A 58,931-nucleotide genomic window follows, 5' to 3' on the forward strand; every position below is an offset into this window, starting at 1 on the left:
GCATTGCAAATATACAATGCATCTTTTATAGTCACACCATAATATCATGGCACAAACCATAATATACCCTGGAACTATATTATTATCGTGGGGCGGAGCGGGAGCTACACAGGGGCTAGTGAGGTCTAAATTTCTTGCTAAAATAAAAAATAGTACATGTGACTACTTACGATTTTGAAAAAGTAACATATAAGTATTTAACATAAACTATTTTCTGTAATAAAAATATTAGTTATAAATTTTTCTTCCATTTTAATCCCACATTAATAATTTTCTGGCATCGCCACCGATTATTCTAGATGTGACTGCTACCTGATCAGGCTACTTATGTGATTATAGAAAACAAATGAATTGGAGGTGTATGTATCGAGGGATACAGTTTGATAAAGTAAGCAATACACTGAACTAAGTTATGTTATTTTAACTAAATTTTAGATTCATTAGATTCATGATTCATTAGCCTAAGCCACAAGTTATACTGTACTATTGTTTCAAGATTTTGTAGTAAAAAGTAATATTTAATTTGGAAGGATAAATGTTTTATACCACACAAAATTTATTCCTTTTCGCATAAAAGCTAGCTCACTAGCCTAAAGTAAAACAATTTTTTTATAAATAGTACAAGTGATCAAAAGAAGAAGGAACCTACCTTGCAATTTTTTGGCACATTTGATTTTAGAATGCAAAACATGTCTTTTGGAGATTTCTCTTTTCCCGAAATGGCGATTTCTCCGGATGATCATGATTTGGAGTTTAGATTTTATTGGGTAATCGAACTAGGGAAATCACCGGATTCTCCAGCTGATCATTTGTTCTCGAATGGCCAGCTTTTTCCATATGATTTCCCTTGGTCATCATCTTCAAAGAATTTGAACCTAGCATTACGATCACTCCATAATTTTTTTTTGATTATCTCTCAACCTACCCCCTTCCTCTTTCTCTTAGTTTATGATGTCTCTCTCTGGCTCGCTCATTTTCCTTTATGAATAAATTAGAGTCGATTTCATTCAATTAAGACTATGGTTATGTTTGAATTGAAGGTTTTTGTTTTTTTGGTGCTTGAACTTATTATCGCTTAAATTAAAATTGTAGGGACTAACCCTAATCTATATATATGTATACAAGTTGTTTAAGCATATGAAATTTCGAGGAGGAAACTAAACTTATGATATATTTAAAAATGATTACATGCAGCCATTTAAATACAAATGCACACCAAAAGTTGTGCCAATATTATAGAAACTATGTGATAAACTTCTAGACTACTTCAACTACTCAATTTTCTCCACTATGCTCCTCAAAAATCTCCACTACTGTTACTACTCTGCTGAACTATTCTAACTTACACCAACACGACTATAACAAAATTAAAAATACTAAAACAATTTAAATAATGTTTAAGATTAATTATAACAATCACCCCCTTAATCTTAAACTTATCATTAGCCCATTTGGCTATCAACATAGCCCGTCTGGCTAGCCTTTATGGCCTTTTGTTTGCCCGTCTAACATGTCTAATTTTTCCATCTGGCATTTTCATTGTCTATAACAAAGACGGTTCATCATCCTTAACCTTTGCAAGGTTCAATTTTGTTTTAGTTCTTTGTCTTGTCGATGTTTATAATATTTTGCAGCATATGGTCCAAAGATGTTGCAGTTATAGCATTTTATTTTTCCTTTGTGACATCAACCATTTCTGCCAGATGTTCCACAAGATATTGCCTTCCATTCTTCCTGAGTTAACAACAGCTGATTCTAATTGTCTTCAACATCTCCACGAATCCTCTCTTCATGAGCTCTTAGTCTCCCCATTAGCTCCTCAACAGACATGTTTTCCATGTAACCAAATTATTCAACAGTTGAAGCAATCTGAAGAAATTTTGGTTAGACTGCTCGTAGTAATTTCTTCACAACACAGGACACTTCTATTTTATCTCCTAGAGCTGGAATGTTACTCACAATATTATTCAATTCCATAGAGAAATCATTGATATGTTCCGTCTCCTTCATGTTAAGAGCTCCAAACTCAGACCTAAGAGTCTACACTTTTGCTTTCTTAACACGATCAGCTCCGACACACATCATTTTGATAACATCCCAAGTCTCTTTGACTGTCTCTTTCTCTGACACGGGCAACAATAAGTTTTCTGGAATTCCCTGATATATGGTTGATAATGTCACATTATCCTGCCTTGTATCAATTATACCGTTTGAGTCGCTATTTTCAATAGCTTCCCAGATGCTTTGTGCCCGCATATATACCTTTATTTTTAATAACCACATAGTGTAATTGTTTCTGGCCAACATAGGATAACTGAGTCCGACAACGCCTTCCTTCATTTTTGGCACGTCCACGCTTATTTTCCTCGGCATGTACTAGGATAAAAACTACCTAGATCTGATACCAAGTGTAGGAACTAACCATGATCTATATATATGTATACAAGTTGTTTAAGCGTATTAAATTTCCAGAGGAAACTAAACTTTTGATATATTAAAAAATGATTACATGCAGCCATTTAAATACAGATGCACACCAATAATGGTGGCAATATTATTGCAACTACCTGATAAACTTCTGGACTACAAGTACTCAACTTTCTCCGCTAAGTTCCTGAAAAATCTCCACTACTGTCACCAACATGAACAAAACAAAATTAACAATAATAAAACAAATTAAATAATGTTTAAGATTAAGGTTTTTTTTTTGAATTGAAGATTTTTGTTCTTTATTCTTTTCTTAATTTCTCTTTGTATTTTGTTTTATCTCTTTGGTATTTGGCTAGTTTGGTTTATTTTGGTGACTATTTGTATTTGGTTTTATCTCTTTGATTCGTTATATATTGATGATTAATGATAAGTGGCCTTTATATCCACTTAGAACACTTCGTAAAAACTCGAATTGGTATTTTGTACTCAAAATGTTTGTGTTTTTGATGTGTTTTCGTAGTATTTTGCATTGCAGGGCATATTCGAAAGAAGGAATAGATACTGCATGTTTTATGATTAAAAGAGTGTTAGGATGGAACCTTGGTCGATTATGCACAAGAAACCAGCACGAGAAGGTCAATAAAGCAGAAAAATTCAGATTTTCCAAAAGGTCAGGGCGGCCGCGCTAGTCTTGGGAGCGGCCGCGCCCATATATGAGAAACTCAGGGTAGCCGCACTGGATTTGAGGGTGGCAGCACTATGTCGAATTTCAGGAATTATGATTCTATTACAAGATTGATTTGCTGGACTCCTAATCTGTTGGGCTGGTATTTAAAGACTTTTAAAAAACATTTTTCATATAAAAGAGAAAGGGGATAGCAGCAAGAAAACATAATAGCACAATACAACGAAGGAGAAGAAGATCTTGTTTTTACTTGTGATTCTTTACTTAAGTTGTAATCTTGGATGCTTGTTTTCTTTGTTGTTTGAACCTAATACACTTGTTAACTTACTTTGTTATTATTATTCAATTATTTCAGACCTAGTTTATCTTAGTTTATTTACCATGCTTTCATTGGAACCCATGGTGACGATTAGTTCAGTTTTGAGCTAATTGTTGTCATGGGGTTCTAACGGATTTGTTATAGGGAGAATTTCGTATAACAATGTTGTGGAGGTTAATGGGCGGAACAAAGATCAAGGACAGTGTTTGAGGGCGGAGGAAGGTTGTTTGGTGGTGGCTGAGCTTGTATGTGGACTCCTTAAGAAAGAATAGGGTTTGTTATTCTCTATCAAGTGTCGACTCCTGTCCCATACAAGTGCCTACGTACCCTATTTATAGGGATCAAGCCTTACGTAGTTCTTGGGGAACAAGTCACGTAGGCTAGGGTTAGGACTCTTCAGCCCGTGCAGCCCAAGCCCACGATAAAGTCAGGCCTTCAGCCAATTAGTCACGTAAATCTCGATCGGCTCCACACGCTTCCTACAATCTCGCGGCATCTCCGCAATCCTTCCCGTGATCGTAGGAACAACCCGTGTCGACCCCGAAATCTACGAGCAACTCAGTCATCTATGAGTCACTTTCCATGTTGCACACAAAGTCTTTCGATGCGGCCCGGCCTGGTCACCTCGGCCCGCACCGCCTTCAAATAATAAATATAATGTTACCTCTATTTCTATAAGATGTGGGCTCATGAGCTCAGCCCGCGTGTGGGCAGCTAAGCCCACCTCGCATGAAGGCACCTGAGCCCACCTCGCGTGGGCACAACCGAGCTCAGCTCGCATATGAGAGCCCAAATGACAAATGTGAGCTCACCTTACATGTGTGAGCCCAGCTCGCATGTCCTCACTTGAGCCCAGCTCGCATGTTTGAGCCCAGCTCTCATGTCATGAGCCCAGCTCGCATGCAAACTCAGCTCGCATGTTACGAGCCCAGCCCGCATGTGAACCCAGCTCGCATGTTACGAGCCCAGCCCGCATGTACTGGCCCAAGTCATATAAATCCATGGTTCTAGCCCACACACAAGAGTCCAGCTATTTAGTGCACCCACAGGGACCTGTTTAGGGCCCCTGGCCGAAAGCGGGCATAACAACTACCCCCCAAAATTCCTGGTCGCATCTTGAGGCTAGGTATTTTCTAATCTTTTTATGGCCTCGCAAGTGTGAGCCCACCAGGCCGCACCAAGCCGCCTCGCGTGTCTCGCCTCGCATGCCTTTCATCTTTGCATTCATTTTGACAGCCGTTGGACAGCTGGCGTGGGGATTCGTGTCATTTTATGAGATGACGACACGTGTCGCCTCCTCCTTTCTCTCTCCTATCTCCTATAAATATGTGAGATTTCAATTCATTTCTCACATTTCCAAGAACACTTCCTGAATTGCTGCTCAATTTGCTCAAGGATCTACCATGGCGAAGATTATCATTTCAACAAGAACCGTCTACCGACGGCGATATTCTCCGGGACCAGATTCATCAGGATCTTCATACACCTCTCCCACAGGTACTCTTCGATTCGAGCACACACCACATGTTCGATGCGAGTTCACACACAACCACAATGCGCGATGCGAGTCCTTTTGCTCGTTTAGATACTTAGGTGCGATCCCGTGTGAGATGTGAGGACACTTAGGTGCGATCCCATACTTGTTTTTTTTTTGTTTTCTTTTTTAGGGCCACACACTAATTTTCACCATCTTTTACAGATGTCGAGTGCGTCTTCAGCCCGCTCCTATGGATCATCTCGCTCTTCCTCGAGCCCGGCTCGCACCTCTGCTAGCCCGGCTTGCTCTTCAGCTACTCCATCTCCATTAAACCAATACCCTCCTGAGCAGCGAGGCTCCAAGGACTTCCAACGCGAGCTGACCTCTCTTTCTGGTCGTCTTAGCCAACCTATCTCTCCCGGCTCAGCTATCACCCCTCAAGGGGCTTTGAACATTGCCAGAGTTGAGAACTCGATGCGAGCAGCTGGATCCGGCTCGCTTGATATTCACCTCGACCCGAACCCTGAGGATTTTACCAGGGAGAAGAATATATATAATTGGAGAAATAGGCCCGTGGACCTCTCTCATATTCTAGCCTCCCTTGGGGTAGAAGAGCTGCTAAACCGCGAGCCTGCTCCCTTGGATAAAGACCGAGCCGAGGAGATTTTAAGAGAAATGGCTGAAGAGAGGGCAGCCCGTCTGAGGCAAGCAGCAGCTAACCACCTCGACCCCATTCACCTTGACTCAGAATCAACTGACAGCGACCTGGGGAGTGCATACTATGACACCAGGAAGAAAGGAAAAGAGCCTGTAGCTGCTGAATATCCCATCCTGGGACTCGAGGGTGAAGAGGACGGCTCGCATTGGTCCTATGACTCTCCTCAGAGCGAGGAGGTGGTAGATGTTACAAGTCAGTACAAGATTTGTAACTATAATTATGCCCCCGCTGCCTCTCCTGAGCCTTATGTGCCTCCTGCCCAGCCCGAGCTCGAGGGTGAGATTGTTTTCAAAAGGCAGATCATTCCTGATGGGGAGGAGAGCTCAACTGCAAACGAGGAGGTTAAGGTGCTCGCTTGCCGCGACCTGCCTACCTCGCTGACTCAGAAACATCTGGCCGAGCACATTGAGCAGTTTCAGCTCGAGGGCCATATTGTCTTGCCCCTACCTCATATGAGATGCTATAGATTCAATCACTCGGAGAATGGAGGCAGGGTGCCTCGCATGGTCTTGTCCACCTTCCTATTAAGGCTGGGAATCTCCTCTCCTCTTCATCCCTTCATCAAAGATGTTTGCGAGTACTTCCAGCTCGCACCCCTTCAGATCAATCCAAACGGATACCGGGCCGCCCTCGCATTGTACATCATGTACCACAAATGCGGGTACCCTTCTATAACCGTGAGGCAGCTGGGTTACTTCCTCCATTTGAAGCATTCTCCTAACGACTTTGGATATTTCTACTTCTCTGTCTGGCCGTGCTTCAACAAGAAGAACCTCATCCACAACGGGCCGAGCAACTCAGGGAAGTGGAAAAGCCCTTACTTCTATATCCACGAGGTGCCTCGAGTCCAGACTCATTTTTATTATAATCCATGTAAGTTTTCTCCTGCCCGCTCTCGTCTCTTCTACCATAGATCTTTCCTTTTAACAAGAATTTCTTTCATCTCCAGCCACCCCGACTTGCACTGTCCTTGTGGGACAGGAAAAGATAAACGCGGACAGTCTTCTAAACCTTCCTAAGGCGGACCGGGACATCCGAAAACTCATAACGACCTCCAATCTGGTCGCATGTGGGTTTTTGAAGGAAAGAGTGAGGCTGACTCCTCAGAAGAAATCTAGGAAGAGATCCAGGAAGGGTAAGAATATCGGGCCCGCACGTCCGGGCCTGGCTGCTCGCATGCGCGAGCTCGTGTGCTCACTTTTCCTGTATGCATCTTGTTTCACATCGCACTTTAATTCTCCGTATTTTTCACCTGCTCGCATTACTTCTTTCCTTTGCATCTTGCTGTGACTAATCTATTGCTTTGTTGTTTTCTTTTTCAGAAATGGCCATCTCCCCTATCCCCTTCATGGAAGAGGCTGAGCAGGCTGCGGCCTCGGGCCCAGTTCAGCCCGCAGCTGCGAGCACAAGGGCTCGATCTCAGGCCAATCCTCCGGCCCGCATGACTACTCTCTCCGAGCATCTCAAGGATTCAGGGCCCTCTCCTCGACTAAAGAGGCATAGAGGTAAAGAAGGAAAAACCGGCGAGCCTGAGCCAAAGACAGCTGCTCCCTCTGATGCTCCTCTTCCCTCTTCTTCTTCTGCCAATGCGGTTGCGACCACATTCGGCCGGCTCGCCCAAGGTCACATCAGCGAGCAGGATTTAAAGGATTGGTCTTCTTCTGCTCTCGAGGTTAACCAGGATGCACTCTCCCGAGCCGCGGCCAAAGTATACTATCGTCAGTTATCTAAGGCTCGAGAGATGCGAGCCCTCATCCAGACCAACACAAAGCTCGAGGCTAAAGTCAAGTCCCTTCAGAGTAAGGTCGCTGAGCACGGGCAAGAGAAAGTTACGCTGGTGAACAACTATAATAAGAAGATAGTTAACCTGAACGCTGCTCACGACAAGGCCCTAAGGGAGCAGAAGGAGGCTCATGACCTGGCTGCTGAGGCATGTAAGAAGGAGAAGGATGCCCTCGAGGAGAGGGTGCTCGAGCTGGAGGGATCAGTCTCTGCCCTGACCGAGGGCCGTGAGGCCGCCCTCGCTGATGCTAGGAACCTGGGGGTCAGTAATTTCATGAAAGTCTTTATGAAGAAGGTTCCTGACTTCGATTGGGCGGCTCTGGGTGCGAGCACAGCGAGGCATGCTGACAAGTTGAAGCTGGAGATGGAGAGAGATGCCCAAATTGCTGAGGAGGCTCGGCTCGCGGCCGAGAAGGCCCAGGTCGCTGGTGAAAATCGTGAGGGAGCAGAGGCTGATAACCCTTAATGTAATTTTGATTAGAACTAGACTTTTGACTGGGTAAGCGGGCACCCCTCTCGCCTCGCGCTTGTATTTGAAATATTCTTCCTCGGGGCATAACTTATTTAACTTTTGTTTGTATAAAATGTCTAATGTTTTTGTGCCCGCGTATGACTTTACGGTGCTAGCTATTTATTTTTATTTATTTTATTTTTTTTACCATGCTTCTACTGACCAAAAAGTAATCATAACTCTGGCCGCTTATGGTGAGCGTTACCCCTTCACTGCGAGCCCAATTTATTCAGCTCGTGTCATTTGTTCAATCAAACAACCATTGAAAGAGAATGCCAAGTGGAACAAGCCCGCATCGACTCGCAGGTGTTGTAGGTGTGCTCGCACTAGGAGCTCGCATGTGTCTTCTCCTCGCATCATGCGACTTTGAGTATGTTTGATGGAGGGCTGGGCCCCCTGGGTCGCATTTATGGTTTTGAGGGCCAGGGTATGAGCTCGCATCACGGGTCTATATCTCTATCCACATCTTTTATCTACTATGTGTTCGTATTTGTCTAAGCGGGTCGTGGCCCGGCTCGTTTCATGTTCTTGGCATCGAGCGGGTCGGGGCCCAGCTTGATTTAACATGTTAATAAAACAACTGTTCTGTCCTCGCATGGGTTCCCAAGGATGGGGTCCCCTGCTGGGTATTTAATCTATTAACAGAAGTTAAAATATCAAGTGCACAAATAGAGATCAATCGTTTATTCATAGATAATGGGAAGTGAAAGGAATACATGCTTGTGGTCTCAGGGAGGCACCTATATGGCACTACCCCCCGAGACTTAGAAATATTTGAAGATAATACTAAGTCTGAAAAGAATAATATTACTGATAATACTTGCGAAGGTGTTCCGCGTTCCAGGCTCTTGGGATCAACTTGTCTTGCATATCATTGAGGTGGTAGGTTCCCTCCCAGAGCACCGATTTTATCTTATAAGGGCCTTCCCAATTTGCTCCCAAGACTCCGTGACTCACCACCTTGGTATTTGGCATGAGCCGGCGCAGAACTAAATCTCCCACCTTAAAAGTTCGGGCTCGAACCTTATTGTTGTAATGCCTAGCTGTCCTCTGCTGATATGCCGCAATCCTGATCTGAGCCTCTTCTCGAGTTTCTTCGATCATATCCAAATAGAGCCGATGATTGACCTCGTTTGCCTCTGAGTCATAGTTGTCCCTTCGAAAAGATCCTGCTCCCACTTCAACGGGCACCATAGCTTCACACCCATACACCAGAGAGAAAGGGGTCTCTCCAGTTGTGGTTCGGGGTGTAGTGTTGTAAGACCATAGGACCTGGGCGAGTTCTTCTGGCCATGCTCCTTTCTTCTCTTCAAGATTTGCCTTTAAGGTATGCTTAATGATTTTATTAACAGCCTCTGTCTGCCCGTTACTTTGGGGGTGGCAGACTGCGCTAAAGCTCTTCTGAATCCCCAGCTGCTCACAAAACTCTCGCATCTCCTTGCTATCAAATTGTTTCCCATTGTCAGATATCAGCTTGTAAGGGATGCCATAGCGACATACAATAGCCCTGTATACAAACTCCCTGAGCTTTCTCGCTGTGATAGTGGCTAGGGGCTCGGCCTCTGCCCACTTAGTGAAATAGTCTACCGCAACTACCGCATACTTGACGCCTCCCCTGGCCTTCGGGAGTTCCCCAATCAGATCAATTCCCCACATGGAGAAGGGCCAGGGGCTCATGAGGGATGTGAGAGAGGCCACGGGGTTGTTGTAATAATTGGCATATCGCTGACACTTATCACAGGCTCGGGAGAATTCAAAGGCGTCTTTTTTCAGCGTTGGCCAGTAGTAGCCTTGACGGAGGATTTTCTGAGCTAGAGAGCTACCCCCCGAGTGATTGCCACAAATACCCTCGTGTACTTCCCTTAGGATGTAGTTGCATTCCTCCCCATGTATGTATTTGAGAAGAGGAACACTGAACCCTCTTCTGTATAGAATCTCGTCGTATATCACATAGCGGGCTGCTTTGTATTTTATTCTCCTTGCCTCGTTCTTTTCGTCCGGAAGTGAACCTTCTCTTATGTATGCTAGAATAGATGTCATCCACGTGGGGCCGAGCTCATTATTGAGGCTGCCCACCTCGTGCTCGGGCACACTAGGTTGCCTCTGTATATCAAGGGGCACGGTCCCTAGCAAAGTGCTCTCGCGGCGTGAACCGAGCTTAGCTAGCTCGTCCGCGCCTTCATTCTGCCCACACGGGATTAGTTCCAGCCTCACCTCGTTGAATCTTGCGATTATCCTCTGTGCGCACTTCAGGTAAAGCTCTGTTCTCGGCCCCTTAGCTTGATACCCCCCATTTATCTGATAGACCACAATCATAGAGTCACTAAACACATTTAAATTCTCGACCTTCATTTCCAAAGCTAGCTTGAGACCGTTGATCAGGGCCTCATACTCAGCATCATTGTTGGTTGCATGAAAGGCCAGATGGGTCGCATGTCTGATTTTGTGAGCCTCTGGGCTGATTAGCTCGATTCCAGCTCCTGCTCCATCACCGTTAGAGGCACCATCCACATATAGGCTCCACCATGGGGCACTATTTTGTCATTCCAGTCCAACTTCTTCTGTGCTAGGTATAACAATAAGGGCTCCCGGCTCCTCTTCTTGATGTGGGGGAAATTCTAGCAGAAAATCGGCCAGGGCTTGGCCTTTGATCGCAGTCCTTGGCTTATAATCCACCTCGAATTGGCCGAGCTCAACCGTCCACTTCAACATTCGACCAGAAGATTCTGGTCTATGCATCACTTGTCTGAGGGGGTAGGAGGTTCGCACTTCTATCTTATGTGCCTGAAAATAGGGCCTGAGTTTTCGGGAGGCCAGAATCAGAGCATACGCTAGCTTTTCGAGGCTTGTGTATCGAGTCTCGGCATCGGCTAGCCTTTTACTCACATAATATACCGGGAGCTGGACACCATCCTCCTCTCGGACTAATACTGCACTTATTGCAAAGTCGGAGACGGCCAAGTATAGGATCAAAGTTTCTCCTGCTTTTGGGTTGGACAACATGGGAGGGCTACGGAGATGCTTCTTTATGTTCTGAAAGGCTTCCTCACATTCTTCGGTCCACTTAAAGTTCCTCCCCACTCCTTTGATTGCTTTGAAGAACTCTTGGCATTTATCGGAGGATTTTGAGACGAAGCGGTTTAAGGCGGCCACTCGTCCCGTTAAGCTTTGAACATCCTTCACCCGTCGAGGGGATCTCATCTCGAGTAGGGCTTGTATCTTGGCTGAGTTGGCCTCAATGCCTCTATGGTTGACAATAAATCCCAAAAACTTCCCCGATTCAACCCCAAACACGCATTTCTGGGGGTTGAGTTTCATTCTGTACTCCCTTAGGATCTGGAACATTTCTGCCAGGTGGCGGACATGATCCCTCGCTTCTTTCGATTTCACCAGCATGTCGACTACATAGGCCTCCATAGTCTTCCCCAATTGATGTTTGAACATCTTATTCACCAGCCTCTGATAGGTTGCTCCCGCATTAAGGAGCCCGAAGGGCATCCCGATGTAACAGTAAAGGCCCCGATCAGTAATAAAGGAGGTGTGCTCCTGATCTGGCCCATACATGGGGATTTGGTTATATCCCGAATAAGCATCCATAAAACTAAGCAGCGCGTGCCCAGCCGTGGAATCAACCAGCTGGTCGATTCGGGGTAGAGGAAAGCTGTCCTTCGGGCAAGCTTTGTTCAGGTTGGTGAAGTCTACACATGTCCTCCACTTGCCATTGGGCTTCTTGACAAGCACAGGGTTGGCCAGCCACACGGGGTAGAAGGCTTCTCTCACAAGTCCTGCCTCCATTAATCTATCCACTTCTTCTCTGAGAGCCTCTGCCCTCTCTCCACTAATCGGCCGTCTCTTTTGCCTAACCCCCTTCTTTTTCGGGTCCAAGTTGAGCCGGTGGCACATGACATTTGGGTCAATCCCTATCATATCGGAGTGTGACCATGCAAAGACATCCAAATTCTCCCTTAGGAAGCGGGCTAGATCCTCTCTCAAGTCAGGACTTAGGTTAGAGCCTATTCTGAGTACCTTGGAGGGATCATTTGAGTCTACCAAGATCGGGATTGTGTCCTCTGCGGGCCCGGCCCTCTCGACCATTGAGGGCATTCTCGGGTCTAGATCTGCTCGAGCCTCGCTAGTTTTTTCCATTTCCGTGATTGCCAAACCTTCCGCATCCTTGAGCTCGGTTTGGTGAGCTTGGGTCGGGTTTATCAAGCGTTCAGAGGTCGCAGTTACAGTTCGAGTGATTCGGTCGGGTGGGTCCATAGTGATTGTTGTTTCTTTGTGTGCCCACTTCCCTCTCCTAAGTGTTGCAGTGATTTGTTCTGGGCTCTCTTCTTCATCACTTGCTTCCTCTACAATCCCCTCTTGTATCAACATGATGGGCTGAGATGCTTCCATTAGTAAGGCCCCTGGGCGTGGTTCCACATGAATTCCCATGTGCTCGAAGTAGTTCTCGGGCAACTCTTCAATTGAAATCAAATTACAAGTCTCGTGGCCCTCAGAACGTATTCTTTTCCTGCCCTCTGCCTCTTCCATGGGGATGTCGCACTCACCTGCTTCAGCTATCTCCCTTGAGGCATTTCTTGACTCGGCCGCTTTGAGTGCCTGGTTGTAGCAGACCCTGGATTCGTATTGACAGCTCTTCAAGATGCCTACCCCCGTGGGGGTTGGGAATTTTATCGTCATATGATGGATCGAGGTCACCATCCTCATTGCCCTCATAAGGGGTCTGCCCACTATAACATTGTAGGCACAAGGTTGGTCTACGACTGTAAACATAGCGATCTGGGTGGCCACATGAGGCTCCTCTCCTATGGTCACCGGGAGCCAAATTGTCCCTTTCACTCTGATCGAGTCTCCCGTGAACCCGTACAGGTGCCCACCTGTTGAGGTTAATTCTCTATCCAATAATCCCAGTTTTTTGTAGGCATCATAAGTCAAAACATCAGCCGAGCTCCCGGTGTCCACCATTGCTCGGTGAATATTCACCGTCCCAATCTTCATTTTTATGACTAGGGCATCGGTATGAGGGTAATGCACCCATTTTGCATCATTCTCTTTAAACACGATATCATCGACCTCCCTTTCAAAGAGCTCCGGGGGCCTTTGGCTTAGATGATTGACGTTGGTGAGCGGCTTGTCCTTTGCTTCCCGGGCATATCTGTCCATCGCCTTCCGGCTGTCTCCACCAATGTGAGACCCGCCTAGAATAATATGAATACTACCATCCCGAGGGACCCTTTCTTTGTCTTCTGGGGGTGGAGGAGGGACGGTATGATAATCCGTCCTGTGTCTTCGAACCTCCTTGACAACCCACTCCGTAAGCTTCCCTTGTCTAATCAAAGTCTCGATCTCATCCTTTAGTTGTCTACAATCAGCTGTATCGTGTCCGGTGGCCTCATGGTATGCACAATACTTCAAAGTGTCTCTTTTATTGTAGTCTGTGAGAGGAGTTGCCTTCCTGAATACCCCCTTCCCCACATATGTAGCATATATGTGGTCGATAGAGGCTACCAGAGGGGTGTGTGTCTGCCATTTGCTTGTATAAGGCCTTCCCGAATCTTTAGTGGTCTCTTTGCCACGGGCAGACTTTTTCGGGCTCGAACTACGCCGATATGTCTTCCTCCTTTCGTCAGGGCTTGAGGATCGGTCCCTCTTGTCTCGATAGCTTTCGCTGATTTTCAGCTCTCTCATTGATTTCTCTACCCTCTTGAAGGGTTCGGCTTGCTCATAGAACTCGGCCAAGGTCCTCGGCTCACTCGCTTGGAGGCTTTTCTAAAATTTCGATCCTTCTTTTAGCCCTGCTATCAAGAAATTTTTGATGGTCTCCTCACTGGATCCTCTCACCTTGGGGACCTCGGCGTTGAACCGACGAAAGTATTCTGCCAAGGGCTCCCCTCCCTTTGCTTGATGTTGGCTAACGTGGCCACAGGAGGCGAATAGTGGAGGGTCGACTGAAATTGTCTGACGAACAAGTCCTCCAATTGCCTCCACATTCTTATGCTAGCCGGTCCCAACTTGGAGAACCATTGTTGGGCACTACCTCTGAGTGATGCCGCGAAGAGTCTGCAACGGGTCATCTCCGGCACCTGATAGACTTCCATCTCAGTGTTAAATTGAATAAGGTACTCCACCGGGGCGGCTTCGCCGTTAAATAGAAGGTCGGGGTTGTGCCTAAACACCCGAGGTAGGGGGGATGATCGGATAGCAGCCGTAAACGGAGAGGGGGCAGCCGAAGCAGGGGGCCCTCTCTTCTCTTTCTCCATCTCATCTAAGATCCTTCTCAGGTCCCTTACTCTAACAACTTCTCCTTCTCTGTCACCCCCCGCATTACTCGAATGATGTGAGCCCTGAGGTCGTTCGCGGCGTCCCCCTCCTCCAGCTCGGTCCTGCGACTCCTCTTCACGATTGTATCTGCGTCTATGTCGCTCCTCCCTCCTGGGTGAGGTGTGTTGACGTCTTTCCGGAGGGGTCGTTGCCTGTTCCCTTTTCGAGCCTCTTTTATCCACGGGCTCTTTCTCTTCTCTCTCCTTCTTACAATTCTCCAATTTGAGCCTGAGGTCATGTTCGCTTAGTTTTCTACCCACTCGGTCTAGCACGCTAGTTGACCTTGCCTCAGATGAAGCTGGCTTCGGCCCCGATCTCGTAGAGATCTGGCTGCCCCGCTCATCATGGCCTCGGGGTATATCTTCCTTTTCGCGTGATGTTTCTTTCTTCTGTTTGGTCTCGGTTGCCACGTCATCAAAATTGTGGATCAGCTTCTTCTGAGGGCCTTTGCCCTTCCAGCTACGCTGTGAGACCTTGAGGCGGCGCGCCTTACGCTTGACGTTCCGGACCGAGCTTCTTTCTACCTTTGACATTCGGGCGTTGATATAATTCATCTGATCGGCCAGCCCTTCGAGATACGTCATCACAGCCTGCCCGTCCACGGTTGCAATTGGTGGAGGTGGCGCCTGATTCTCTGGGGGCGTGTGTTCGAAAGTAGGGTCTTTCTTGCCTCCGCTCCCTGGTGTCGTCGCTTGCTTGCTTTCTTTGGTCATCTTTCTCCCTAAGATGAACGAGGCCCCTCCTTCTGGCGCCAAATGTTATAGCGCCAAATGTTATATATTTATGGATTTCTATAGTTAATTGTTATGATACCTAAGTTTGTGGTGATTGTATGACATCCTATTATTGGTTATACGTATTTGTCTTATGTGCATCGCGAATATATAAGATAGTTTATTAATCTCTAATGAAGCGATAGTGAATATAGAGGTTTAGAACATGCCATGCTAGCATAGGTTCATGTATTTATTATGCATGATTCATAGGTAATTTTAACCATCTTACTTGCCCTAGGTAATCACGATGGATAACTTGTTCATTAAACCTTTATGTTGTCAAATTCTATAGACATATAGGGTCTCAACATAATTGGTGTCTATTCAACTTCTATCTCTTTTGTGGATGTTTGGTAGTAGGGTATTTATACAACAAAAGTTGGCGTTTACTAGTTTCATGTTATCTGATTAGTTGTCATCACTATTGCATGCTAAGGTTATGAACAATGACTTTGAATGAAGTATTTAATGAAGTTAGAATTCCCATGTTTGGCTCATATAGTTAATTCAATCACTATTATTCATAGTTAATTGCATGTTAGTTTAATCTTAGTTATAAACATGTCAACTTGTTATTGTCTTATCATTGAGCGATACCCATACCATTGTTGCATAGGTGCATAATCTTAAGTTAACTAAAAAGAGTCTATGTGGGTACGAATCTAATTTATATCTTATACAACTGGCGAACGCGTATGCTTGCGTGTATTTTTTATCGCGTGTTTTCTCCCTAAAAATTATATACATATCTTGACTATATAATATATGTTTTATGATGTGTTTTTATATAGTTCAATCATTCTCTCTCTTTCTCTCTCTCTGTGTCAATTGTTATCTCCTTGTGGCTCGCCACATGTGAATTTGTGATTTGTCTCAAATTACCTATGCTTTGTGTTATGTATGTGTATACATGAGGAGCTGGAGCTATTCCCTAATATTTTTTTTGTCCCTAGATCTTGTATAAATTAAAAGGTCAGACATGTTATATAAGTGTAAAAAATAATTTTGGATCATCCTGACTTTTTTTTCTCACCATATACATTACCTATTTTTCTCACCATCAGGAACTCTTCCAGTCAAATCTTCTATTTGGAAAATGTAGGATGCAAACTCTTATTGTGACAACATTGGCCTGGATTAAGTTTTTGCAATTGCACCTTTAATATACCACCGGCTAAATTCGACAGGCCTCGGTTGAATTTAAATGGTCGTATTTAAACGGTCGTATTTACAATCAATTTTAACTGGAAACGGTTGAAATTAAAACGGTTGAAATTATACCAAAAAATATTTCAGTCGAATTTAGCCCAAAAAAATGGAGGGAATTTTTCAGCAAACTAATTTAGTTGGCACTCCTAAATTCAACCGATTTTGGTCAAATTTTATATTTAAAAATGGCGGGAAATTTACCCATACTATTAAAATTTTCAAAAAAAGTGAGGGAAATTTCCCGCCCCTTTCGAAGGTATATTTTAACGGATTTCGGTTGTATTTATAATTTTTCAAAATTCAATTTTTAATAAAAAAAATATTTAAATGTTAGTGAATATTTTGAAATTATGAATATGGGAGAGAATAAAAGTTATTCAAATAAAACATTTAGTTCATGAAAAATTAAATTATGTGCTATAAGAATTTTTCAAATTTCTTTATTTTTCTAAAAAATAAAGTTGATGCTAGTTCTAGTCTAACCGATGCTTGACTTTTAAAATGGCCAACCAAATAAAATTATTTTCAGTTGAAACTTTGGTTATTCCCTAGTATATATATATGTAAAGTTCTATGGAGTCCACCTTTAATTGGAGTCCTCGGAGTCCATATATGTTCTGCAAGTAAAATATAGCTTAAAATATTGCAAAACATATTATTTTTCGACAAACATCGCTATTCTATCAAAAATCTTGTAGATTGCATACATTTTACAAGCAGAACATTGCAAAAATATATATTCTACAAAACATGTTTAGTTTGCAGAACATAAATGTTCATGTTGCAGAACATATTGCAGAACATACATATTGTACCGTAAATATATGAGATTTGCATGATTTTGTTGAAGTTATGCTATTTGTGTAACATGTTTTGCAAAATAACACGTTTTACAATATATTTTATTTGCAGAACGTAGATGGACTCCGAGGACTCCGATAAAAAGGTGGACTCCATAGAACTCACCCCTTCAGGACTAAAAACTAATTATCTATACTGGTCAAACTGATGCCTGACGTTTAAAATAGAAAATTAACTAAAATTATTTTGATCTGAAATTTTGGTTTTATCACTAATATATATCTATTAACATCCATATGGTTGAATCGATGAAAAATATTTTTGAAAAAAATCGAAACACCAATGCAGGAATAAACACTGGCTAATTGTACTTTTAAAATGGAAAATTAAATAAAAATATTTCGATATGAAACTTTAGTTATATCACTAATATATAGATATATTGACATCCATACGGTTCGATCGATGAAAAATATTTTTGAAAAAATCGAAACACCAATTCAGGATTAAATACTAGTCAATTATACTAGTAAAACTGATTTTTGACTATTAAAATGGCAATCCAAATAAAATTATTTTGATTAGAAACTCTGATTGCATCACTAATTTATATATATATATATTGACATCCATAAGGTTTGATCGATGAAAAATATTTTTGAAAAAATCGAAATACCAATTCATGACTAAACACTACTTAGTTGTACTAGTCAAACTGATGTTTGACTGTTAAAATGGAAACCAAATAAAATTATTTTGATCTGAAGTTTTGATTATATCACTAATATCTATATCTATTGACATCCATACGATTAGAAATATTTATAAAAAATTCAAAATAATTATTTAGGACTAAACACTAATTGGTTGTACCGGTCAAACTAACGCCTTACTAATAAAATGGAAAATTAAAATATATATGTGAGTGGAGAAATTTGATTTTTCTTGTATTTGATAATTTTCTAAAATTTAAATAATATTTTAGGATTATGATATAAATTAGGATTAGGTTAGACTTTGTAAATTATTAAATTTTATATATATTTTTGGATAATACAACTATACAGATATATATATATATATAGATGATTCAATCATTATTTTAATTGATATTTATATTTTATAATAAATTATGAACCCCTTTTTATAAATAATCAAGCTTTCAAACATACTTTAGCCCTTTAACAAAGGCCCGACCCTACGAGAAACCCTAGCAATTTAGCATCTTGATATAAATCATCGTAAACACAATCCTTTACTCCTCATGCTAATTTACAACTTACTAAAGAAATGACTTATGTTGCTCCTCTCCCTTTCTCTCTCGCCGATCGCCCCCTGCTTTTCATTTCTACCCGTTCACTTCAATTTTTGTGTTTTTAGTATTAAGATCTAAATTTTTGTGTTTTTGTGTGGGTTGATTTAGTCGTGAGGTTCTGTTGGTTTTTGTGTTGTTATGGTATGCAAAATTTTTGCGGGCTTGAAGGTGAGGGGGTTAAAGCAGGAGAATGGGTTTCTATTAACTTTGGTATCTTCTTGTTTCCTTTCACCATTTTTTATATTAATTTTGCTTATAAGCAGCTTCTTCATTTTTTTTTATTGTATAAATTATGGAATCACATTATTACGACTGCTACATTGATTATAACTTTACTCAATTTTAATACTGATTTCAAATATGTCAAAATAATTTGTTAATTTTGTTTCGTATTTAGCAGAATCTAATATGTGCCATGACCCTGAATCCTATGGTTGACATTTAGGATGCTACCAATGTGTAAATTGAGTTGCTAATTTTTGTATGTTAGTTGTAATTTTGACTTTATAATGACTGTTTTTTTCTTAAATGGGTTTAGATTGCAAATGAACAAGGAAAAAGGGGTTGCATTAGGCAGTAGTTGTTGGATTCTCCCTTACCAAAGCTTCCTCCAAATACAATTTTGTCAAGGTCCCTGTTTTTCCTTTACGTTCTACCGTGTTTTATATTTTTTCACTTTGGTGTCCGTTTTTTAATTTCTTCTCTATGCCAAATTGTATATTGGGTTTATTCTTAGTTTTGTAAGGGTTATTTTTGAATGGTTCTGTGTCTGGAATTTGTGCTTGCAACATGGGGATGTGAAGATTGAGATTTGGTTAATTTGGCAGGTGGTTTCTACATGGCGGGTGCTTTTCTGGTGCGTGGAGCTTTATTTGCTGGAGTTTGTAGATTATAAATCTTGGATTTCTTGGTGTTTATTTCGAGTCCTTTCTTGTTTGCTTTTAGAATCAGGCTTGGTTTATTTGTGGAGTTTGTGTGATTTTATTTTCTATCTCGTTTCTTTTATATTTTCTCTTGGAGATTTGTTCAGGTAGATTGATTTAAGAGGAGAACTCTTTGTATATTCTTCTTTCTTGGAAAAAAATGAGCCTATTTAGCTCTTCTTCCTAGAGCTTGAGAGAGATGCCTGAGGCTGCTGATGTTATTTTTGTCGCGGCGTGGTGTTAAACATATTGGAGAATCCAAATGCTGAAGTTTGTTGTTGTTGCGGAAACAACTAACTGGACTGAGTTTGTTGTTGTTGTTTTTGAGATCTTAAATCTGTTTGTTGACATTGTCTTTTATACATTGGTGTTGTATTAGTTACGGATAATATTGTGTAGAATTGCGGTTGTTGAAATGATACATTCCAAGATGTTCTACTTTGGTTAGGTTGAAATTATAAAATAAAATTGAGTAGCATTTTGCTGTTTTTTTAAATATGGTGTTATTTTAAATTAACTGAATTCGGTTGAATTTACGTTGCAACCAAAAATACTTGAAATTATTTTTTGATTTTATACGGTCGAATTTTATATTTTGGCAGTATTTTAATTTTTTTTTCGAAAAATGTAATTATTTAGCCGGGATTTTTAAAATTTTTCAAAATACTTAAATATTTCGGCAGGATTTATAAGTTTTAGGTGAAAATTTAAATTTTATTGCCATCGGTCGAATTTTTTCGGTTGAATTTAGGCGGTCATAAATATCTGGTCATAATTAGTCGGTCGAATTTAGTTAAATACGACCGAACTCGTAAATTCGACTCCATTTATTACAACCAATTCAAAATCGGTCGGAATTGGTTAAATTCGAACGCGCGCGGTTGAATGAAGCTAAATTTGACCGATTTTTTGGTCGAAATTAGCCTTTTTTTCTTGTAGTGCAGGTACTCTTCTGGTCGTTATGGAAGTATTACAATTGCAACTCTAATAAGTTTTTGCAGGAACATATAGACCCCTCGCAAATAGAAACTGACTAGGTATATAGTATGTATTTGTCCACATTTCTGTCATAGTGATGGTAGAATTTGGTAATATTTTTAAGTTACGTGATATGAGTTACAACCTGAAAACTGACTTAAAGCCATGAAATTCAGCATTTTTCAGAATCAAAGTAATGAATTGATGGCATAATTGGAAAGGTTAATGGCTTAATTAAGTTATAGATTTATGTTTTGAGATTACGTGCGTAAAATATTTGGTCAACCAGATCTACAGATTTACTTGTTTTCCCTTTCTTAGAATATATTTTTACTTGTTTAATTTCATTGAGTTTATTTTATAGTATTCTGACCCTTATATTCTTCATGTACTTTTATAACCATTTGAATATTTGTATCAAATTATTTATTTTTAAAATTGTTATTTCCAACTTATATGTTATCATTTCCTTTCGCCATTATATATTGCAATATTATTTTGTTCTGTTAAATGAGTTTGACAGTATTTGTAACATGTTTGTTTGGACTCTATGATCCATTTTTATTGGTTAACTAGAGACAATCTCCACATAGATTTCGGACTAAAGGTGAACTCGACACTTACTCGTATTAGTGCCATAAGAATACGAGTATATCTTTGGGGTGTGAGGTTGAATCATAATTTCTCTTGTTTTGTAGAATCTTTTTGTGCATTACATGTATTTCTTCTCGTGGATTCCTAGTGAAGAAACACAAGAACTCGTTTGCTCTCTTATCCCGACTTCACTAGAATAGGTTACATAAGAGTCATTTATTGTATCCACCTTATTTTTTTATTTAACCTTGTATTTGTTCATCTTTGGTCTGTTTACATCTTATGAACCACTCTATTAATTATGAATTTTATATCCTGTTATATTATGTTCGGTACTTTACATTTGCCTCATTCGTACTATTTTTCTTCCGGTTATAAGAAGGGGTATACATGATTGTGATAAGAGCCACCTACTCTAGTTGAAGTTTATCATATAATTGGTATAATAATATTCTAAAACATAATAATTTTAGTGAGATTTCGTGCTCAAGATTAATAACTAATAACACTATTTCAACGACATATTTCTTAAAAATCAACCATGTCTTTGCTATATTTAGCATCACAGGATTACAACTCAAAATTGAGCCCACCCAAATTCTTAGCCACGTAATTAAAATATTAAGCCGTAAAGGCCACTCCAAAATTTTATAAGCATCTTTGACAGTTTTTCATGTAAAACTTGTGTGTCATATGACTTAAAATAGGTAGTTTCTACCGTTAGTAAAAAAAATCTTGAATAAAATAATAAAAATGAACAAAATTATGGTTTTTTAACTTTTTACAGCGTTGCCATCTTCAACTCAAAAACTCTCTTAAAAACTCTTTATTCTAAGTTAAGAGCCATCTTTGAAAACTGCTGTAAAAAGTCATTATTCTTTTGTACAAGTTGTATCATCATGAGTGAATACTACAAGAAAACAAGATAAAATTGATCGACTAAATTGGACGATTTTAAGCCAAAATGGTCGGTTTAAAGAATAAAACCGAAAAAATTCAGTGGTTGGTTTAAGACTGGTCGGTTATGAGATTTGGTCGGGTTAAACCATCAAAACTAACCAGAGACACACGGTCGGTTATGTTCCTTTGAACAAAATAAATATATGGGGTCACTTTATACACGTGTCACCACGTGCACAATGTCATCGGACTAAAATCGACCACAGACGGTCGGTTATGTCTGTGATCCTGGATTTTGACTGAAACTCAAAACCGACCATAGTTAAAAGGTGCACAATGGTCGGTTTAAAATCACAAGCCAATTTAAATATACATAATCGATCGTTCTATAACTGACCACCCTACTAAGCAGATGGTCACTTTTATGAAAGAAGGTGGTCGGTTATGTGTCCCGATTGTCGGTTTTTTGGGAATTATTATGGTAAAAAACGGTCGATTATGTCTTTTTTCGGTCGATTTTGAGGCTAAATTTACAAAAAAGATTGTAGATTCTCTGCAGTGCCATTCCAAACCAATCCAAATCAATTCATTTCAATTGAGTACAATCAATGCAAAATAACTTTAATTTAATAAAACAACAACACCAATCAATGAAATTCATAAACTACCTCAAACCATTAACAAACACTACTATAATTGTCATAAATTATAATATATCCATTCAAACAAAATGTTAACTCCGATAATCAGATCATCAAACTGTAATATATCACAAACCAAAATATTAAACGACAAAGTATGACTACATCCCATATACGACAAAGTTATAAATTACAAACATCCCATAATTAAATGACAAATATTAACTAATCTGACAAGGAAACTTCAGATTATTCACCCTTTTATCCTCCTGCCCACCATCCCCACCAACATCATCAACGTCCTCATCATCCGTGACATCATCCTCATATGTATAATCCTTATCATCTCCCAAAGCACGCTGATTGTTTTCCGATATGCACAAGTATAAAATAATTAAAAAGAAGAAATAAATTAATTGCAAATGAAAGAAAATAATTCAACAACATGAATTAGTAAATATCTCAGCAACAGGCACTACACCATAGAATGCATATAGCAACATCAAAAATTTATTGCCTAAAGGGCTTTTTATGTTACAGTAGAAAATATGGCAACAAATATGGAAAATTTTGACGTTGCATCCAGTGGTGATGCAATAGAGGTCATATAGCAACGTTTTAAGCCATGTATAACAACAACACAACCTCATTGCAATAGACAATATTTAGCAATAAAATTTATTTTACAACAACACAGTTAAATCATTGCAATAGCTGCTTTTGTCAGCAAATTAACCATCTTAAGGTAACATTATTTGGTCCAATTACAATGAAGTTTAAGGTAAAATTTGACAAATATTGCAACATTTTTTAACCAATTGCAACATTTTAAAGCTGATGTAATTGTTAATGGCAACATATTTGGATATAATTATAACAGTATTTTTTAAAAAATGGTAGGATCTTATTGTAAATAAGCAAGCCGGGCATTTTTTATGCCATAAAACCAAGCAATTTCATTCAAAAGTGCCATGATCAATTCAAAAGCAGCTCTCAGGCTGTCCCAACATCATCAAACAAACATCATAATTTAAGTCTAATAGAAAATGACAATAGCTAACTAAACCAAATTCGCGAGTGAATTTAGTCGCATACATGAAGAAGTAAACCAAATTCGCATTCGAATTTAAACAAAGGTAATCTAGCTAGCTAGAAAACTGCATATAACTTAAACATAAAACATCAGTTGGCCCCTGCAATTTCATCTCCATCTGCATCGCTTGCATCTTCTTTCACTTTTTCTTCATCCTCCGAATCATCTTCATTTCAAAAGCGATGTAAATCCAGAGTTAGCCCAAAGGAGACACCAATATAATGGAGATTTTCAGGTCTTCATTCACAAAGATGCACAAGCAGAGGAGGAAGGTCTATCCTAGGTTTAATATTTTCTTCTAGTAACGAAACCTGCATGGACACAACAGTTGGCATCATATTCAAGATGCGAATTCACAACATTCAAAAATATACCAAATAATTCATTTAAAAGGAATCATTACAAGCAATCTAAAGAAATTAAAAAAATACCCAAAAGAGAACGTAGGTAATAGAGTGAACCTGTTGTGCAACATTAGTAACTCTTAAGGTAATGTTATCTTTAAATACATCATCCAACAAGTACTGAAAGGATGTGCCAGCCCTTAAGGCATGAAAGCATCTAGACTACACAATTTCAATAACATTTGGACATGATTTAAGAGAATAGAATAACAGTTGAAACTAACAAATATAAGATATAAAGAACTTGCAACACAATTTAGATGTACCAGTTTTGAGGCATACGAAAGCATCTAGAACTTTTTGTTCCATGTTAATAAAACTAAAAAAGCCCTCACATATTGAGCATATGTATCACAGAGTGATCTAACATATGTATCACAGAAAGACTTGAAAGCCAAGTGAGAAACAGAGAACCTAATGCTAGATCATAGGGAAAGCATTGCAAGCACTATAAATTCCACATTTAGCTGCTAGCCTAAATGTATTCTAAATTCGCAAAATGCAATTGCAGAGTTCCTGCTAATATGCCCTTTTATGATATTCTGAATGAGTTTGAAAAGGGGAGCAGTCATATGAGTAATATAACGAGCATTTAAATTAATATCTAATGAACTACTGTATTTGTATGCAGTAGGAATCAACACAATGAAAGAGGATTATATTAGAATACTATGACATGGTAACACACTGAATAAATTACTTTTGCAGGGTGATCATCTGGGAAAATCACCTAGCTTTCCTCTCATCTTGATGGCCTCACCTCCCCTGCCACATCAAACTCAACAACAACAGCACGATACCTAATACTACTAGGTTTCAGAGCAAAGAAAAATTCACTAGTATTGACATAAGTACTATTGATTTCTTCACACAAATACTTAAGCATGTTCATTCTCCGACACATGTACTTTTGCTTATGTTATCAAATCTGATAAATCTAACAATAATTGAAAAAAATACTAAAAAAATACTCAAATGAATAATACAAAATAAGAAATGAAAGAAAGAGAGTAAGAAAGTGGACCTCAACAACAGGAGTGAACCATCAGAGGCCAAACTGAGGGTTGATAGAAACTGAGTCAGAGGCAATCTGTGTCATGAAACGTGTCTGTGAAATATTGAACTCACAATCCACAACTTGTAACCATATCTCATATTTTGCCTCTTCCAACAAATACACGGAAACACAGACCCAAAACATCTAGACATATATCTCATCTAGACAATTTTACATAGACATGAGATAATTTTACTCTGAACACGAGCATAAAAAAAGTCGATTAAAAAATCCTCAAATTAGCATAATCTTTTATTAGTAGAAAACCAATTGATACAATAACAAATATGTTCAATTTGGGAAATAATATACCTTCTTCGAGTTTGATTTTTGTCTGAGTTTGAATCTTGAGCGTGATTGTTCTTCGCCCTTTTGGCTCGGTTTCAAACAAATTCCAAACTGAAATACATAAATAATGAAAATTAAAAATAAATTAATGACCTAAATTAACAAGAAATCAATTGCTATCAATAAAAAAAAGAATAAAGAAGAAGATATTTGGCGTATATATGAAACCTAACTGAAACATACATTAATATACATATTCAAATTCAAAACGGGGGAAGAATACCTTTTTTCGAGCTTGAATATTAAAGTTTCAATTTTCGATCTTGAGTCTGTGTCTTCTTCTGAAACGAGTCTTCAATTTTCCATTTACTTACCTTATTTTCTTCATGCCGCTTCTCAGCTTGATTTCTTCATTTTCTATTTTTGTTTAACGTTTTATGTTTTGCCTTTTAAGTTTACTATTTCACTACCCCTGGACAAAATAATTTAAAGAGCCCGCTTCATTTTTTCGAGCCCGCTAACAAATTGGCCCAAAAGGGGTAAGTCACCAGCAACATTTTCTAAACTTCGTTGCAGTTGAGTTCGAATTTTGAACGAAATACTATTTTTTATATTCTATTGTAACGATTTCGAACGCCATTGCAAAACATATGATATTGTCAAAAACTGTCAAGAAACGGCAACGATTTTTAAGTGATGTTATAATATTTGGTTGCTATAGGCAATCTATGGTGTAGTGAAGAGCTTTGGTTTTCAGAATGATATCTTCAACCAAAGTCCTCACAATGTGTACAGTCTCACCACCAATTAGGCTATTCCATTGTAATCTTTGCCTTGGATGGGAGGATGGATCTGAGGCCTCAAGAGTCGTATGTGAAAATATGGATATCTCTTCATTGGATATTTGGCGAGCAAACCGATTCGGATTAGCACAAATCTCCACAAGCATATTTCTCACGATTGCAAGATAGACATTGTCGGGGATGGCCTAACATTGTCTAGGAGGAGCGGATGAGGATGAGTCGGCTTCATTCCTGGTGGAATCTCGATTGCAGGTAGCTAATTTAGGCAGGAGATCGACGGCTCGAGCATTGGGGAATCCAACAACATAAATTTTCTTCGGCTTTGTACCTTCGGGGACACCCAATGCTTCCATCCACCAATGCCAACGGTCGGTTATATATAAACACAATAGTTAAACGACACTGTTCTATCTCCAATGGGTACATATTCTGTATTTTAAATTAATTTTATATTATATATAAAATCGACCGAGTGTATGTGGTCAGTTTTAACAGCGCCAAGTAAACTTTTTAACTGACCGATATCATGTGGTCGGTTTTATGTTTACCACATCTTCAAAACTACATCATTATTGCCATATTTAACCGACCGATCATTCTGGTTAGTTATAATTTTCCAGATCAACGTCGGTCGGTTATGTGTGTTCGACTTTGTCCAGTTTTCTTGTAGTGGAAGTAGTGAGTCACTTTCAAAAAAAATCTCATTTTAAAGATGGACGTTTTAAACCTAAACAAAGCAAAATTAGTCTATTCTTAAACAATATGTATAATTTAGAAACTTATGAGAAAAAAAACAAATTCACAATATAAATGCTTGAACGATGAACAACCAGTAGCTGCAGGATGCAACGAGGACTACATTATTTTCCTTTTAGAAAAGGATTTCCAGTGAGCCCTTATTACCTATATTGCTCTCAATGAAAACCATTAATTTCTACCATAAATACTCGTGGATCTTGCGATCTCAAGATATTTGCTGTCACAATAAACATAATAAACCAATCTAGCAAATCGTGTTTTTCTAAATTGTGGATTTTGATCAATTTCTTACTTTTTTAAAAATATTTTAAAATCAAGCTAAAATCCACCGGCTTTTCAATGATTTGTCAAATACTCTACACAAAATAATGTTCGATGCTTTTTATCAAGTGAGTAGTGCTAGGTACCCGAAAATATGTACCAAATGACGTGGTTAACACATGACATGTTTTGATATGTGGGCGTACATATATATGTCGGGTCACATATTATTATTAGGAAAGCTGCTAGCTATGTATATGACACACATCAGAGACTCTAACATTTTTTTTGTCAACTCTACTAAATTTCGGATAGAATTAAAATCAACAGCAGTTCCTTTTTTAAATCCACGTATGACATGTTTTTATTTATTTGGGAATTCATATATTTGCACGAGGGGTCATATCTTATTTTATTGGAGAATGACCAAGAATATAACGATAATTAAGCTTTATTGATGTGTTTAAGGACTCCACCATATCATTTTACTAAAATAGAATTTCCTAGTTACATGTACCACCTATCCTAGGCACGCTTTTGCTTTTTTTTTTTTTTTTTTTTTTTTTTTTTTTTTTTTTTTATCGTAGGTAACCCGCAGCCGCTACCCTTCGGGTGCGCACTGGGTAAACCCTACGGGCTCACGCAATAGCCTGCAAACCACGTGAACCAAGGTAAACCGCATTTAAGCTTTTTCTAGAAATTCTACGCAACTAAATGCAATTTCGGCTGATTTCTGCAACTCCATGTAACTAGATATAATCTCGAATGCGACCAAAACACTCATGCAATTAGTGGCATATCTAGTCGATTTTGTTTGTACAGTATTTTTTCAAATATTTTCATCAAATAGTAGAATCGCAAAAAAACTTAGAAAAATAGTACTTTTCGTAATTTCTTATAAGCTATTTAAATAAAGATCCAATTCAGAGCAAAATAACTACAAGCGTTTTTTTATTAAAAATAATTACTAGTTACTTTTTATGATAAGAACTAATTATGTAACTTCCACTGACCAATATAATAAGAAGATAAAATAATCGCATAAGAAGATAAAATCGGCGCAAATTCTAATCTATTATAATCAAAAAGCATCACACATGCTTAAACAAGCATTTATGATAACAAGGTGTAAAATAAATTCCCTATTAGATTCATACAAGAGATATGATGATTTCATAATGCGGGTGGATCTTTTTCAATTAAATCTAAAAATTATCTATCAAATTGATATGGCTCCGGTTGAAGCCGTCGTTCATCAACTGGGATTTCCATAATCGAAACATCCTCAGTGTATTACAAGCGACGAGGTGTTATTCCCCTAAAGTGTTTATTATAGGATACATGACCTTTCTTGTTTTGCTCTTTATAATTTTCTTGCTGCTTCCCACTTACAACAATGCATCTAAGAATATCATTTATCTTTTTGCTTCCCACTTTTTTCCGTAGAGTTCAGTTTTTCTTCAAAGCGATTTAACATATTGCCCACGCAATAGAGTTGTTCTATTACATCGGGATTGCTAATGAGTACTGGTTGCATTCCACTAAATAATGGATTTTTATGCATGACATAGCACCCATCTTCATATTCATGTTGCTGGTATCGTCCATCTTAATGTTGATCTTGTTTGTAGAGTCCATCCTTATGTTGATCTTACGTGTAGCGTTCATCTTGATCTTGATCTTGATCATTGAGTCCATCTTTATAATGCTTGAATCGTCCATCTTCATGTCGCTTGAAGCGTCCATCTTCATGTTATTTGATGTGTCCATCTTCATGTTGCTTGAAGTGTTCATTTTCATGTAGCTTAAAGCGTCCATCTTCATCAAAGTTGCATCCGTTATTGTGAGAGCTTCCATCATTGTTAGACATCTTTTCCTCCTAAGATTTAGTTTGATTCAAACCCCTCCTTCTAGTGCCAATTTATTAATGAAGGAATTGGGTTAACAAAGAATTGAGGTTCGCGGCCGGAATCAAGATCTGCAACGGTGGTCGTGATCAGGAAAATCACCGGAGTGCATTGATTTGTGAATAAGAAACTGCTAAGATTGCTAGGGTTTATGTTTTCCTTCTAAGAGCTCTCAAACACTTCCCTTACAATGTTCCTACGTACCTCCTTTTATAGAGGATCAAACCGGATGTAGTTCTTGGGGAACAAGATATGTAGATGGACTTCTTGTTATAACATGGACATTATTTTTCTTTAGGAGTGCCCGACGATACATCATAGTCACAAAGGCCCATGGTTCGGTTACGACTTTGGAACTTCAGGGATAAAAAAACTCCCCATCCGGTGGATATCCTGTTAGCCACCGCTATCTTCGTCGATCATAACTGCATGTATAATCATGAATTACCACAAATATTCAAGTGCATATTTTCCGCCGATGAGGGTAATCCACCAGACTACAGGAAAAATGATCCCCAGTATAAGTGCAAAGTGCGAGATAACCCAAATTTGTCCTACTAAGGAAAACCCAACGAATACAGATATAGGGCTACCAAAGCACACACTAAGTGTTTGTGACCGTTCCCCTATGAGAACAACTCTCAAGATGGCCTTTTCCTTCGTCGGGAAGGATTGGAGTTGTACGAAGGACTCCTTTGTGCCTAGGGCGCGCCCTAGGCATGAAGAGCTCCTCCGGGGCTCCATCTCCTCTCTTGTATGATTCTTATGCTTTATTTACATCCCAGTTTAGTTGTGGGAGTTATATCTTTGCTAATTATTTCAAGTCATTTCACATGTGTTGCGGAGTGGTCACCCCGTACGGCCACACAGCACGGGGCGCGCCGTAGGATAGTCTAGGTCATTTCCCCTGAGTCCGGATCATTTTTTGTTCCTTGACTACTTTAATCTTTCTCCCTTATCTTAGAGTCATATTTTGTAGACTCCTTATCAAACCTTGTTCTTCATCATAATCTTTTAATATAGCGACTGTCGTGGCATCGTTGTCGTAGCGGCCATCGCGTACTTTCTTTATCTTGGTTATTTTGATCTCCCATTGTGATGGTCACCGTAATCCTTCGTATAAAACTTTACCAATCGCCGTTATAACTCTTCATCGTCAACAGTTGTCGTAAGTAACTCCGATATAGGGTGAACGCTATAGGGCGAGCCCGAGGCTCCTCAGACGCGTTCTCCGAAACTCGTCCGTCGTGTTCCTCGATGTTGATCCAACCCTTATTTTTAAAGATCGAAAAAAATATTTATTATGATTATATGGTATAACATCCTACAATTGTAGAAATGAAAAGAAATCTATTGTCTATCCATCCAAATCAATTTTGATAGTTGTAACTTGTCAAACAATTAGACTATGCAAGGATATCCAACATTGTACCAACATCACTTTTATCATATATTGGCATAACCGTTTTAACATCTAAAGATTCGACGTGTATTCAGAACCACAAATCTTAATAACATTCACCATTCCCTATTTCGTGGCAATATAGTGCATATCAAGAAGTTGATAGGTCTTTGATAAACACAGTAAACATACTTGTAATAACAAAAAGATAAAGATAAAGTGTGCACAAAATAATCACAAAAATAAGGACCCAAAACCCTGACAAAAAGAATGTCTTAATTTAAAATAATGAGTAAAAGACAAGACTTGTGGTACAAAACCGATAAACAGTAAAACCCCTACTTCTTATACATATAATCATATAATACAATAAAGCTTATATATTAACATTTAAATCAACATGTGGACCATGAAATAAAGAAAATTACCCTAGTAATCCAGCACTAGATTAAACTCGTGCTATACACAGGATTGCATATTAATTTCATCAAATAAATTACCATAACTTTGAAACTTACTTTTTTGAACAAATTAAGACTAGTTTGCTATAATAATTTTTATTTTTTCTCGTAATCCATTGTTGTATAATTAGTAAATTATTTGTTTGTTATGTTTATATATTTTTCTACTCTTTTAATTTTTAATATATTTTTTTAATTATAATGTTGATAAAGTGTGTTTATTATAATATATTTTTACTACATTTATTTAATATTAGATTATGTCTTTTATCTATTTATTTTTGAGTGTTTTTATCATAATCAAAGTGTTTTAGTTTAGTTCTACTTATCACATTTACAACAAGTACCAAATAATTTTGACCGTTAATTTTGTTTTTATTCTAACGGTTCGTATGTTTTATACAGTATTACTACCAACCAAATATCCTCCTTAAACTAATTATATATATGATATAATTTCAAATCCATCTCATAGCAGGGGCACATCGATGATTAAAATTTTAACATTCCAGGCAAGCATTATGTATATTTATTTTTTAATGTAACTTATTACAAAAGTTTTTATATATTGGAAACATGCCCAAAATTAAACATACCATTGAATTATAGAGTATATGATTCTATCAATGAAAAAAATTGATGAATTAAAGTGAAACTGATATGTGAATTGTGATTGGGGTGATATCCAGTTCTGAAAAGTTAAAAGAATTAGAGTACAATATAGAAATCGACTCGACTCTAGAGCCTAGATCGAATGAAATACTGACAATGGACCTTGACTGAAGATAAGAACTCTAAATTGGAAATTATTAAAAAAAATATTATAATATATATATATACATAAATATATAAAGTGGATCGCCTTATTAATGAATTGGATCATCCTAAATCCATATCCTCTCCATTTATAGTCGTATTTTTCTTATTGGATAATATCTCGGGTCGGTTCGGATTTTCGCTCCATTGACAAGCCTGCTTGGGATTTAAGTATACATAGAAAGCACTTCATGCCATCACTAACTAATATTACGATCGGTTTTTAATTTTAGTTTATTTAATAATTTATTTTTTTTTCAAATGAATATGCTGAATTATCATATCACACCCGTTTGTTTTGGTTATCGTAAACTGTCAAAACTAACAAAAGTTGGCTAAGGTGTATAAAAGGATGGGCCAATTAAACATAGGTTCAGAAAATATAAATGAGGAAGGATATCAAATATCCGCTAAATTAAAATGGTATAATATGATTTTAACCCGTTAGTGATGTGTGCAACTAACTATTCTTATAATTAAAATTGTCGTAATTAATGTGATTCAGGATTGTGTTTAATTAACATTTTAAGGAATTCATTTGAATTTTTCAAATTAAATTTAATTTATATTTTTTAAAATACCTTATAATTAAATGGTGTTAGATAAATATCTAAAAGAATATTTTATAATACAATCAATTAAGATCGTAAAATAATCATAAAATGGTTTTGATATTCTTTTAAATTATAAAAGATATTATTAAAATGTATGTACTGGTATTAAAAGATCGTGAGATTTTATTATTTAATAAAATGTGAATTTTGATAAATTTCTTGTTTATTTTAAGTAATTTGATACACAACTCTATGTTCCCCCATATTTTGAATAATTTTTCAAAAACTCTACTTTAAATTATAGAAGTTTGGCAGAAATTTTATCAACTTTTTTAAAAAAATTTACAATACTTTTTATTACCTCTAAATGTATATATTTACAAATTGAGATGAGATTATGGACACTTGTTTGACTATGTCTTGATTATCTTACCATGTAAATTACTTCACTTATTGATTCTGTTTTCAATTTATGAAAATGGCATACTACCATGTAAATTACTTCGCTTTTTGATTTCACCATATAGAGCGACATTTTCCGTGTACAATCATCAACAAATAAAAGAAAGTATTTGGGAGTTTGTTTTGATATCAAGCAGACTTCACAATTCTTCTTAGGTTGCAGAAATTTAGGAATTCCCAACGCCATTTCTTCTCTAGACATTAGATTCATTGCTTGGAAATTAACATGACCAAGACGTGTGTGCCATATCATGTCTCCTCCTCAGTTTTTGATAGCCAGCATACAGGTTTGCTTTCCTTAAGACTAATCTTGTATAGTCGATTCGGAGATCTCTGTACTTTCATAAGTAGTGTGCCGCCCTGATTGAAAACTCTCAACTGATCTTCCTCCAATATCACTTTACTCCCCTCAGCCAATTGACCCAGACTAAGTGTGTTGTTGCACAGCGTTGGTATATAATACACATCACGAAGATTCCATTCCTCACCATTCTTACACTTAAAAGATATTACTCACTTACCTTGAATAGCGGCAGTAGATCCATCTCCAAATCGTACCTCTCCCGTGATTTTCTCGTCCAATTCTCTGAATTTTCCCCGCTCTTTAGTCATATGTTGCCTGGCTCTGTTATCAAGATACCATACCTGAGACACTCCACTTCTTTGATCGAGTATGGGCTTTACTCTTTCTTCATTTAGCAGAACCATATCCTTTCTTGTAACATCAGACTCCGCAAGCAGCAAAGCGGGTTCGTCTTCTTCAGCTTGAACCATGTTCGCCTCTGGTCTGTGTTCTTTCTCTTTCCGCAGTTTACGACATTCAGACGCAAAATGACCATATGTTCCACAGTTGTAACATCTTACACTTCTTCTATCACGAGTCCCACGTCCACCATTTCTACCTCGAGAGTCTGACCCTCGTGTCCTTTGTGTCCAAGATCCTTTGCCTCCCATCTTATTTGTCTTGCTTATCCACTCCTCTCTTGTGAACAGCAATTTTCCACTATTATTTTCACGTTTCGACCATTCCTCTTCAGTGAGCAGTAGTTGTCCTCCTCCACTATCGTTCTGGCCTCTGGTTCGTTCATCATGTGCCTTGAGTGAACCCACAGCCTCCTTGACAGTCATGTTATCCAGGTCTCCAAATTGCACAATTGTGGACACGATTTACAGGTACTTGTTTGGCATTGCACGGAGTAAACTCTTCACAACGTAGCTTTCTGATATCTCCACATCTAGAGCTCACATATTTGTCACTAATACGTTCAGTTTCATACAGAACTCATCCAGTTGATCCGACTCCTTCATACGCAGTGTTTCAAACTCACTATTCAAGGTCTGAACCTTTGCTTTCTTCACGCGATCTGCTCTTTGACACATAGTCTTTATCGCTTCCCATGCCTCGCTTGCAGTCTTCTTCTCAGCCACTGACAATAATACATCCTCGGGTATACTTTGATATATAGCTGCAAGAGCGATTTGATTGTGTTTCTCATCAACTGGAGTCTTGTCATCTTTATTGATCTCTACGGGATCGCAGACACCATGGGTTTTCATCAAGGCTCTCATCTACAGGGCCCAAGCGGTGTAATTGCTCCTGGCCAACATATGATAATTCAGACCGATGGCACCATCTTTCAGCTTAGTCTTCTCTGTTGTCATTCTTGGCATATAATTGGGCATACAGAGTGTACACCTAGCTTGTGGCTCTGATACCAAATAATGAAAACTTTCTTGTATATAAGTACTAATATATTAACTATTTGTGTGTAAAACTGAAGAAACAAAGATGCTTGCACGGTTTAATTCACTTCCCTTAGAAAACATAAGAGGAATACAAAGAAAATAAAATAGCGATCCACACGCAGGAGGTTTCTACAAAATAGTTGAAACAAACACTAATTCCTACCTGTAACCCACTACTCCTATTACTGCAGCTTATTCTCCTAAAAAATCTCCAACAGCTAGATGACTGATTCAAGTCATACTGGACACCTAAAACAACTCGACTAAAACAATTTAGTCGACTAATACTTTATTCAGACATAAGTTTAGATTAAATAATTTCCAACAGATAGTACCCACCATTGTTGTTTTGTTGCCGCATTTGTGTTTGAGATGCTTGTTGCAGCTGAGCTGCTGCTGGTCTTGCTAATCCCATTGTGACGTGTGAAGTTAAAGTTGGAGGCGGTGGTAGGGGGGTAGCACCATATTCATAGGACATGAGGCTAACAGGTTGGAGAATACAAGACTTGTGGTACCAAACCAATAAACAGTAAAACCGCTAATTCTTATACATATAATCATATAATACAGTAAAGCTTATATATTAACATTTAAATCAACATGTGGACCATGAAATAAAGAGAATTACCCATGTAATCTACTACTACCTTAAACTCGTGCTATGCACCGGATTGCGTATTAATTTCATCAAATAAATTACCATAACTTTCAAACTTACTTTTTTGAACAAATTAAGACTAGGTTGCTATAATAATTTTCATTTTTTCTCGTAATTCATTGTTGTATAATTAGTAAATTATTTGTTTGTTATGTATATATATTTTTCTACTATTTTAATTTTTAATATATTTTTTTAATTATAATATTGATAAAGTGTGTTTATTATAATATATTTTTACTACATTTATTTATTATTAGATTATGTCTTTTATCTATTTAGTATTGAGTGTTAATTATGTTTTTATTTTAACAGTTCGTATGTTTTATACAGTATTACTACCAACCAAATATACGCCTTAAACTAATTATATATATGATATAATTTCAAATTCATCTTTAGGGCACATGGATTATTAGAATTTTAGCATTCCGGGCAAGCATTGATGTATATTTATTTTTTAACGTAACTTATTACAAAAGTTTTTATTAATTGGAAATATACCATAAATTAAACATACCATTTAATTATAGAGTATATGATTCTATCGATGAAAAAAAATTGATGAATCGAAGTGAAACTGTTATGTGAATAGTGATTGGGGTGATATATCGCATCTGAAAAGTTAAAAGAATTAGAGTATAATATTGAAATGGACTCGACTCTACAGCCTAGATCGAATGAAGTACAAACAATGGACCTTGACTGAAGATAAGAACTCTAAATTGGAAATTATAAAAAAAATTATAATATATATACACATATATATAAACTTATTAACGAATCAGGTCGGCCTAAATCTATATCCTCACCATTTATAGTCGGATTTTTCTTATTGGATAATATCTCGCGTCGAAATTTTAATGGGTCGATTGATATCCGCGGATTGGATGAGGTTGATTCGGATTTTCGCTCCCTTGACAAGCCTACTCGGGATTTAAGCATACATAGCAAGCACTTCATGCCATCACTAACTAATATTACGATCGTTTTTTAATTTTAGTTTATTTAATAATTTTTTTTTCCAAATGAATATGCTGAATTATCATGTCACACCCGTTTGTTTTTGTTATCGTAAACTGTGAAAACTAACAAAAGTTAGGTAAGGTGTGTAAAAGGATGGGCCAATTAAACATAGGTTCAGAAAATATAAATGAGGACGGATTTCAAATAGCCGCTAAATTAAAATGGTACAATATGATTTTAACTTTTTAGTGATGTGTGCAACTGATTGCATATATAATTAAAATTGTCATAATAAATGTGATTCATGATTGTGTTGAATTAACATTTTAAGGAATTTATTTGAATTTTTTAAATTCCATTTAATTTATATTTTTTAAAATTTCTTAAAATTAAATGGTGTTAGATAAATATCTAAAAAAATATTTTATAATACAATCAATTAAGATCGTAATATAATCATAAAATTGTTGTGATATTCTTTTAAAATTATAAAAGATTTCATTAAAATGTATGTACTGGTATTAAAATTTCGTAAGATTTTATTATTTAATAAATGTGAATTTTGGTAAATTTCTTGTTTATTTTAAAAACTTTGATACACAACTCTATATTCCCCCATATTTTGAATAATTTTTCAAAAACTCTACTTTAAATCATAGAAGTTTGCAAGAAATTTTATCAACTTTTTTTAAAAAAATTACAATAATTTTTATTACCTCTAAATGTATATATTTACAAATTGAGATGAGATTATGAACATTTGTTTGACTATGTCTTGATTATCTTGCCATGTAAACTACTTCACCAAATGAAAATGCCATACAACCAATCCTAGCTTTGCTATTACTTTTTTAGATAAGGACGCATTTAAGATATAAAAAAGAATTACAGTCCAAACAATTTATAGCTTTATTATGATAGTAAGTAATATGTAAGAACTGCTCATATATGATGATCATATAAAAAAATTACAAATTATATTATGTATTATAATCAAGAAGCAATTTCTTTGCTTAAAGTGACACTAAGAATAAGAACTTGCAAAATAAATTTTGTTTCACATTCATATATGAGAAAGATCTCACTAAACATATGGATCCTCCCCTTAAATATAATTTAGTTCTCGTGTCCTAGCAGCAACCTTTGACCATATTAGCATAACAAGCAATATATGTTCTTCTCATTCTTCCTTGTAGGATTATGGACCTCACATGCTTCAAAGAATATTTCATCCAAAAATTGTTTGAACCATGCAGGTTTCTTTGCCATATCTTCCATACCTATTCTTGATAATGCTAATGATCGTTTTCTTCAATATAATTTAGTTCTTGGAGTCCCATGAGCAACCTTTAACCATGAAACATGTCTGAAGTCATATTAGCTTTCAGAGATTCCTTTCTCGTGGTAAGGTGTAAGCCATAACTCAATTAATAAATATCATATTAATCAGTTTGTTCAACCAGTTAGCCTCATGTCCTACGGATATGGTTCTACCAGCCGACCACCGCCTCCAACTTTAACATCACAGCTCACAATGGGATTAGCAAGGCCAGCAATAGGCATCTCAAATACAAATGCTGCAAAAAAACAACAATGGTGGGTAGTATCAACCCCCGGGGATTGCTTTCCATGGGCAAAACCACACTACAAGGAAAAAGGCTAAAAGCCACCGTTTTTAAAAACGGTTGCTTTTAGCTATAAACGACCGAAGTCGGTGGATTTTAATATAAAATCGACGCTCTCCATCGGTGGCTTTTAAGCTGGTCGAAATTGTTTTTTGCGGTGGAATTTAAATAAAAACGACCGGTTGGGCGGTGGCTTTTATTAGAAGTCAACTTTTCAGTTTTTTGTCTTGAATGTTTGGCGAAAATTTGAACCTCCCGCTCTTAATTTCTACTAAAATTTGAATTTCCCGCTTTGAGATTATAAGTCACTCAGATCGGTGGCTTTTATATGGCTTTGGATTAATTTATATAACCTGTTACTTTCTAATTTAGGTAACCAAAAATGGTCAAGAACCATTTAATCTCATTTCTATACAATTCTAACCTGTGTAGCTTTATCAATTTAACAAACAACTATTCAGATGAAGAAAAGAAGGAGCAAGCTTAAAATAACATAATAGTCACCCCAATAACATAATAGTCACCCCAGTTACATTCATTCCCAACAAATCTAACAAAAGCTCACAGAAGTACCAAAATACTACATCAAGTTTAAGATGGTTTTGCATAGTTGGTTTAAAAGCACCATGTACCAAAAGTAACATAACCTTAACCTAAATTCTACTACTCATAAAGTGGACAGTAGAACAAATTCGGGTCAAGGTCCTGCTCGTCATCCATCCCTAGTAAAAGCCTGGTATGCCCCCCTGGAACCACTTCTGGCGTACGAGCCCATAGAAAACAAAAAGAATAATGGCGTCAAGAAATTATTTCAGACTACTAAAATCAGATTTCATGACTTGATGTCATGCACAGTTAAAAAAGACAACCCCCTCCCTTTGTTTAGTTTTAGTAGACAAGGGAAAAAGAAATAAGACCTATTTTATGAAGCCATACTAAAGAAATAAGAAATAAAATATGTGCAAAAACCAGCGCTATAACAAATACAGGTCATACAACTATAAGAAATAGAGATATCCGTGGAGTATAAACCACTTCTATGTAAATAATGACATGTTTTGAACACCGAGGCTCCAAATAACCTATACAATGTTAATTGCTATGCACGTTAATCGTAGCATTTTCTACCAAATGTTAATGCATAAATTTATCACGTCAAAATAAAGAGATTATAAGCTAGCTAAATCGATCGCAAATATATAGTTTATAAAAGTTATGCATCACTTGATCAATGATCTCACTCGCAATCCTCATATATTGGTCCCATGATGATTGTTGTATCTGGTCACCTTTGTCTGGAAAAGCTGCAGTGGCTGATTTCTCCATCATTTCATTAAGTTTGGCACGCGGAACTCGATCCATTCCCTCCAAAGACTTGACCATAATTGTCACCTCAGATAAAACCCTTTGAATAAGTAAGTAGGCGTCATCTGGAATGGTTGTTTGAGAGGCCTGAGTGGACTGAGATGCCTTTAATCTAGCTGCCTCATCAGCTCCCAATAACTCCAATACAGTATTTCGAGGATACAGTACAAGCCTATTTTTCTTTGGCATTCTTGCCTTTATCAGAAGTTCCAAGTCTCGTTTTATTTGGCTAGCGGGAGAAAGAGGTGCCTCGGGGGCTGGTTGAGTGCTGACCATGGCCTCTAAAGATTCCTGCTTAATAAAATTTGTAAGAAATAGTCAAAACACAAAGTAAATAAAAGCAAGTACCAACATTTCATTGAGCAAATATTAAAGCAATAACCCTACCAAACACAATCTGTTCAATATTATTTTATACATTTTTTATTTTATTTAAAAAACTCTTAAATATTCAATTTTATTATAAGTAAATGAGCATAAAGAGGTGTTAAAGTCTTGATGAAGACTAGAGATATATGAATGTTATGTTAAATACAAAAGGTTAGGCTTCTATCACTCCATCTAACACAGCAAACTGTAGCCTAAAGGCTCAGTGAGTTCCTATTTCTAAAAACTAAAACTGACTTATTGCTAAATATATAAAGGAGCAATGTATTTTTAATTCTCAAAAAATTATTATATGAAGACTTATATTATCAAAATTTATAAATGAAGACTTAAAAAAATCTAGCTCCAAAAAAAAAATTTAAAGGATGGGAAAAGATTATAGATAGCTTCTATCTAGCATCTTCAACAAAAACTCTCTCTCATTCTGTAACCATATCATGACTACTATTCATTTCTATGAAGAGTAGTTACTATGCAGAATTGTAAAATCTATATTTAAAGCTCGACTAGCAGGAACTACAGCGTTATGGATTGAGATAGTTGATAGCGGTCATCTGTACCATCCTAAATTTACCACGATATTGCTAATTTATTTATCTCAATTTAGATTTAGCCATGTAAGCAGAACCGGTAAATGTTTTAGCATCCTTAAGAATGGCCTATGGCCTTTAAATTTTTATTATAATTTTATGGACGGAGTTAAACGAGGTCCAATTTGCATGACACTACTCCTACTGCAGCTTTAATATTTTCTTTTATATTTAACATAACATTCATCATTTAACTATACTTTAGATAACATGTGTGGCCTCTGCTATCAAGAAGATAAAGTCATTTTATTGTATTACACAATTCACCCTTGTCTGGTATTCATCTAGGTTGTATATACACTACACTCACACCGCTTTCTCTTGTCCCATATAAATTGAATATGAATGTATACCAGACAAGAGAGTAAAATAGAAGAAAATTAAACTACCTTTTAGTTTAACTTTAAAATATTGAATACAGGACAATTTAAAATAAATTTAGACTACATGTTTTAATAACTACACTTAATACATAACCACTACCTTATTTCTCTCTAATACTTCCTAAAAATACTCCAACATTCATAGACTGATTCTACTACTGATATAAGCTATTAATATTCAAAAATACTCCAGCTTATTTATTTAAATAAAACATGTTTTGATTAATTCCCACATACCCCCCCTTAATCTAAGCTGGTTTCTGCAGCTTCTTAATCCCCAACAATTCTCTCATCTTTTCATCTGCTATCAAGCACATAAAGTATAGGATGTATCAGTCCGAGTTGGATATACTGCTGTACTTTTCTTTTTTGCCTGTTTCTTGTTTTACAGAAAGGTGGAACTAGTTTATTGGACAAGTAGGAAACTAGGAGGAATCATGATTTTACCTCAACCTGTTTTGATGTATATAGTACTTTGTATTTATATAGTACTTTGTATAAATATAATTTGACCTCATTTCAAATATCCATCCGACCTATATTTACAAGAAGCTGTCGACTTCTCTTTGAGTCTCATTAGATTAAGACTTATCACCCATCACTTCCACCCATGCCCTAAAATAAAAATATCTTTACAGATCTGGAGTCTAGACAGTTAAGAGGCTCCTTACTTTTTAACCAGCTGTTAATCAAATATTGATCGGATATTATTTCTTTTTTCTAAGCACTCTAGTATATTTTTTGCTAAGCACTGTAGCCTTCATGCCATGATCAGTCCGCATTAACATGAAACAAAAGTCAGAATGAATAGCTACAAAATAAGAACAATAGCTATAGAATAAGGGTCCCCAGGATATAAATTATTGCACATCAGAAGGGATATAAATGTTCATCAAAAGGGATGAGAATGTACCCATCTTCTCACACAAAAGGGAACAACCCCACTTTTGTGATTAAAGTCCAAGTTGGCACGATTTTTTTCCCAATATGTGAAGCCTTCTTAAATTTATCGGTCCCCCAATGCCTAGTGATGCTTTTCCATGCACCCTTGTTAAAATAATGTGGTTTCACTATAAGTCTAGTTGCATAAGTGTAGCCTAAACTTATGGCAATTTTCACTCTCTCATCCGCTCGACTTTTCTCCTTGCTAAGTAGTTGCTTTCAATTATTCTGAATATGAGCTTTAATATATCTGTCTCCTTCTTCGTCAGGACAATCATAATTATAATAGACCTACCAAAAAATAAACACAATTCTTAGTATAAATTCAAACTCTAAATGTACCAACTAATAAGTATTTAAATGCCCTGTAATCAATTGCATAACTATCAAGAAAAGCTTCTCTCGTTTTCCGCTGGTATTTATGGTATCTTTGTCCCAAAGACATCGAACTATGGCCAACACAGTCTTTTTGTAATGAGCCTCTACGATACTGTAAAAGTTAAAATATAAAAACAATCAGATAACAAATAACAAGTTCTGACAAAAAAAAGATAACAAAGTTATATTACCATCCATCAACAAAGTGAACAGTTCCAAGTTTAACCCAGTTTATCGGTCTCTTATGAAAATCTCCTTGTGAAGCTTTCCGCTCGAGTCTCTCAACAATAATTGCTATATCCTCCTCATCCATTGTGCCACTATTTTCAATTTCCATTGCATCACTTCCATCACCTCTTCCCATGGCCCCTTTGCTTCCCCTGCCTCCTCCATCACCTCTTCCCCGGGACCCCCCTCTTCCCCTTCCTCTTACCATTCCCCTTCCCCTTCCCCCACTGCTAATACCCCTTGCCCCACTGCTAGTACCTGCGCCACCCAATACCAGGAGCACCATAAAAACAATCAACCATCAAATTTGACTCGTGATCTGTTGCAAAATAAGAAATAAATTTAAACCACATAAATTATATATTAAATTATTATTAAATTTATACCCTGCCTTCAACTTAACATGCTTCCTGCTATATAAGGAACAAAATTATGCAACAATTATCATAATTATTTAGAAATGTCTATTGATCGTACATTATGGTTCTCGATATCTACTCTTAACATGTCAAAGAGTTAACAGGTTCAATAAGATTGTACATTATGATTAACTATTAAACTATTAATTAGGGACCTATATCCCTATATATCAGAAATACTGAACCAAAATTTTATGAACTCAAAAGTATACTTTGGAAATACTGAACTAAAATTTTCATTCACATCAGAAACACAACCACAAATCTTGACTAAACAACAAAAGGAAAGTGTGCGGACCATTAGCTGAATCTTGTACACAAACTGGAATATGAATATAAAAAATTAGAACAAGTAGAACTAGAAAAGAGGATTTAAAATACTGAGATTAACCAATACAAATACCAACAGAGAACAGTGACAGTACAAAAACCTAAACCCAAATCTCAAAACCCTAAATCTCAAAAACCCTAACCCCCAAATCTCAAAATCTTAATCTATAAATCGTAAAAACCCTAATCTGAAATCTTTAAAACCTAATCTATAAATCTCAAAATCCCCAAATCTTTAAAAATCCTTATCAAAACCGATTTAACAAAAAATCCCCATAAATCAGTAGGCTAATTGAGATTTCAAGAGAATAATGATTTTTGACATAAATCAGTATAGAGAGATTTGACCTGTTGAGATGTAACGCGAGAGTACAGAGAGGTGCGAACACCGATTTTCTCCGCATAGACTTGACCTACCATCGCTATTTAGCCGAGACTCGAGAGAGAAAGTTGTAAATTGTAATAAAGGAAAGATAATGGTAAAAAGAAATGAGAGCCCGTGCATATGTTTTTGTGGAGATTTTAAATTCGACCGACTATAGTCATTTTTATAAATCTAATTTCCACTAAAATTTGTCGATTTTATTTTATGTCATTTTCCACTCCAGAGGCTATTGCCTCTTTTTCCTGTCTCAAACTTGCACTTAAAACCACATTATGTAAATTACATAAAATTCAGGTAAAAAAGATCTAATTAAATTAACATAACTCAAGTAAAATATTTTACCCAATTTCCATTGAATCTCAAATTTAATACAATAAATATTAATCATCATCGTCATCATTATCGTCATCACTATCATTTTCTTCATCACTCATATCTTGGTCATTTTGTTGTTCAATATCTTCATGTATAGAGTAGTCATCTTCAAAATTTCTCAAATCAATAAAAAAATTTGAAGGATCGCGAATAACAACTCTTTCAACTTGTGATGATGAGGCATTTGACACATCATTTTGAAAAATATTATCATCAAATGTGTCCTCTTCGGTAAGTGGAATAACTTCGTTAATTTGTCGGCTCTTTGTTGTGAGGACCGTGTACCATGAAGACTTTGCATTTGTAATACTTGGTGCATAATACACTTGATGAGCTTGACTAGCTAACACGAACACATTTTCGGCATTTAACTTTGATTTGATATCAACCGTAGTAATCCGGTTTCTATCCACTTTGACGTGTGTTGTGTGATCAAACCAATGATATTTGAATAAGATAACATGATGACCATTGTGGTAATAGAGATCAAGTACTTCTTGGAGTCATCCGAAATAATTCCCAAAACTTTCTTTGTAAGAACTTCCTACAAATCAAACATGGTAATATTATATATATATATATATAGAATACGAAATTAATACAATTTCTATTTTAGGAACTTCTCTTACCAATGACAAGTACACCGGAATTCGAATAAGTACGGTCACTAGAATTTCCGTAATCAAATTTATAACCATTACACTTACAACCTTTGTAAGATACCACTTCATATGATGGCCCTTTTATTAGGTCCTTGAATTTGTTTTTAAGCTCAATATCATCTTTTACCTAAATTATTTTAAAAATAAAGCATATGAATGTAAGAGTAGTAAGATATTATCACAACAATACACACACCTACACATTTATATATTTATAAACGTACCCTTCTTTCAAACCAACCCGTGAATAGTTCTTTTTGTTTTCCTTCTTGTTGTGCATCATTAATGTCTGGATGATGCCGACGTACCAACATTTGAAACTCACTACAATATAAAATTTTATTAAGTTATAATTCACTAAAATTAAATTTGTCAAATTTAAATCAATAAAGATAATAAAGAATATAATACCGTAAGTATTGTGCAACTTCCGGTGAATTGATAAGGACATAGTATGTCACTAGTTTATGTTCAGCTCTACTCAAAAGTCTACGACCATTACGTAATATAGGTTGTGTAGGATACCGATAAACCTCCAATAAACTCGGATCAAGAAACCTTGTAGGCACCTCATTTCGACGAAGTCGATTATGCACTATTTCAGCTTTGGATTCAAAATACAACTCACAAAAGTGTACAGCTTCCTCCTCAATATAGCGATCTGCCATTGAACCTTCTACCCGTGCTTTATTTTTAACTTTCAATTTCAATCCGTGCAAGTATCTTTCAACAAAATACATCCATCGATGATTAGATGGGCCTCCTAGCTTACACTCAATAGCCAAATGTAGAGGTAGATGCTCCATGGGATTAAAAAAACCTGGAATATAGATAGTTTCGAGCTTAGACATTATCCTCACTATATCTTTTTCCATCTTTTTCCAAATCTGTGTATTTCAAATTTGATGAGCATAAATCTTGAAAGAAGTTAGACAACTCAATAAGAACATCAGCTACATTCTTTGGTAGCAAGTCACGACAAACGATAGGCAATAGCTTTTGCATAAAGATATGGCAATCATGTGATTTCATCCCGCGAATACATCTTTTTTCAATATTTACACATCAAGATATATTCGAGACATACCCATATGGAAGATTCAAACTTTTAATCCAATGGAATAGCTTATTAATTTGCTCTCTCCCAAGCACATATGGCGCATCTGGCGTCGTGTCATCATCTCGAATCCACAACTCACGGTGTACACCTAAATCCTTACAATCATTTCTTGCGTTTGAGTTGTCTTTGTTTTTTTTATCACCAATCATTGTGTAGAATATGTTATCAAACACATTTTTCTCAGTATGCATGACATCAATATTATGACGAAGGCTCAGTGTCTCCCAATATGGTAGCTCAAAAAATGGAGAAAAGTGTGTCTAAATATGTGTCACGCCATAATCCCTCGGCTTTTGCCTAATAAATTTTCCCGAAGGAGGAAACTGTATTTGCTCACAAAGTATCTTTGCCCTTGATCCTAAATGTCGAGTTGTGACTGAATGTCTCTCACATCGTCCAAACTTTGTGCTTCTCCTTAGTGGATCGTCTTCTTCCAAAAAATAACGAGTTGTACCATAGAATGTAGGTTTACCACCATGCTTGAGTTGCTTTGCCTTTACCATTCCCATACATACCAGACATGCCAACTTTCCCTTAGTCGACCATCCGCTAATCATACCAAGTGCTGGAAATTCATTAATTGTCCACATCAATGCTGCTTTCATCGTGAAATTTGAACGTGATATCCTATCATATGTTTCCACCCCGGTACACCACAACATCTTTAATTAATCAATTAGTGGTCGAAGATAAACGTGAAAGTCTTTTCTCGGATCATTCGGTCCGGGAATGAGAAGAGGCATAAACATGTATGGAGCTTTGGTGCACATGGATGGTAGAAGATTGTAAACAACAATAATCACAGGCCATACTGTATATTCCCTTGCATGTGCATCTCGAAAAGGATCAAATCCATCACTAGCAAGGCCTATTCGAACATTTCGTGTTTCTTTTGCAAATCGAGGAAATCTAAGATTGAATTGTTTCCATTCATCTCCATCAGCTGGATGACTTAATTGCCCCTCAACTGCAGTTCTATCATGATGCCATTAAATACATTTGGCAGTCTTCTCGGACATGAATAATCGTTGCAGTCTCAATGTAAGAGGAAAGTATCTCAAAATCTTCTTCGGAATCAACTTTTTCATAGAATCCTTCTGCAGCTTGTATTTACCTTCATCACATATGTCACAATGTGTCTTATCACTATTTTCTTTGTAAAACAACATACAATCATTCACGCAAGCATCAATTTTTTTGTATCCCATGCTCAACCCACTTACAAACTTCTTCACATCATAGAATCTCATTGGCAACTTATGATCTTCAGGCAACACTGATCCAATAAGTTCAAGTAGCTCATCGAATCCCTTATTACTACAACCATGTCTGTGTTTAAACTTAAGTAGCTTACTCACAAATGATAATATTGTGAAACTTGTACAATTTGGATAAAGTGGTTCAGAAGCACTGTCAAGCATCCTATAAAAACTTTTTGCGGTTGCATTTGGTTCTTCATGCATATTCTCAAAATTATTATTTGCCTCGGCAAAATCTCCAAGCATTTCACGTGCATCATAAAAATCATCACCCGTATTATCAACGTTCGTGGAACTCGTTCCAATGTCAAACCGTGATCTAGCATTCTTCTCGTGAAAATACCATGTTGTATAAGCGGGCATAATGCCATGTCGATATAAATGTAATATCACATCATCAGGACTTTTATGTAATAATTTCCACATTCATTACATGGACATCTTATTCTCCCCCTTGAATCATCCGTATTTGCAACAACAAATTTAATGAAATCATTCACACCAATTTTGTACTCTTCCGTTATATTTTTACGCGCATCAAATCGACGATTCATCCATCTACAATCCGACGTCATCTACAAGATTCATAGATAGTATAATTAATAACTTACTAATTAACAACAACTTACCTAAATAAATTCACTATGTGTACAAGATATTTAGTGACAACAAATGAACAACAATTATAGTAATTTTTTAAACACTACAATAAAATATTAAATCCTATCTTATACATTAACAACTAAAATTTAACATTTCATTTAAATTATATCAATTAATATTTCATGTATCTGAGAAATCAACAAACAATAATCATGATAATTAAAGTATGAGTAGTTTAGAAATGGAACTTACTTGACATGAAATTAGAATGAGCTTGAGGGAGAAGAAATATGATAGAAAATAAGGCAAGATGGGAGGAAGAGGAAAGTATGGACAGAAACGCAGAGGAGAGGATAAGGCGGTAATTGTTTTTTATAAAATCCACCGCCGACGGTCGTTTTTATAAACTCCACCATATGCGGTCGCTTTTATAAATTCGACCGTTAACGGTCGTTTCTATTACCACAACCGTTGCTGGCGCAATTATTTTTTTATTTTTTAAAAATTAAAAGCCACCGTTTGGTCACTTTTATTTTCTAATTTTTTCTGGCGGAAAATTTCCCACCTATTCTTGAAACCATAAAATCGACCGCGATAAGGTGGCGGTTGCTTTTCTTAGCAAAAGCCACCGGATAAAAGCCACCGCCAACAAAATCCACCATATGTGGTCGCTTTTATACGTAAGTCAGAGGAAGATAAGGTTGACCGTAAAACCCACCGTTTTCGGTGGAATTTATAGTTGGTCGCTTTTATTTGGTCGCTTTTACTCTTTTTTCTTGTAGTGACATCAGCCAACTCCGCCGTCATCCGCACAGCAGCAATGAGATCCTCTGTTAGTAGTACAGGGCATGTGACATTTGTATATGAATAGAAACGTTCCAGACATATGACTAAACTTGCAGAGTTATGCAACTGTCCACCTCCCAAATCCTTCCTGAATTTCCTCCCCGTAGTTTGTTTGGGAGTGAAGATCCGGAAAGGAAAGCTAGACTCGCAATAGAACCGGGTCGAAAAGAAGCAAGAATGGGCTTGGGATGGTCCAGCTGCAAATTAGCAGAAGGAGCACAAATCTTGGGGCAGGGAACAGAGAATGAAGCCATATTGATTTAAGAGTATCACAACTGATGAAATGAAAGTATGGAATGGAATGGAGATTAGAACTAGAAGATGGGATTTGTAAGAGAAATTGGGCTGTGAAATTTATGATAAGAAGTGAATAAGAGAGTTAATGTAAGGGGGAGATACTTACAATGTTGTGTGTTGAAAGTCGAGGATGTTCATAGAGTTGGCCCGTACTTACATCAAATTCTCAGCATCCTTTCAGCTCGGTAATGAAGGAGGTTGTTCTAGGAAAGAGGCAACCGAAGAACTCCTCTTGTGGGCAAACAAAAACCATAGGGTGAGTCATTTACCAGTTATATTGATATTTATTAATTGAGTTATGGCTTACATCTTACCACCTGAAAGGAATCTCTGAAAGCTAATATGACTTCAAACATGTTTTACGGTTAAAGGTTGCTGATGGGACTCAAGAACTAAATTAGTACTTTATACCCGTGCCATGCACGATGATTCTAACTATTTTTATAAAAACTTTGAAATCTATAATTTTTCTTTACTTTACTAAATTTTAATAGAAAAATTTTATTCCTTAAATTTTTATATTTCTTAAGTATTTTATACTTATATATTTAGTTACTATTACATTTTTATACTTCATCACAACAACCTTTGTATAATATATTAATAATTTTAAAAATATATTACGATTTTTAAAGTGTTACTAAAGTGTTAGTAATATGTATAACTATATTTCATAATTATGCATAATTATTCTTTTATTTTTATCTTAAATATTTTAACATTCTAATAACATGTAATATATATTTGTACATATTTATTTTTAAATAATTTATTTTTCAAAATAAATATTTTTCAAACTTATTCATTTAGTTGTTATTACATTTTTATATTTGATTATGCCACATAATTAAGGGGTTTGGTAAATTGAAATGTTGGTTGTAATTTGTACCTTACTACTTTTTTTCACGTGTTTTTAATAATATTTTATAAATTCTCAGTTTTTGTAATAACATTTAATAATACTTTGCAATCTATTATAGGGTATTTTTTTCATTTTATTAAAATTATATTTTATTTTAAGTTGTATTGATTTTTTATAATTATTATATTTCTTTTCAAAATTTATTATTTATAGAATTTGTAACATTCATAACAAAATATATAGTAAATGTTTTCATTATTTAATAATCTAAAAAATTAATTTTACACATTGTAACATGCACATGAAAATTTACAAATAATATTTTATATAAGAATTATTTTTTGATAAAATGAGTTGGCTTATTTACTTTTTAATATAAATATATTTTACCAAAAGTACTATTATTTTTTTTATTCTAATAACTTTATTTACATGATGATGATTACATAGGGGTGATGTCTTAGTTATAATATTATAATGATGATGATCAAATTATAACCATTTTTAATATAAGATTTTTTTTTGACAAAATGAGGTGGTTTATTTATTTTTTAATATCAATATCTTTTATAAAAAAAACTATTATTTTTATTATTCAAATCACTTTATTTACATGATGATCATATTGTTGTATTTTTATATTAGATAATAATAACGTAAAATATAACATATGTATTATAGTTTAGTTTATTTCTTTCATTTTTTCATTTTTTTCATATTATAAATTTGTAAAGAGAATATTTTAATCATTTCATATAATATGGTTATGTAATCATTTTTCTTATATATATATATATATATATATATATATTTCTTAATCTTATAAAGTTTAATCATGAATTGGAAAGATGTTTGGGATTTGTATTTTACTTAATAATATTTTATAATTTTTTGGGTTCTAGTAATAAATTTGAAAAAAATACTTTACACCTACTTTTGATAGTACTTTTAAATATAATTTATAAATTTGTAATTCAATTTTGAATTTTAATAGTTATTATTATTATTATTATATTTCTTCTGAGTTTTTATATTTTATTGGATTAATTATTTAAAAGCCCGTAATTTTCCATTTTATCAAATTAAGCAAAACACACATAATATTTATCCTCAAATACAATATAAATGTGTAAAATTATGTATTCAAAAATATTTTTAATCGACTTACCTATTCAAAAATTATCCATAATTTATATTTTTATGTTTTATAAGATTCATGTGCTCTAAATATTTTCAAAGACAAACTACCTATTGTGTTTATTATACAGATTTATTAAGTATTATAATAAAATATTACAATAAATGAAATAAATATAATATATAGTATTTTTTTAATTTGTATTTCAATTTTTAATTGTAATAATTTTATTTTTAAGAATATTTGTCTATAGTATGAGATTAATGATTTTGTAAAGTTATTCTCAAATTAAGAATACTTTTCAACTATATTTGATACAAATAAATAGAATAATAACTAATAATACTTAAAATTATTATAATTATTATTATTATTATTATTAGGTTTATCAACACATGTATTGTTTGTGCTACATCACACCCTGTTTCCCAATAACAATCTCTATTTAAAATATTAGCTTGACCACCAAACCATACCATTTTATATCCCTTCTCTAAACAAATTTTATGTATTTCAAAAATAATATATTTTCCAAAGAATTATATTTTTTCTACATATATATCTAGTTATTATTGTATTTTTATGTTTGACCTAGCCTTGTGTTATAATTTATTTTATTTTTTAGTTGTCTGAATTATTTCACATTATCAATTTGTAAGAATAATATTTTAGTCATACCACATAATATATATAAGTAATTATTTTAATTTTATTTATATATTTTCTTTTAAGAAATTTAAAAGTTGTTTGGGATTTCATCTTAATATTATTTTATAATGTTTTCTATTATATTAATAATTTTGAAAAGAAGTCATAGTACCTTTTTTTACTAATCAGTTGTCATAGTACTTTTAAATATATTCTATAATATTTATATTTGAATTTTGAATTGTAATAATTTATTATTATTATTAATTATATATTTCTTCTTAGTTTATAGGATTCCATGTACCCTAAAATTTTTTAAAGTTAATCGGCAATTTTCTTATTTTACAAAATGAAACAAAACATATATAATACTTTATTCTTAAATTCAGTCTAAATGTGCTCCTCATTTTATAAGATAAAAATTAAAATTATTTATTCAAAATTATTTTAAATCAAATTTACCCATTGCAAATTTTTCCCTTTTTTTAAGAAAATGATACAACATTGACTCAATTAACAAATGGTTTGTTTATTGTTACTTATATTTATTTTTATTAAGATAACTATTATATATATAATACTTTTAAGAATATTTTATATTATTTAATAATATATAATTATAGTTCAATTTCTTAATTAATTATCTATTTGTGTTTGTTATCGGATTATTAAATATTATAATAGAATAATAGAATAAATGTAATAAATATAATATATAATGTATTTTATTGGATTTATATTTTAATTTTGAATTATAATAGATTTATTATTATTATTATTATTATTATTATTATTATTATTATTATTATTATTATTATTATTATTATAGGTACTCCTCGTTTTTATGTTTTAGAGTATTATGTGCTCAAAAAGTTTTAAAAGATAATCCGTAATTTTCTCTTTTTACAAAATGAAATAATATAATGCAATATTTATACCTAAATATAATCTAAATATTTTCGTTATTTTATAAGATACAAATGAAAATTATCAATTTTAAAATATTTTAAATAAAACTTACCCACTCCAATGTTCTTTTAAAAAATGATATAATTTTAATCAGATTATAAATGATTTATTAATTTTTAATTATATTTTTTTTATTAAGATAATTTGTGCTTGTAATATATATATAACATAATCATAGTTCACATAATATGTTTATGTATTTATTTTTGTTATATATATATAGATATATTTTAAATATTTTGGAGTTTGATAAAAAATTGCAAAGTTGTTTGTTGTTTGCATCTTACCAATATTTCTTAATTTTTCGGTTCTACCAATGATTTTGAACAAAAAATACTTTACATTTTTGTGATAGTACTTTTAAATTTATTTTATTAGCTTGTTTTCCAATTTTGAATTATAATAATATTTTTTATGATTCTCATTATATTTCTTCCTATTTTTTAAGTTTTATAAAATTCATGTACTCTAAATTTGGAAATAAAAATATTTATACATAAATAATATCTAAATGTGTTTCTTATTTTATATGATCAAAATTAATATATTCTTTTTATAAATATTTTTTCTAAAAATGATCTACTTTACCCCTGAAAATAAATAATTTTTTTTATTCTTACATAGATTTATTTTTATTAAGATAATTGAAACTTGTACTCTAACTAAAATATTTTTAGTATAATTTTATATTATTTAAGAATGTTTAATTATAATTTATTTTCTTAATTGATTGCTTACTGTGTTTGTTTTACAGATTATTAACTATTATAATGGAATATTAGAATAGATGAAAAAAATAGTATATTATATATTTTATTAGATTTATATTTCAATTTTTATTTTTAATAGTTTTATTATTATTATTATTATTATTATTATTATTATTATTATTATTATTATGTATTTCTTCCACATTTTTATGTTTTATAAATTGATGACTCTAAATTTTATAAAAGATAATCTAAAAGGGTTAGCATATTGCCGTGTTTGCGACAACATTTCAAAATTTTTGGCTGTAGCAATGATTTTGAAAAAAAATACTTTACATTTTTTTGTGATAGTACTTCTAAATTTATTTATTAGTTCATTTTTCAATTTTAAATTATAATAGTTTTTTATAATAATAATTATTACTTGTGTAACTATTTTGAAAAAAATTGAATAGTTTTTCTATATTTTGAACTTATGTACTGTACAATCCCTGTAATGGATAAGCTACCTTGTGAAATGGATAAGCTAGCTTTAGTTTATAAATGACCTTGTCACCGGTGACCACCAAGCCATAAAAATGTACCATCAAAACTCCCTTACTCTAATTATATATATGATATAATATAATTCAAGAAAACCATCATCTTAACAAAATATGGGAAGGAAATTCAAGAAGGATTTGGTAGGTGAACAGTTGCATAACTCTGCAAATTTTGGTCCTATGTGTGGAACGTTTGTTATGTATATATATTTTTCTACTATTTTAATTTTTAATATATTTTTTTAATAATAATGTTGGTAAAGTGTGTTTATTATAATATATTTTTACTACACTTATTTATTATTAGATTATGTCTTTTATCTATTTAGTATTGAGTATTTTTATCATAATCAAAGTATTTTTAGTTTAGTTCTACTTATCACATCTACAACAAGAACCAAATAATTTTGACCGTTAATTTTGTTTTTATTCTAACGGTTCGTATGTTTTATACAGTATTACTACAAACCAAATATCCTTCTTAAACTAATTATATATATGATATAATTTCAAATCCATCTCATAGTAGGGGAACATCGATGATTAAAATTTTAGCATTCCGGGCAAGCATTTATGTATAATTATTTTGAAACGTAAGTTACTACAAAAGTTTTTATAAATTGGAATAATACAAAAAATTAAACATACCATTGAATCGAAGTGAAACTGTTATGTGAATTATGATTGAATCGACTCCACTCTAGAGACAATGGACCTTGACTGAAGATAAGAACTCTAAATTGGAAATTATAAAAAAAATATATTATAATATATATATACATAAATATATAAACCGGATCGCCTCATTAACGAATTGGATCGGCTTAAATCCATATTCTCTCCATTTATAGTCGGATTTTTCTTATTGGATAATATCTCGGGTCGAAATTTTAAAGGGTCGATTCATATCCGCGGATTGGATCAGGTCGGTTCGGATTTTCGCTCCATTGACAAGCCTACTCGGGATTTAAGTAAACATAGCAAGCACTTCATGCCATCACTAACTAATATTACGATCAGTTTTTAATTTTAGTTTATTTAATAATTTAATTTTTTTTCAAATGAATAAGCTGAATTATCATGTCACACCCGGTTGTTTTTGTTATCGTAAACTGTCAAAACTAATAAAAGTTGGGTAAGGTGTGTAAAAGGATGGGCTAATTAAACATAGGTTCAAAAAATATAAATGAGGACGGATTTCAAATACCAGCTAAATTAAAATGGTACAATATGATTTTAACTCGTTAGTGATGTGTGCAACTGGCTTTTCTTATAATTAAAATTATCAAGAATAAAAAAAATATTATAATATATATACATAAATATATAAAACGGATCGTCTTATTAACGAATTGGATTGGCCTAAATCCATATCCTCTCCATTTATAGTCGGATTTTTCTTATTGGATAATATCTCGGGTCGAAATTTTAATGGGTCGATTCATATCCGCAGATTGGATAAGGTCGGTTCAGATTTTTGCTCCATTGACAAGTCTACTCGTGATTTAAGTATAGATAGCAAGCACTTCATGCCATCTCTATCTAATATTACGATTCGTTTTTAATTTTAGTTTATTTAATAATTTAAAATTTTTCAAATGAATATGCTGAATTATCATGTCACACCCGTTTGTTTTTGTTATTGTAAACTGTCAAAACAAACAAAAGTTGGTTAAGGTGTGTAAAACGATGGGCCAATTAAACAAAGGTTCAGAAAATATAAATGAGGACGGATTTCAAATAGCCACTAAATTAAAATGGTACAATTTGATTTTAACTCGTTAGTGATGTGTGCAACTGGCTTTTCTTATAATTAAAATTATCAAGAATAAAAAAAATATTATAATATATATACATAAATATATAAAACGGATCGCCTTATTAACGAATTGGATTGGCCTAAATCCATATCCTCTCCATTTATAGTCGGATTTTTCTTATTGGATAATATCTCGGGTCGAAATTTTAGTGGGTCGATTCATATCCGCAGATTGGATATGGTCGGGTCAGATTTTTGCTCCACTGACAAGTCTACTCGTGATTTAAGTATAGATAGCAAGCACTTCATTCCATCTCTAACTAATATTACAATCCGTTTTTAATTTTAGTTTATTTAATAATTTAAAATTTTTCAAATGAATATGCTGAATTATCATGTCACACCCGTTTATTTTTGTTATTGTAAACTGTCAAAACTAACAAAAGTTGGTTAAGGTGTGTAAAACGATGAGCCCATTAAACATAGGTTTAGAAAATATAAATGAGGACGGATTTCAAATAGCCACTAAATTAAAATGGTACAATATGATTTTAACTCGTTAGTGATGTGTGCAACTGACTTTTCTTATAATTAAAATTATCAAGAATAAAAAAAATATTATAATATATATACATAAATATATAAAACGGATCGCCTTATTAACGAATTGTATTGGCCTAAATCCATATCCTCTCCATTTATAGTCGGATTTTTCTTATTGGATAATATCTCGGGTCGAAATTTTAGTGGGTCGATTCATATCCGCAGATTGGATAAGGTCGGTTCAGATTTTTGCTCCATTGACAAGTCTATTCGTGATTTAAGTATAGATAGCAAGCACTTCATGCCATCTCTATATAATATTACGATCCGTTTTTAATTTTAGTTTATATAATAATTTAAAATTTTTCAAATGAATATGCTGAATTATCATGTCACACGCGTTTGTTTTTGTTATCGTAAACCGTCAAAACTAACAAAAGTTGGTTAAGGTGTGTAAAATGATGGGCCAATTAAACATAGGTTGAGAAAATATAAATGAGGACGGATTTCAAATAGCCACTAAATTAAAATGGTACAATATGATTTTAACTCGTTAGTGATGTGTGCAACTGACTCAACTGACTCTTCTTATAATTAAAATTGTCATAATAACTGTGATTCAGGATTATGTTTAATTAACATTTTAAGGAATTTACTTGAAAATTTTAAATTACATTTAATTTATATTTTTTAAAATACTTTAAAATTAAATGGTGTTAGGTAAAGATCTAAAAGAATATTTTATAATACAATCAATTAAGATTGTAAAATAATCATAAAATAGTTTTGATATTCTTTTAAAATTATAGAAGATATCATTAAAATGTATGTATTGGTATTAAAAGATCGTGAGATTTTATTATTTAATAAAATGTAAATTTTGGTAAATTTCTTGTTTATTTTAAATAATTTGATACACAACTCTATGTGCCCCATATTTTGAATAATTTTTCAAAAACTCTACTTTAAATCATAGAAGTTTGGCAGAAATTTTATCAACTTTTTTTAAAAAAATTACAATAATTTTTATTACCTCTAAATGTATATATTTACAAATTGAGATGAGATTATGGACATTTGTTTGACTATGTCTTCATTATCTTACCATGTAAATTATTTCACTTATTGATTCTCGTTTCAATTTATGAAAATGGCATAATAGCAATCTATTACTTTTCTAGATAAAAAAGCATTTAAGATATAAAAAAGAATTACAATCCAAAAAATTTATAGCTTTATTATGATAGTAAGTAATATGTAAGAACTGCTCATATATAATGATAATATAAAAAAATTACAAATTATATTATGTATTATAATCAATAATCAATTTTTTTGCTTAAAGTGACATTAAGAACAAGAACTGGCCAAATAAATTTTGTTTCACATTCATATATGAGAAAGATCTCATTAAACATGTGGATCCTCCCGTTAAATATAATTTAGTTCTCTAGTCCTAGCAGCAACCTTTGACCATATTAGCATAACAAGCAATATATGTTCTTCTCATTCTTCCTTGTAGGATCATGGACCTCACATGCTTCAAAGAATGTTTCAGCCAAAAATTCTTTGAACCATGCAGTTTTCTTTGCCATATCTTCCATAGTTATTCTTGATGATGCTCATGATCCTTTTCTTGAATATAATTTAGTTCTTGAGTCACATCAGCAACCTTTAACCATGAAACATGTCTGAAGTCATATTAGCTTTCAGAGATTCCTTTCTCGTGGTAAGGTGTAAGTCATAACTCAATTAATAAATATCCTATTAATCAATTTGTTCAACCTGTTAGCCTCATGTCCTACCGATATGGTGCTACCAGCTTACCACCGCCTCCAACTTTAACATCACAGCTCACAATGGGATTAGCAAGGCCAGCAGCAGCTCAATAGCAACAGGCATCGCAAATACAAATGCCGCAACAAAACAACAATGGTAGGTAGTATCGACCCCGGGGATTGCTTTCCAAGGGCAAAACAATCAGCGAACTCTGCCGTCATCCGCATAGTGGCAATGAGATCCTCTATTTGTACAGGGCATGTGACATTTGTATATTAATAGAAACATTCGAGACATATGACTAAATTTGCAGAGTTATGTAACCGTCAACCTCTCAAATCCTTCCTGAATTTCCTCCCCGTACTTTGTTTGGGAGTGAAGATCCGGAAAGGAAAGCCCGACTCAGAATAGAACCAGGTTGAAAAGAAGCGAGAATGGGATTGGGCTGGTCCAGCTGCAAATTAGCAGAAGGAGCACAAATCTTGGGGCAGGGAATAGAGAATGAAGCCATATTGATTTAAGAGTATCACAACTGATGAAATGAAAGTATGGAATGGAATGGGGATTAGAACTAGGAGATGTGATTTGTAAGAGAAATTGGGCCGTGAAATTTATGATAAGAAGTGAATGTGAGAGTTAATGTAAGGGGGCCATACTTACAATGTTGTGTTTTGAAAGTCCAGGATGTTCATAGAGTTGGCCCGTACTTACATCAAATTCTCAGAATCCTTTTAGCATGGTAATGAAGGCGATTGTTCTAGGAAAGAGGCAACCGAAGAACTCCTCTTGTGGGCAAACTAAAACCATACCGTGAGTCATTTACCAGTTATATTGATATTTATTAATTGAGTTATGGCTTACACCTTACCACGGGAAAGGAATCTCTGATGGCTAATGTTGAATAACAGAACAGGTATACACAACACACACCTGTGTAATTTGAAATGATAGAGAGTAAATAATGATATGTTTATTTCTTGCTTCTAGATAACTGAAAGCATACACGAACAATTTAAAACAACAGCTAAAAAAAACTGGTTCCTACAAACTAGCAACTCTCACCTAAAACATCTCCCACACTCCTAACTACTCCACGACTCTCGTAAATAAACTGAAACCAGTTACTGACTCATTCTAATACTACAACATGGTATAGATGCCAATTTATTAAAACAAATCACAATTTAAAATAAATAAATAATAAGTTTAGATTAAATCCAACAAACACCCCCTTAATCTAAACTTATGCAGCCACCTTCTTCATGCCAAGTAACTCACGCATTCTCTCAAACTTGACAGTTGCAAGCGCCTTTGTCTAAATGTCCGCCTTCTACTCATTAGTGTGCACATGCCTGAGTTTGATCTCTCATTTCTCAATGTATTCACGGATAAAATGTTACCGAATGTCTATATGTTTACTACGGCCATGGAAAACTCGATTCTTAGCTAAATCTTTAGCGGACCTGTTGTCCAGATAGATTATTACAGGGCCTGGTTTCACATCAACAATCTGACTGAGTAACTTCCGCAACCAAACTGCTTGACATACTGCAGCAGTGGCAGCCATGAACTCAGCCTCGCAAGATGAGAGTGCGACACACCTTTGTTTCTGAGACACCCAAGTTATTAAACTGTCATCGAGATAGAACACCATACCCCCGGTGCTCTTCCTGTCTTCTAAATTTCCTCCCAAATCACTATCTGAAAAACCAGATAAAATGTAGTTTCCCGAGCCTCTTGCATAATTCAAACCATATTCCAGAG

General features: G+C 35.0%; 1 protein-coding gene and 2 long non-coding RNA genes across 6 annotated transcripts; all 3 read right to left on the bottom strand.

Moving 5' to 3' along the window:
* Positions 1-8,169: 8,169 nt before the first annotated feature.
* Positions 8,170-12,458, bottom strand: LOC141691736 (uncharacterized). Its single transcript, XM_074496497.1, has 6 exons — positions 11,949-12,458; positions 10,818-11,381; positions 9,746-10,220; positions 9,293-9,484; positions 8,880-9,229; positions 8,170-8,370 (listed from the first exon to the last, which is right to left on the bottom strand). Exons 1-6 carry the CDS (start codon positions 12,456-12,458, stop codon positions 8,170-8,172), a joined length of 2,292 nt encoding a protein of 763 aa, XP_074352598.1.
* Positions 12,459-23,320: 10,862 nt separating this feature from the next.
* LOC141706028 (uncharacterized) lies at positions 23,321-25,668 on the bottom strand. 4 transcript variants are annotated; one of them, XR_012568584.1, is made up of 5 exons: positions 25,512-25,668; positions 25,253-25,339; positions 24,908-24,973; positions 23,941-24,045; positions 23,321-23,790 (listed from the first exon to the last, which is right to left on the bottom strand). It is a non-coding gene; the product is annotated as an uncharacterized LOC141706028 (long non-coding RNA). The 4 variants fall into 4 exon arrangements; XR_012568583.1 differs by lacking the exon at positions 23,941-24,045 and adding an exon at positions 24,584-24,683; XR_012568581.1 differs by lacking the exon at positions 23,941-24,045.
* A 13,139-nt stretch (positions 25,669-38,807) lies between these two features.
* Positions 38,808-42,068, bottom strand: LOC141706029 (uncharacterized). Its single transcript, XR_012568585.1, has 3 exons — positions 41,885-42,068; positions 41,287-41,805; positions 38,808-39,304 (listed from the first exon to the last, which is right to left on the bottom strand). It is a non-coding gene; the product is annotated as an uncharacterized LOC141706029 (long non-coding RNA).
* Between the last annotated feature and the right edge of the window lie 16,863 nt (positions 42,069-58,931).

This window comes from Apium graveolens, chromosome 2, assembly GCF_009905375.1.
Source record: "Apium graveolens cultivar Ventura chromosome 2, ASM990537v1, whole genome shotgun sequence".
Taxonomy (NCBI): Eukaryota; Viridiplantae; Streptophyta; class Magnoliopsida; order Apiales; family Apiaceae; genus Apium; species Apium graveolens.

What these genes read in the sequence shown, in the direction of transcription:
- LOC141691736 (XM_074496497.1), bottom strand. Translation starts at nt 12,458, where the DNA reads ATGGAAGAGGCAGAGGGCAGGAAAAGAATACGTTCTGAGGGCCACGAG. An exon ending in TTGTGGCAATCACTCGGGGG is followed by an intron (nt 9,485 to 9,745) that starts GTAGCTCTCTAG and finishes CTAAGTGGGCAG; the next exon opens with AGGCCGAGCCCCTAGCCACT. An exon ending in TCATGCCAAATACCAAGGTG is followed by an intron (nt 8,371 to 8,879) that starts GTGAGTCACGGA and finishes ATAGAGATATAG; the next exon opens with ACCCGTGATGCGAGCTCATA.